This window comes from Triplophysa dalaica, chromosome 5, assembly GCF_015846415.1.
Source record: "Triplophysa dalaica isolate WHDGS20190420 chromosome 5, ASM1584641v1, whole genome shotgun sequence".
NCBI lineage: Eukaryota > Metazoa > Chordata > Actinopteri > Cypriniformes > Nemacheilidae > Triplophysa > Triplophysa dalaica.
In genome coordinates this window covers 13,997,583-14,069,671 of record NC_079546.1, presented here as the reverse complement: position 1 = coordinate 14,069,671, position 72,089 = coordinate 13,997,583, and the positions used below count along the sequence as shown (strand labels likewise).

General features: G+C 39.1%; 5 protein-coding genes across 6 annotated transcripts in view; 2 read left to right on the top strand and 3 right to left on the bottom strand.

The window, feature by feature from the left end:
• tmem19 (transmembrane protein 19) overlaps positions 1 to 5,090 on the top strand; it is an 18,082-nt gene extending 12,992 nt beyond the window's left edge. Inside the window, exons 6-7 of the mRNA XM_056749253.1 lie at positions 3,106 to 3,315; positions 4,602 to 5,090. Of these exons, the coding sequence (XP_056605231.1) occupies positions 3,106 to 3,315; positions 4,602 to 4,765 (374 nt within the window). The 3' untranslated portion in view covers positions 4,766 to 5,090. The remainder of the gene's footprint in view (positions 1 to 3,105; positions 3,316 to 4,601) is intronic.
• Positions 5,091 to 15,972: 10,882 nt separating this feature from the next.
• On the bottom strand, positions 15,973 to 28,915 carry zgc:171422 (uncharacterized protein LOC100001353 homolog). Its single transcript, XM_056748647.1, has 9 exons — positions 28,796 to 28,915; positions 28,322 to 28,524; positions 26,434 to 26,526; positions 25,888 to 25,983; positions 23,389 to 23,499; positions 22,431 to 22,551; positions 21,728 to 22,070; positions 17,808 to 17,860; positions 15,973 to 17,712 (listed from the first exon to the last, which is right to left on the bottom strand). The coding sequence occupies exons 1-9, from the start codon at positions 28,797 to 28,799 to the stop codon at positions 16,499 to 16,501; spliced, it is 2,238 nt and encodes a 745-aa protein (XP_056604625.1). The 5' UTR covers positions 28,800 to 28,915; the 3' UTR covers positions 15,973 to 16,498.
• Positions 28,916 to 31,805: 2,890 nt separating this feature from the next.
• On the bottom strand, positions 31,806 to 53,227 carry creld2 (cysteine-rich with EGF-like domains 2). 2 transcript variants are annotated; one of them, XM_056747441.1, is made up of 10 exons: positions 52,953 to 53,227; positions 52,411 to 52,493; positions 52,202 to 52,312; positions 51,978 to 52,069; positions 50,890 to 51,066; positions 49,654 to 49,752; positions 47,319 to 47,402; positions 47,139 to 47,234; positions 37,961 to 38,101; positions 31,806 to 32,096 (listed from the first exon to the last, which is right to left on the bottom strand). In XM_056747441.1, the coding sequence occupies exons 1-10, from the start codon at positions 53,079 to 53,081 to the stop codon at positions 32,014 to 32,016; spliced, it is 1,095 nt and encodes a 364-aa protein (XP_056603419.1). In that variant the 5' UTR covers positions 53,082 to 53,227; the 3' UTR covers positions 31,806 to 32,013. The 2 variants fall into 2 exon arrangements, with proteins under 2 accessions (XP_056603419.1, XP_056603421.1); XM_056747443.1 differs by having other exon boundaries at positions 31,806 to 32,093.
• Positions 53,228 to 53,452: 225 nt separating this feature from the next.
• alg12 (ALG12 alpha-1,6-mannosyltransferase) lies at positions 53,453 to 57,834 on the top strand. The gene is made up of 9 exons (XM_056747440.1): positions 53,453 to 54,165; positions 54,391 to 54,523; positions 54,599 to 54,772; positions 54,863 to 55,057; positions 55,684 to 55,788; positions 56,011 to 56,233; positions 56,696 to 56,865; positions 56,945 to 57,020; positions 57,102 to 57,834. The coding sequence occupies exons 1-9, from the start codon at positions 53,974 to 53,976 to the stop codon at positions 57,340 to 57,342; spliced, it is 1,509 nt and encodes a 502-aa protein (XP_056603418.1). The 5' UTR covers positions 53,453 to 53,973; the 3' UTR covers positions 57,343 to 57,834.
• Positions 57,743 to 64,337, bottom strand: zbed4 (zinc finger, BED-type containing 4). Its single transcript, XM_056747439.1, has 2 exons — positions 64,200 to 64,337; positions 57,743 to 62,481 (listed from the first exon to the last, which is right to left on the bottom strand). The coding sequence occupies exon 2, from the start codon at positions 62,294 to 62,296 to the stop codon at positions 58,532 to 58,534; it is 3,765 nt and encodes a 1,254-aa protein (XP_056603417.1). The 5' UTR covers positions 62,297 to 62,481; positions 64,200 to 64,337; the 3' UTR covers positions 57,743 to 58,531.
• Positions 64,338 to 72,089: the final 7,752 nt, after the last annotated feature.

The window sequence follows — 72,089 nt, the reverse complement described above, 5'->3', positions numbered from 1 at the left end:
CTTGGTTTATTGAACTGCCCCCGCTCTACCTCCGTACTCTCTGTTACACGTCAAAGGAGGAGCGGCCGGCCTTAAAGGGGAATACACATCACTCTACACTTATTACAGACATCACTTTCACTTTAGTTATTTATCTTATTGAAAATTAACAGAGATGTAACTCTAGTTCATTAAAGTGGTTTAATTATGTTTTAGGTTACTTTTGCTTGAGTTGGACTCTTGACTTTGTTGCAGCTCATTACCTTTTCTGGCAGTTGCATAAGTACTTTGTTATATACACGTATACTGTAAATCTGAAAGAGACTTTATGTTTGCTTAGTTACTGAAAAAACATCAGAAAGATAATTGTTATATAATAATAGTATAGCGTTTATGATTTTTTAAGATATATTGATAAAGCTATTATAGTAGTTATTGAAGAAAATCTTTGCAATTGAGACAAACTTAGACATTTACATACAAATCTCATCAGTGGTGACGAACAATCATGAATGAGTTTTATACTATGCACCCAGCATGCATTGCAGCATGATGCATTTCAGTTGATTGTCACCATTGTTGATGTCTCTGTGTGTCTGACTCATTCTGTAGATTAATCTCTTGACAATATATGGTGAGAGTACTTTTGGACATTAAAATGCTCAAATTTTATTTGTTCCCATCACTTCATGACAATTTTCCCGCAGTATGGTCACTTTTGTGCATCATACCTGACGATATTGCGTAGTTCTTTGTGAAGGAAATGACCACCATCAGCAATCAATTCTCTGCGCCACCGCTTCCTGACCACGGCCAATCCCCTGACACATGCTTGCTCCCCTCGTTCTCGCTCCTATCTGAAGAGGACGTTTCCAAGGTCATTTCTTCTAACCACCTGACTACCTGCCCCCTAGATCCCATCCCCACTCATCTCCTACAGGCCATCTCTCCATCGGTTGTTCAACCTCCTGGACAGCAACCAGTCTGGTTTCAAGAACGATCATTCTACTAAGACTGCGCTGCTCTCTGTCATTGATGCCCTGAGACTGGAAAGAGCTTCCTCCAACTCATCTGTTTTCATCCTACTGGATCCATCTGCCGCCTTTGACACCGTTAACCAACACATCCTCCCGTCCACCCTCAAGGTTATGGGGGTCTACGGAATGGTGCTACAATGGTTCAGGTCTTACCTCAGGTAGGTCATTTAGAGTATCCTCGAGAGGTGAGGTGTCTGAGTCCCAACATCTCGACACAGGTGTGCCTCAGGGCTCAGTGCTTGGTCCGTTGCTATTCTCTGTATACATGACATCTCTAGGCTCTGTCATTCGGAAACATGGCTTTTCCTATCACTGCTATGCGGATGATACACAACTCTACTGTCTTTTCGGCCTGACGATCCGACTGTTTCTGCACGCATCTCAGCTTGCCTAGCCGACATCTCACTCTGTCGGTGAGATGCATAGCCGACATCTCACTCCTAACAGCTGAACCTAACAAAAACAGAACTGCTTGTAATCCCGGCCTACACAAGGCTCATCACAACCTCTCCATTCAACTGGGCTCATCAACCATCACATCTTCCAGAAAGGCAAGAAACCTGGGAGTGGTGATCGATGATCAGCTTAACTTCACAGATCAAGTTGCCAGCACCGCCCGGTCTTGTCAATTCATCCTCTACAATACTAGGAAAATTAGACCCTTCCTTTCAGAGCATGCTACGCAAATCCTAGTACAGGCTCTTGTCCTGTCCAGACTGGACTACTGCAATGTGCTCTGGGTGGTCTTCCAGCTTGCACAACAAAACCTCTACAAATGATCCAGAATGCCGCGGCAAGAGTTAGCTTTAATGAACCTAAGAGAGCACACGTCACTCCTCTATTCATTAAGCTAAATTGGCTCCCTATAGTCGCTTGCATCAAATTCAAAACCCTGCTCCTGGCCTACAAGACCACCAGTGGTTCGGCACCCCCTATTCTTCACTCGCTAATACAGACATATGTACCCGCCAGATCCCTACGCTCTGCAAACGAACGACGTCTTGCTGTGCCATCCCAAAAAGGTAAAAAATCTCTCTCACAAACCTTCTCCGGATCGGTTTTACTTATGTGGAATGATCTCCCTGCTACTACAAGATCTGCATATTCTGTAGCCATCTTTAAGAAACGTCTTAAAACACATCTCTTCCGTCAACACCTGACTGCTCAGTTCTGACTTCTATTTCTTCTCTTTCTAAAAAATTAAATAAAAACTCTAACTTAGCTCTGTATACTGTATTAGGTTATATGAGACCAGTCTTGTTTTTTTATTTCACTTACGTTTTGTTGTCCTTATGCTGTCCCAATTGCTTCCATTGCTTACCCAGCCTGTAAGTCGCTTTGGAAAAAAAAGTCTGCTAAATGACTTAATGTAAATGTCCATTAATGAAACAAACATGTTTTGAGTAAAACGTTCAGAGGAATTATTTTTAATAATGACAGCCAACAGCACAACTAAAATAAACACTGGTCATACTAATGGTGACTTGCAAATTTAACCTCAATACGAGCTTTTGCAGTATATGACCTGCAGTAACTAGCTGGCAACAGTGTTGCCAATATATTACTGTAGAAATAGCAGGTAAGGTCTAACAGTGCAGATATTGCTCTGCACTTTCAAAGCCATTTTCCCCTCTGTGCTCTTGTCTTGACTCGGAATGCAACCAATCAGATCTTCAGGGTGCCAGCATAACCAATTAGAAAGAACGAAAATAATTGTATTAATCGTCAGCTTTACTCTAGCTCAGTGGTAAAATCATGGCCCAGATTGTGGGTTCGATCCCAGGGGATTGCACATACTTAGAAACAAATTTATAGAATAATGCAATGAAAGTCGCTTTGGATAAAAGCGTCTGCCAAATGCATAAATATAAATATATAAGAAAAAAATTTTTTAGACCCCAGCGATTATCGTTTTCAAGACGGATGGTCGCTGTCTTGTCCGAGTGCTCGGGTAATAGTGCCCATCCCTACTATGGGCAACAATGATGTTATTGTCAGTTAAACACATTTAATAAATCATTATTGTTGTAATATTATATTAATACATGATTAATAATAATATGCCATTTTCATTTAAAATGAATCATAGGTACAAATGGAGGTGTGACGGCTGTTGGTCTACTGGCTAGTTTATTGGGTGGAGCAGCAGCGGGTGGAGCATATTTCTTCACCCAGTTGTTGCTGGTTAAAGAGCTGAATTTGGCAGTTCCGCAGTGGCCGATTATCTTGTATGGAGCCATAGCAGGTCTGCTTGGATCAGTGCTGGACTCGTTCCTGGGTGCCACCATGCAATTTTCAGGTAAGGTGTCTTACAATGTGTCAGTTAACAACATCAATTGTTATTAAAGTGATAGTTTAAGCAAAAATGAAAAAGCTTAACTTAACCTCTTGCCATTTCAAACCTGTATGACTAACTTTTTGTGCAGGAACAAAAAGGACTGAACTACACTGTACCCATTCACTTGCATTGGTTTTGTGTCCATAAAATAAAAGTGAATGGGGACCGCCATTGTTCAGTTACGAACATTTTTCAATATATGCTCTATGATGGGAGCTTGTGGCTATGTGTAAGAAAGTCAAATTAACTTGTGTGTTGATAGGATATTAATGTAAAAACAGTTGGTTATGTCTTAAGTGAATTATAAAGGATGGATAATATATTTTTATCATGTGGTAGGAGTAGAGCTGGGCGATGTGTTTAGATAAAAATATCGATAATCAACCTTAAAATCATCGCGATAATCAATAATAGCGGGTGTGTTTGATTCATGCAACGTTGGGCAGATAATCAATCTGCGGAAACGGACCGGGAGGAAATTAATTTATTAATTGGCCAAGTGCCAAACAAACATGCACGCAGGAATGCATCCACTCACACACAGGAGTGCCACGCGCACAGACCAGTGTTGACAGGGTATTTTGACAGGGTCATCGACAAAATAAACAGGAGGGATGATTTTGCAATGTGGTTTAGATTATATAAAGTTTTGCCCTGCAGTAGGAAAATCTGACAGGGTAGGACAAATCAAACACCGTAAAACCTCTCGAGCCTGAGGTTTTGCTTTTTGCTCAGCTCGTCTTTCTATTGGTCTATCTGTGCAGCGACTAGTAGAAAACAGCAGCACGTTCAACTGACCGAACAAAACAGCATTTCCAAAATTCTGTCACTGTTACTGACTGCCTGGGCATATGAACATTAAGGTTCACGATAAAGCCTACATTGCATGATATTGTTTTAACGCGTATTTTCCATTATTATCAATTATCATCTTGTATCTGTCTGTTTTAATCGACATCGGGATATTTGCGAGACTTTGGCGATATACGTTAACATCGTCACATTGCCCAGCCCTAGTGACTAGTACACAGAATATCAGTTAATTATACGGGATTAGCAATTTCTTGATTTTCACCAAAGGGGGACTTTAGGAAATGAAGCTTTTAATGTTAATTTTGTAGTGATCCTTAAACTCAAAGATGAGTTTTACAGCAAGTTATGAAATTCTGGATTTTTTTAATGAATAAAATATTTCTTCTTGCAATATTAAATATTTTGTATCTTTCTTTTTTAAACTCCCCATCAAGGATACGATGAAACCATCAGGAAAGTTGTGAGTCATGAGTCACCCGATGTCAAGAGAATAAGTGGGAAACCCATTCTGGATAACAATGGAGTGAATCTTTTCTCTTCCATCCTCATAGCTCTGTTCTTACCTGGGTTTGCTTGGGTATTCTGGCCTAGGCAATGAATTGTGAGGTTTTATTGTTTAAGATTTATTTCCAAATTATGCTTAAACAACCCAGTTTCTTTATTTTTAGACAAAGTCTACAAGTTAATCATAATATGTGTTTCTATGAGCTCAAGATGATGTAAAAATGTAGTACTACATTTCTCCAATACAGACATTAGATGGCAAATTGTATTTGAGCATAATCAAGGTTCTACACTAAGGATTGTTATACTGACCCGGACAGCCAGTGATCCAAATGTTTCCTTGGCCTGCCAAAATTTTCACTGACCTCTACCATAATAAATACATAATTGTGAAATTAATAAATAACATTGTCTAGTAATTTGTTTTGTTTGTTGTTTTTACCTATGTTTACATTTCATTTAGTCATTTAGCAGATGTTTTATCCAAATTTACAGAGAGTTCAGGGAGAAATAAGCAATTTTTCATACAGGAGCTATCACAACTGGGGCCGAACCTGGGTCGTTGGTGTGATGCTCAGACGTAGTAACCCCTGAGCCATGATACAATCCAACAAGCAGAGCCATAAGTAGGAAATAAAGATGTACATATAAATCTACAGTAAAACATGGCTTATTAAGTCAGAAAAGAAAATGCTTAAAAAAAATTAAAAGTTTTTATTCTTGAATAGCCTATATAGCTGGCTTGACAGAAAATAACTAAGCAATAATGTGAATAAGTAAATAATTAATAAATTATATTTATTAATCACTCCATCCAGGGTGTATCCTGCCTTGATGCCCAAAGACTCCTGAGATAGGCGCAGGCTCCCCGTGACCCGAGGTAGTTCGGATAAGCGGTAGAAAATGGATGGATGGATGGATATTTATTAATTACTAACAATTAAAAATTATATTATTGGTCAAATTAAAGCCAAAGTAGCCTTAAAACACATAGTAGGCATTACTACTGCACTTACAGTTGTGTTCAAAATTATTCAACCCCCAATGCTGTAAATGGTTTTAGGGAATTTAGTGTACATTTGTAATTGTATTCAGAATGAAATCCTACAAGAACTTCTTAAAGAACCATATGCAACTAAAATGACATCAATTAGTTTTGTAATACAGTAGTAAATGTTTCTTTTGTGAATTCTTCATTGACATAATTATTCAACCCCTTAAAGACTACCACTCTGAAGAACAGAGGTTCAATTAAGTGTTTTCAATCAGGTATTGAAAACACCTGTGGATATCAGGGAGCAGCAATAAAGCCTAATAAGCACCAGTTAGGCAGCTTTAAAACGCCTGTGATACTCAGCTCCTTCTAGACATTTACTGGTGTGGTTACAAACATGGTGAGGTCAAGAGAATGGTCCAGGAAGACAAGAGAACAGGTGATTACTCTTCACAGGAAGGGCAATGGCTATAAGAAGATTGTTGAAAGATGTTAAACATACCAAGAGACACCATAGGAAGCATCATTTGCAAATTCAAGGCAAAGGGCTCTGTTGAAACGCTACCTGGTCGTGGCAGAAAGAAGATGCTGACTTCGACTGCTGTGCGCTACCTGAAGTGTAGAGTGGAGAAAAGTCCCCGTGTGACTGCTGAGGAACTGAGAAAAGATTTGTCAGATGTGGGTACTGAAGTTTCTGCTCAGACAATACGGCACACCCTGCGTAATGATGGCCTCCATGCCAGAACTCCCTTGCTGTCCCCAAAGAATAAGAAGAGTCGACTGCAGTATGCCAAAAGTCATGTGGACAAACCACAGAAGTTTTGGGATAGTGTTCTGTGGACTGATGAAACAAAATTAGAACTGTTTGGGCCCATGGATCAACGCTATGTTTGGAGGAGGAAGAACAAGGCCTATGAAGAAAAGAACACCTTGCCTACTGTGAAAAATGGCGGGGGGTCAATCATGCTTTGGGGCTGTTTTGCTTCTGGAGGTACTGGGAAGCTTCAGCGTGTGCAAGGTACCTGAATTCTCTTCAGTACCAGGAGATATTGGATGACAATGTGATGCAGTCCATCACAAACCTGAGGCTTGGAAGACGTTGGACCTTTCAACAGGACAATGATCCCAAGCATACCTCCAAGTCCACTAGAGCATGGTTGCAGATTGCAGGCTGGAACATTTTGAAGTGGCCATCGCAGTCACCAGACTTAAATCCGATTGAGAACCTCTGGTGGGACTTAAAGAAAGCAGTTGCAGTGCGCAAGCCTAAGAATGTGACTGAACTGGAGGCTTTTGCCCATGATGAATGGGCGAAGATACCCGTAGATCGCTGCAAGACACTTGTGTCAAGCTATGCTTCACATTTAAAAGCTGTTATAACTGTAAAAGGATGTTATACTAAGTACTAAGATTGAATGTCACTTGGGGGTTGAATAAAACTGATAATGATGTGAGCTCAGAAAAGACATTTGTGGTTATTTCATTATAAATGTTATGTTATATTTGTCTGACCTACACGTGCCTCTTTGATTTAATTGTAAGCAGGATGACTGAATGATCATAATCAATGTCAAACCGACCAAAACATCAATTTCAGTGGGGGTTGAATAATTTTGAACACAACTGTATTCAATTTCATATTAACAACACGGTATCCGGTGGGGGATCCGACTGTCATGAGGTGCTCGCGTTAGCAGCAAAGGTGCTAGCCCAGATAGCAAATTTTTGAGGCCCAAATCTGTCCCACACCTTACTCCCCATACTTTACTCATCTGGCCCACATATGCCGTGGAATGATGGCACTTGTGCGGACCGCTCCTGTTTGCCAGATTTGGGCCACAGGCATGCCAAAGCTATGCCACATGTCAAACATCAAAATAAATAAAGCAGAACTGAACCAAATATAAACAACAGTTCATTTCAATTCTGGCCCAGATTTATCCCAAAACCATCACCTTTCTGTGCTCCAGTTTGACAGAATTTGTAATGAGTTTCAATATTCTTTATTAGTGATGAACATCTGCTTTTTAAAATAAAAAAATATTTTCCCAGAGGAATACAACAACTACAACCTGAAATACAACCCAGCTAACAAAAGTTTGTTATAATAACATTCCTTTTTAAAATATTCCAAATGTCAGTTTTTTACGTTTTAAGATCATTTCCAGCTGACAAAAGTCACCATCATGGTGATCAGTGTTTCCTTGAGTTGGGCTCGTGACCCTTGACATTTACTCTTAAACATAGATGTACTTATAAAGTACATTTGTCATAGAAATTGAAATGATGCTCTGAGCAATGGTGTTGGTTGGTGGTCAGGGAGATATCTACCATGTTTACATTTGAATAAATTACTGTCCTGCTGATCTTGCAGTTACATTAAAACATCTGGGAGTTTGATTACATTTTTCAGTCTCCAAAGCTTTTTTGAAAAAGAAAATTCCTCCGAATTTAGACACACAGACATGAAGAATCAGTTTTATGAATCTCAACAATGGTCAGAATAAACAAAAAACTTCATGCTGTGATGCATGCTGGGTAACATCATAGCACAAAACTAATTAATAATTTCCAGCATGCATTGCGGTTGATCTGCTTATCTGCGTTAGTGGTTGTTTCTCACCATTGCTGAGATTCATACATTGATTCTTGATATCTGTGTGATTCTAAAATGTTGTTTAATAAAAATACATCCGTTTTAACAAATCTTTCTAGATATGTAAAAACAGTCAAATTTCCTGATTTTTCAATGTCCTTTCAGGATCTTTAGCATAGCACTCAACCTAAATGAGTACTGAATCAATCTATAACAACACAGAGGTTTCACCAATGCCATTTGGTTAGGTTCATATTTGCTCTGCCATGACAAGTGAACATTATAAGCACCCAGTTTCAGCAGTTCAAACATACCTTTGCTCAGGGGTCAAGATCCCAACCCAAGGAAACACTGATCACCATGATGGTAACATTCTTAAAACACTTAAAACATTTTTTTACGTATTCAAACATGTGAAAAACCTCTAAGGAACGTTCTTATAACCAATTTTTGTTAGCTGGGTTGTATTTCAGGCTGTATTTCAGATTGTAGTTGTTATGTTTCTCTGGGTAAATACTTTTTTTGTAGTTTTTGTTGAACTTTTCTGCAGTGATGCTGTTTGTTAACAGCAGATGTTCATCAATAATAACTCAATCATCACTATAATAATAATGAAACTCAATACAAATTCTGTCAAACTGGAGCACAGAAAGGTGTTGGTTTTGGGATAAATCTGGGCCAGAATTGAAATGAACTATTGTTTATATTTGGTTCAGTTCTGCTTTATTTGTTTTGATGTTTGACATGTGGCATAGCTTTGGCATGCCTGTGGCCCAAATCTGGCAAACAGGAGGGGACCGCACAAGTGCCATCATTCCACGCCATATGTGGGCCAGATGAGTAAAGTATGGGGAGTAAGGTGTGGGCCAGATTTGGGCCGCAAAAAATTGCTATCTGGGTTAGCTCAACTTGATTTTGTTGCGTTTGTATTAAGTAATATTAAAGTGTTTATTATACTTAAAAAAGGCTGCAAGTTGATTCAACTTAAAAAGTCCAATGCAGCCACTTGCCTCACTTTTTATAAGTTAGATCTAGGTATTACTTTTTACAGTCTGGGCAAGCGGATTCACAGCAGCTTTTGCGCCTTCGCTCTATTGCTATGACGATAGGATTATAAGCGCGTTCATATGAATTTTCTGGCATGCGGGTGATTTCAAGCATAAAGTCAGCTGTCAGTAAAGCGCTCGCACAAGCTGAAAAATGTGCTGTTGCTACCAGATTTCGATCACGTGTTCGCCTTGCAGCTAATCAACTGGGAAGAATAGTATACTCCACTCAACTCAACTCAACTTCATTTATATAGCGCTTTTTACAATTTTCATTGTTACAAAGCAGCTTTACATGACACTCACTGAATACAAGACAAACAACAAAAGGCATATACCTGTAAAAACAAGAAAAAGGTGAAAACAACAAAAGACAGACATACAAATGCTCCACACACACAATATGAATACATACTTACACACATTGACATAGACGAACACACGCCAACACACTCGCACACACGCACAGTGAAAGCATACATTTGAGATAAAGGAAAGAGAACCACAGGTCAAATATTAAACGGACTATAAATTCTTATATGCAATATTAATTATGTCTAACTTCTAAATTCTAAAGCCGCGCCCCCGGCCAGGCAAATAGTGCAAAACAATATGCAAACAGTGGCGAGGAACCCAAAACTCCAATCGAGAAAAAAAAACTCAGGAGAACCCAGGCCCAACCAGGGGATTCCAGTTGCCCTGAGGCAAAAGCTGCTGCCTCTGCACAAGCTCAACAGTGCTTTCACAACAAGGCTAAATAAAAAATAAATAAACTTACTAATAAGGTAAATTATAGATTTAAGATTACCATTAACAATCTAATAGCATTTGAAGTACTGTAGAAAAATTGTGTCAAGTTGCCGGGACTTTTATCCAGCTCAATCATCTCAGCTCTTGTCAGGTCACCGCTTCCCATTCTCAGCTCTGCCATCAGGTCTGGGCATGAACTGCATCCTGCGGTAACCTTGGAACAAAGAAACAAGACTGGCTGAGAGAAGGATACTGTTCTGCACTCTTTGATGCAACAAGTACATCATTTGTTGTTGGATGTGTTCCTGGTTCCGGTTGATCTAAATGATGCAGCCTAGATCCTCTGAGGATTAATATTATGGAAGTGTAGTGTATGCAAAATTGAAAAGATGCGTCTTTAGTCTAGATTTAAACTGACAGAGTGTGTCTGCCTCCCGGAGAGTGCAGGGAAGAATATTCCAAAGTTTAGGCTCTAGATAAGAAAAGGATCTACCACCTGCACTTGATTTTGAAATTCTAGGTATTATCAACTGACAAGGATGCCTGAAAGCGTAATACACGTCGAGGATTGTAAATACAATAGAAGTTCATTCAAATACTGCGGCGCTAGACCATGTAGGGCTTTATAGGTAATAAGCAAGATCTTAAAGTTAATGCGATGCTTTATAGGTAACCAGTGCAAGGTTGACAGAACCGGGGTTATATGCTCATACTTTTTTGTACGTGTAAGAACGCAATCTGCCGCGTTTTGAACCAGTTGCAGTTTTTGTAATAGGCCTGCAGGGCAACCACCTAAAAGTGCATTACAGTAATCTAGTCTTGATGTCATGAATGCATGAATTAATTTCTCTGCATCTGACAGTGACAGCATATGACAGAATATTCTTTAAATGGAAAAATGCAATTTTACAGGTGATGGCGACATGGCTCTCAAATGACAGATTACTATCGAATACAACGCCAAGATTCTTAGCTGACGACGAGGATTTTATGGAGCATCCGTCAATAGTTAAGCAGTATTCTTGGTTGTTACTTATGGTGGTTTTCGGACCAGTAAGTAACACTTCTGTTTTGTCTGAGTTCAGTAGTAAAAATTTGTTACTCATCCAGTTTTTTAAATCAACTTTGCATTCCTTAATTCAATGGAACTGCTGAGTTTCATGAGGCTTCAAGGAAATATAAAGTTGAGTATCATCAGCATAACAGTGAAAGCTAATTCCGTGTTGCTTTATTATATCTCCTAGAGGTAGCATATATAATGCGAAGAGCAGAGGCCCTAAGACTGAGCCCTGTGGTACACCGTACTGGACTTGCGATTTGCGGGACACCTCATTGTTTATTGCTACAAATTAAAAACGGTCAGATAAATAAGACTTAAACCATTCAATGCCATTCCGTTAATGCCGACGTAATTTTCGAGTCTATGCAGGAGTATGCTGTGGTCAATGGTGTCAAATGCAGCACTAAGGTCTAGCAGCACCAATAACGAAATACAGCCATGGTCAGACACTAAAAGCAGATCATTTGTAACTCTGATCAAAGCAGTCTCTGTACTGTGACATGCTCGAAATCCAGACTGGAATTCTTCATTAATGTCATTCCTTTTGAGGAAGGAGCATAACTGAGTTGAAACTACTTTTTCCAGAACTTTAGATATAAAAGGTAAATTCGATAAAGGCCTGTAATTCCCTAGTTCAGGTTTGGGTTTTTTGACAAGGGGCCTTATAACAGCCACCTTAAATGCTTTAGGCACATGTCCTAATGTCAGAGATGAGTTAATAATACTAAGAAGAGGATCTATCATTTCTGGGAGCATTTCTTTCAGTAGTTGTGTAGGTATAGGGTCTAGCACTCATGTTGTTGATTTAGATGATCTAATGATTTTAGAGAGTTCATCGTGATCTATTGTAGAAAATAATTGCAATTTCTCCTTAAGGGTGCTGTAGTTAGTTTGTTCAGCGGGTTTCACTTCTTGTTGCATTGTTATAATTTTTTCTCTAATATCTTGGATTTTACTAGTGAAGTAGTTCATAAATTCATCACTGTTATGCTTATAATCAGAATCTGAAGTCGCTGACGACTTATTTTTTGTTAATTTAGCCACGGTGTTAAATAAAAACTCAACTCAACTCAACTCAACTTTATTTATATAGCGCTTTTTACAATTTTCATTGTTACAAAGCAGCTGTACATGAGACACATTTAATACAAGTATGAATTCTAAAGCAGCCCCCCCGGCCAGGCAGATAGTGCAAAACAATATGCAAACGGTGGTGAGGAACCCAAAACTCCCATCGAGAAAAAAAACCTCAGGGGAACCCAGGCCCAACCAGGGGATTCCAGTTCCCCTCTGGCAAAAGCTGCTGCCTCTGCACAAGCTCATCAGTGCTTGCACAACAAGGCTTAATAAAAATATAAAAATTAAAGATTATCATTAACAATCTAATAGCATTTGAAATGTTGTAGAAAAAAACAAAGTTGTCGCGTCCTTTATCCAGCTCTATCCTCTTAGCACTTGTCAGGTCACCGCTTCCCATTCTCAGCTCTGCCATCAGGTCTGGGCATGAACTGCATCCTGCGGTAACCTTGGAACAAAGAGACAAGACTGGCTGAGAGTAGAGTACTGTTCTGCACTCTTTGATGCAACAAGTACATCATTTGTTGTTGGATGTGTTCCTGGTTCCGGTTGATCTAAATAATGCAGCCTAAATCCTCTGAGGATTAATATTATGGAGGTGTAGTGTATGCAAGATTAAAAAGATGAGTCTTTAGTCTAGATTTAAACTGACAGAGTGTGTCTGCCTCCCGGACCGTGCAGGGAAGAATATTCCAAAGTTTAGGCGCTAGATAAGAAAAGGATCTACCACCTGCACTTGATTTTGAAATTCTAGGTATTACCAACTGACAGGACCCCTTAGAGCGTAATGTACGTGGTGGTCTGTAATACAATAGAAGTTCATTCAAATACTGCGGCGCTAGACCATGTAGGGCTTTATAGGTAATAAGCAAGATCTTAAAGTTAATGCGATGCTTTATAGGTAACCAGTGCAAGGTTGACAGAACCGGGGTTATATGCTCATACTTTTTTGTACGTGTAAGAACTCGAGCTGCCGCGTTTTGAACCAGTTGCAGTTTTTGTAATAGGCCCGCAGGGCAACCACCTAGAAGTGCATTACAGTAATCTAGTCTTGATGTCATGAATGCATGAATTAATTTCTCTGCATCTGACAGTGACAGCATATGACGTAATTTAGATATATTCTTAAGATGGAAAAATGCAATTTTACAGGTGTTTGCGACATGGCTTTCAAATGAGAGAGTACTGTCAAATACAACGCCAAGGGTACAAAACCTAGGGTTGTGACGGTTTTCTTCTATTAGTAATGAAAAGTAGGCGGATCTAGACGGTTTCATGGCATTCCTGTATTTTGGAGTACTTTCCTTCCATGCTATACGAAATACCTTCAAATTAGTTTTCTTAAAGTTCCGCTCCATTTTCCGGGACGCTTTCTTTATAGCCGGAGTGTGTTCATTATACCACGGTGTTGGGCTGTCATTTTTAATCTTTTTTAAACGCAGAGGAGCAACTGTGTCTAATGTTTCCGAGAAGGTAGAGTTAAAATTTTCAATAGTAATGTCAAGATCGTCAACGTTTTTACTCATGCTAGATATTTCAGGCAGATTGTCGAGAAACGCATCTTTGGTAGTAATCGTTCTACCATATTTGTAACAAGGAGTGTGATTTGCAGCCGTAGGCCAGTGAAGCAAAATGATAACAGATATTGATCCGAAATGTCTTCACTCTTCTGAACGATTTTAACATCGTCCACATTTATACCATAAGATAGTATTAAATCTAAAGTATGATTACGAAGGTGAGTGGGTCCTGACACATGTTGACTAACACCGATGGAGTTAAGAGTGTCTTTGAAAGCCATTCCCAAGGCATATGTATCATTATCTACATGGATGTTAAAGTCACCAACGACAAGGACTCTATCTGCGGCCAGTACTAGTTCTGATAAGAACCCACCAAATTCTTTGATAAAATTTCAGTGGTGCCCTGGAGGCCTATATACAATAGCTAGAATAAATGTAAAAAAAAATTGTCCTTAGGTGTTGATATGTGAAGTACCATGACCTCAAAAGAATTGTATTTAAAATTACACTTCTGTGAGTCTAATATACGTGTTTGGCGTGCTGTCCCGGGGTTAGGGATCCAAGCTCAGTAATGCTCCTCGAACTCGGAGCACATGCCCCTTGACCGGGGGGAGGGCCCCGGGCTTGGTGTGTGCCCAGACTCAAATTATATCCCCCTGTGCATAGGTAAGAACGGTTGCAGCGCCAATACTGGCTTCTATAGGAATGGTGTCTTCTGCGGCAGTGCACGAGTTGGAAGCAAGAGTTTGGTTACTCCTTAAATTAACGGTAATAATGGACATTCATACAGTATACACTTCTCTCATGCCAACTGCAATCCATAATATTATTGCAAATTCTCATTTGACCTCTTGATAATATATTTAAAGTATCTTTACCTGCAAACATGCAATATTTCCACGGGAGTTGTAAGTAAAGTAGGCTATAAAATGGCTGTGTAATGTATACTGTACATACCTTTACTTTTCTATGTGTTTGCATTTGCTTTTCACTTACCTTCTCCATTTCATATTTCTATTGTCTCTATCTTAGGATGGTATTTTCTTGTGCAGCTTCCCAGATAGCAAATTTTTGTAGCCCCAAAAAAAGTATTTAATCAGAGAAACAAAAGCACTACAACCTGAAATACAACCCAGGTAACAAAAGTTTGTTATAAGAACGTTCCTTGGAGGTTTTTCACGTTTTAAAATATTCAAAATGTTTTTATATTTTAAGATCATAACCACTTGACAAAAGTCACCATGATGGTGATTAGTATTTCCTTGAGTTGGCCTCTCGACCCTTGACATTTACTCTTGTGCGTATATGTACTTTTAAAGAACATTTGAAATGGATATGGAAATGATAATCTAATCAATGGTGTTACCATGTTTACATTTGAAAAACCATTATAACATCTGTGAGTTTGATTGCATTTTGCTGTCTACAATGATTTGTGAAAAAAGAAACAAATAAATATTTAAACACAGAGCCGAATTGATACACACAGACATGAAGTATCAATTGCTTCGCTTTGGATAAAAGCGTCTGCTAAATGACTAAATGTAAATGTTTTATGTACAGCTGCTTTGACTTGACTTGTTAAAATAAACATGAATTTGAGGGTCTTTTTTTTCATTTATAATAAAACTTTTCCCTATATTCTCTTTAAACTCGTGTGTCCGCAACGTGATGTGTTTTACAAATTCCATTTGAAAAGATCCCAACAAAGGCCGATACTGGTTTCACCACACAGAACACCCATTTAAAAAAAAGTCACCGCTCCGCTCGCAACTGACTCACAGGGTTACATTACATTCAGAGAGCTAGATTCCTGCTATTGCTTAAGTGTTACTCTAGATACCTAATAATTGTATCTCTCTTTGCGCTGCCTTTCTGTGACGCACAGATTGTTTACAATGCTCATCACTCTGAAAAGCGAGGTGTGCTATTATTGTCCAGTTAACCAGTGGGAGTGATTGGTTGAATACTGCAAGCGTGTGACGGAAATGTAACACCTCATACCATATCTTACTTGCATATACATTTGGGAGGTCTTAGTCAAATCATACCTCGACCTGACGTAGATTTGTGGGGCAGTGCTTACACGAGGCATTTCAGGCAGGTCTGGGTGAGAATTCGCTTTTAGACAGAATGCACCTTTTGTTCTGACAGTTTAATAGTTTAAAAACATGTATTCGCGCCAAATGACCCCTTTAAATACATTATTAACAAAGAAATAGTCACACAATCTTTAAAATAATTCACTTAACCTGTGAGTAAATTTTTCTAGAAATAAAGAGCAAAAAAACAGGGAAACAGAAGTAGGAAAACAGTCCACATGCATGTTATTTCCTTCAGAAACCGCTCTGTGTGAGGATCGAACTATTAAAATATTCGTATTTTCTAATAATCTTTGTCATGGGAAATTGAGAAAAACATTTTTTTGGCTGTTTAACTACACAATACCACATTACAAAAGTTTTGCTGATCTTAAAATTTTTACCCCATAACTAAAACAGTTTACAACTCACTGGAGGGGAAATGCTTGTTAAAGTTAAAGTAGGACTAGGAATGTTACACACATAAATAGGTTTGTTAAAAAATGCAGTCTGCAAAAGTAGTCTTAGATAAGGAAAACTAAATTCTTAATTTCTCCTTTACATTCCACAAAAAAAAAATGCATACAGGTTTGGAATTTGTATGTAAATGATTATGTTTTATTATTATGTGAACTATTCATTTTTAAATCACAGACATTTTTTACCCCCCAAGGCACTCAGGATAACAAAAGGATTTGCGTCAAACACTGTGGCTCTTCATGTGCCTGTTCAAGTGTGTGCGACATGTGTATGCCTTCGAGCAAAGTGGGCACGGAAAAGGCCGTTTCCCAATGTGAGTGTACATGTGCTTGCTCAAGTCATACCGCCGGATGAATCTTTTGCCGCACTGTAAACAGCAGTGTGGACGTTCTCCAGTATGAAAACACATGTGAGCTGTCAGGTGACTTGAAACCACAAATTTCTTGCCACAGATTTTGCACTGATATGGTTTCTCTCCAGTGTGAGAGCGCAGATGCACTTGCAAGCATCCCGCGGACACAAAACCTTTTCCACACTGATGGCAAACATAAGGCTTTTCTCCTGTGTGAATTCTGATGTGAATCTTCAAATTACCAGACAGAGAAAATTGCTTATTGCAGTATGGACAGATGTGTGGCCGTTCACCAGAATGACACCTCATGTGAGATTTCAATTGGATCTTGCTGTAAAAGCGTTTTCCGCATTGCGAGCAAAGGAGAGGTTTCTCCCCTGTGTGGTTTGAAAGATGGGCAAGAAGGCTGCTGTTTGCTGAAAAGCACTTTCCACACTGGTCACATATATATGGTCGGAACTCTGCATGTGTCTTGAGATGGCTTCTTAATTCACTGTCAACACTGAATGTTAAGTCACAGAAACGACATTTTCCTGGTTGCTGTTCTGGTTTGGACGGGCGGACGTCTTTGACTTTATGGATCTTCTGGTGAATTAAACTGGCTCGGTATGACCCAAAAGTCTCGCTGCATTGTTTGCAATTGTAACTTCTTTTAATTGAAGGAGATTTGTGAACTCGTCTGTGACCTACTAACCTTGACAGACTTGTGAAAAGCCTTCCACATTCAGGGCATTTGTGTGTGGTTTTCTCTTTGTGTACTCTGTTGTGTCTGTACAGGGTTCTTAGAGATCTAAAATGGGCTGTACACTTGACACATTCGAAAACTCTGGCATTGCAGCCAGTTATTCTGTGTGAAGCCAGCTGTGTCAAATCACTGAAAACTTGCCCACATTGAGGGCACTTGTGTCCCCCCTCCATGGTGTGAATTTCCTGGTGCTTGAGAAGATCAGTGCGATATATGAAATAATTTGTACACTGCTGACATTTGTGGACAGTCCTGCCAGCATAATGGAAGCCTTTAGAAGGTTTATTCGGAAAGGTGTCAAGAGTCGGAGGCTGAAGAGGCACAGCAGCTTGAAAAACTAAATTTGTTAAGGGAAACGGAACAAAAAGAGAAGAGATGTTTAGTCTAAAAATGAGATAAAGGCAAAAGAGAATTTAAAATATTCTACTATACCTCGATGGGCATTAGTAGTGGATGATGGTACATTTGGTTCTTCTGCATTACTCCTAAAAGAAAAATGAATGAGCTTATTTTACAACATTAAGGTAGGAATAGTTCACCCAAAAATGAAAATCTTGTCATCACTTGCTTACAGTTGTTACAATCCTGTATACATTTCGTTGTTGTGCTGAACACAAATTAAGATATTTTAATGAAAGTTTGTAATTAAGCCACTTTGGATTTGGAATGAAGTGGCACTGGTGAACAAAAGAATACGGGACTCATTTGTGACCCAGAGTAAATAGACCTCTTAGTGACCATGTTATTTATTTTAATGACATACATAACTTTTAACATGCAGCATGGCAGTTGTGGTTGGGTACCACTGTTAGCCTTTTGATCAAAGGTGACTAATACAGCTTTGGTTCAGTGAAAATAAACATATTAAAGCTGCTCTAAACTATGTAACTGTCATGACTGGTATTTTAAAATATTATTTCATTAACATTGTTAAAACATGCTTTTGTAAATGTGGCTTTGTTTAGCATTATTTCGGCACATTTTAATTTCTGTTTAAACGCATTTATGCCACTAATGCCGCATTAGGGGGCCAATCAAACAGAACTCAGGGGTTAAAGCAAACAGAAATTCCGAGCCTGAACGTTATTTTTGCGGGTTGCGAGAGACAAAGTACTCTCGCAGGGTTATTTGTCAAACAAAAAATAACATTATTTGCCTTTAAACTAACTAGTAACATGCCGTTTTTGAGCGTCTCTGACAGACGTTTCTTAAACTTTGATGGTAGTGTATGGACCACAGAATGACTCGAAAGGAGTGGGGGCATAATTATAACCCACAAAACCATAGTTTTATGCAATTATGGAATGTAAAAACATAGCTTAGAATTTTTACTAAGAAGAAAACTAAATAAATTGACCAGAATTTCGTACTCTACCATACTATTTTGTGCTCTAGTAGAAATGTAATCATTAAGTTACATAGGTATTAATGGTTATGATGGCACAGGTCACATCTACAACACAAAGTAATGAGATCACAGTTGGTCAAAGCAGGTTAACAAAAATGAGCCCTCAAAAAAGCAAAAGTGATCACCTTTTTGAGTTCTTTATTTTTTTTAATAATTAGTGGGGGCAGATTTATTTTCCATTTTTAAACTCCTAACAAACTGTTGAACCTAAAACAATATAAATTCCTATTAAAGCTACAAAGGTTACAGAGTCAGCAGTGAGTGCTTCTCTTTTTATTTGTTTGAGTCATATCAACCACATAGAATAGCAGAAGGCTGCTGTCACTGATGTATTGATATCATTCTTTTTCAACTTTTTATGCTCACTTCAGACAAAAACGAGCATGTTTATGACTTAACTATGTGAGATAGGTGCAATAAGCTGTGAAAAAGTTTGAAAATGATTTAGACGCTTTAGAAATCGATCCTTGACATCACAATTGCAGTTAGCACGCACGCGCATTTGGACTGATTAGATGATTTGCCGAAACTACACAAAAGTTATCGATCTTTAATGTCACAGTCTCCAATTTGTGTATGTCATATTTGTCATAATGGACTAAAAAGCTTTCCCCCGCTTCAGGCTTTATAAACCTTATCTCCATCCTGCCGACTGTTCGCTTGCTAACATACAATGTGACGTCTCCACTCTGGCAGCAAGACCTGCCCCATTTTAATTCTGATTGGCTAGTAACGTTTGTTTGGTAGAGAGTGATAGCCGTGTCCCACTCATGCCATTGGTAAGCGAACTTATGAATTGAACGGATATCAATAAGCATATTACATGTAATCTTTTATTAAAGTAAATATTCTTTTCTGCAGTCAAACACGGCAAGCCGGAGATCTGCCACGGTGCCGGAAAACAAAGACTTTTTGGTGTTAAACGCTCCACTTTTGATTTCTTTTCAGTTAGCAGGGAGCGGTTTCAGCTCTGCTTATTGCAGGCCTTTTGCGGTTTTGCCTCCTGCCGCACGGTTTTGGCAGAGCGCTCTGAGCGCAGTAAAACGAAGCAGAAAAGCGCTGACGTCATGCGCCTATTTGCCCATGTCCAATCGAATGAATAGAGAGGCAGGGCATCGTTGCGGTGACAGAACTTTGCAGTCTGCAGAGGTTTTAAGCAACTGTCATGATGAAGAAGAAACTTGTGGTAGCAGGTTAACCAAGCAAGGTCAGAGTGAGCACCCTCTGCTTCTACCCGTTTTAAAGTTTACTAATATGACCTTAAACATTAATTTGAGAGCTTGTGCTATATTCCTTTAACCAACAGTACAGCAGCTTCAGTAGTTCCCTTGCGGCCCACCTCGTGTTTTCAAACATGAAAAACACATTCTGTGTGATCGGCCACTTAAAAGAAAAATGTGCATTTACACAGATTGTTTAAGGCCAATTCAGATTGGGATTTTGTGCTAATTTTGCTGTGTTAAGATGTCCCTAAACTAGAAACATCAATGATTAGTCAGTTGTTAAACTAGTTAACAACTAGGCTTGGGCCGATAGATGATGACATCTTCCATTGACAATGGCCGACAGCCATCATGATGTTGGGCTGGCATGGTGGTTCCCCTGCATGACGTAATTTTTGTCATCAGGAGGTTCCGCGATCGTCTGCTGATACCGTACGCTTACAGCATGACAAATGTTGACAGCTGGGTCCACAGTATGACATTCTGCGCATTTGTCAAGCTCGTCCCTTCACGCTTTTCTACGGTCGAGTATGATTTGGAAACGAAACGAAGAAAGCAAACCGTGAATTGTGGTAACGTGCTCACGCAGCAGCTCGAGTTCTACACCTACTAGAAAGTATGAGCATTTTAGCCTGGTTCTGTCAACCTGGCACTGTTACCTATAAAGCATCGAATTAATGTAGATCATTAAGATCTTGCTTATTACCTATAAAGCCCTACATGGTTTAGCTCCGCAATATTTGAGTGAACTTCTATTGTGTTAAAGTCCTTCGTCATTACGCTCTCAGGCGTCTAGTCAGCTGGTAATACATAGAATTTCAAAATCAAGTGCAGGTGGTAGATCCTTTTCCTATCTAGCGCCTAAACTTTGGAATAGTCTTCCCTGCACTGTCCGGGAGGCAGACACACACTGTCAGTTTAAATCTAGACTAAAGATGCATCTTTCTAATCTTGCATACACTGCACTTTCATAATATAAATCGTCTGAGGGTTTAGGCTGCGTTAGTTGGATCAACAGGAACCAGGAACACTTCCTGATGTACTTGTTGCATCAAAGAGTGCAGAACAGTACTCTACTCTCAGTCAGTCTTGTCCCATTGTTCCAAGGTTATCACAGCGAGCAGGATGCAGTTAATGTCCAGACCTGATGGCAGAGCGGAGAATGGGAAGCAGTGACCTGACAAGAGCTGAGATGATAGAGCTGGATAAAGAAGGATGCAGCGACTTAACAGGTCTTCACTGCAAAATTTCAAATGCTATAAGATTATTAATGATAATCTTAAATCTATAATTTAATATATTACTAATATAAATAAAGTTGAGTTGCGTGTAAACTTGTCAATAATGACCTGAACTGTGTGTGTCCGCGATGCCAGCGGGAAACATCAGTGACGCTAATCACAAACACCGCCTACACTGGTTGGCTCAAGATCTACTCGTCTTTCCACTTGAAATAACATCTGGAAGATATTCTTAATGTGCAGGTCGTACATGCACAAATACTTGAAAACTGGTCTCAAAACTTGGCAGCAGTCTGGAACCCTGATATAATTGTTTTTAATGTTTTGGCAGACGGCCATCTAGCAAACTGATATAGCTCCGCCCCCCTATGTCATCGTCCATGACGACATTTCACTGTAGGCATCATCCGATGCCAATTTGGTAGACATCGCACAACCCTATTAACAACACCAGCAATCCTCAGTAAGTTGGAAACTCACTTTTGCAATTCATATGCATTAGAGTTAGTTTCCTTTTCTCCACCTCTGTCTCTTGAGCATTCAGATGATTCACTGCTGACGCTTGATCCTACATCTTGGACATAGGGATCACTTGTCTTGGTCTCCTGGACCACACTGCCGGAGCTTGATCCTTCATCTTGGACATTGGGATCACTTGTCTTGGTCTCCTGGACCACACTGTGTTCTTTAATTAGCAGGTTATCAGGACAAACAGGCACTTGTAACTTGCCATCATCGTTGTGCTGGTTTATAATGGCAGAATGACTGATGGGAGGCAGAGACAATGAGGAGACTATTCTATCCTCCACTATGGAGGGAAGAACTACAAAATGAAAAATAAAACCGGATTAGCCATTCACAATTCATTTACAACAAAAAAAGGGTTAAATTCTATAGGAAAGGTGTGGTCAAGTCACTACTAAAAATTTACTCTAGAAAAGGAGATATGAGAAGTAAAACAAAAAAAACACTATATATATCTGAACGAACCAAAAAGAATGGATCTGTATCATAGTTTCCAACATTTTTTTCTATATTTAAATGGCCCTTAGATGTATAATCAGGCAATTTCAATAATCAAGAAATCTATCATTACATAACTCAAGTTCTACTGATTAAACAATTTTCTGTAATAAACGTGATTTTAAAGCATATGTAATTATATAAACATTGAAAAATATACCATTTTTTTCTAAAGTCCCACACACATCAGTCTGCAGCAAGGATAGTAAATCCTGTGATTTACAGACAGAGTTTACACATGCATCTAACTCTGCAGGGTGACAGCTGAGCAGCAATGAAACCTGAAAAAAAAGATCCAACTTAATGCTCTACTTCAAACAATGTGCGAACTGAGGTCTATATAACATACTATACATTGTGAATGCAAAATAAATTAAAAACAAATATTAAATGATTATAATATCTAGTGAATTATAATATAACGTTAATAGTTAGTCAAAGGGAAAGTAATAGTTCACCCACAATTAAATCCATTATTGACTAACCCTTAAGCGATTCTAGGTTTATATGACTTTCTTTTTTTAGCCAGACACAATTTGAGTAATTTTAAAGATGTCCTGGGTCTTCTCCACTTGGGAATGGCATTAGATAGTGTCCCACTTTTTAAATCTCTAAAAGTGCATATATCAGCTAAAATACTATTTCATATGACTCCGGGGGTTTCAACCAAAAATATAAATTCTGTCATCATTTCCTGACCCTCTTGTCATCTTAAACCTGCATGACTTTTTTCTGCAGAACACAAATGAAGATATTTTGAAGACTGTTGGTAAAGCAAATAATGCAGGTACCTATTGACTTATATTGTAAAGGATTGCATGAGGGCATGTAAATTATGGATAAAAAAAATTCTGGGGGTGTACCATTCCTTAATTATTATAAATTATTTACATCATGTTTGTTAACCAGATGTAAGATAGTATTTCGAACATAAAACATAACAGATCATGTACATTAACTTATGAAATTAGAATTTATTTAATAGCCATGCTGCATACTTTTGGATGATATTCATGCACACTACAACACACTTAAACCCACCCCCAAAACTGGTAAATTTATAATTCAGCTGACCTGAATCTTCGATTTAATAAATCAATTAGCATGTATAATCAGACCTGTTTGAAGTTTAGTACAGGCAGAAGCTGTTCCAATCTGGAAAGAAAAAAGCCTACAAGGACTTGTAATGCTTTATCAAAGTCAGGACCATACTCTACTGGAAACACCTCCTGAAACACAGAAACAATAATGTGCAGTATGTTCTGAATGTTGTAACAATGAACATCATCAACTTCATTCATTTCATTGATTTGTTGACTTTCCAAAGATTATAAACTTGAAAGGCTTTTTTAACGTTAGTTTGAGTTATTTTTTTGGTGACAACCCAGGAAGTCCACAAACACCCATTCATGAAAAGGTGACGTTTAAATCTTTTGAAATTTACGTCACGAAACATCACAGATACGCACACGAAGGGTCCTTTTTATATAATATGTGTCATTCAACAACCAAAAAGTATTGAACGATCTTCCATCACCACACTTGTACACACTGGGTAGATACTCCAGCCTATGTGACCATTCAAACATGATCTTGTAATACGAAAGTCGTGGATGCGCATCACAGAGCTAGTGCAAGCTGTCTTTAAAATTGCATGGAAAGAGAGTGCAAACTGTTACAAAAAGGCACTAAAAGCAGCAAAAGCCGAGCACCTCCGTAACCTTATAGAAACTAACAAAAACAATCCAAGGTTTTTATTTAGTACAATTGCTAAATTAACAAACAAACAGACTTCGCCTGACCTGGCTATTCCGCCGCACCCTGGATGTCCCAGGACCCTTTAAGCTGGCTCGAATTAAGCCTCTTATCAAAAAAACAAATTTAGACCCCAACGAACTTTGAAGCTATAGACTGATTTCAAATCTCCCGTAACTGGTCTAAAATATTAGAAAAAGTAGTGTCCACTCAGTTGAGTACTTTCCTACCAAATAATGACATACACGAAAAGTTTCAGTCTGACTTTAGACCGCATCATAGCACTGAAACTGCGCTCGTTAGAATTACAAATGACCTTCCTATTGCATCAGATAAAGGTAACATCTCACTCTGAGTCCTGCTTGACCTTAGTGCTGCTTTCGATACTGTAGACCATAAAATACCATTAGATTGTTTACACAATTATACTGGTATTCAGGGACAGGAACTAAAATGGTTCAGCTCTTACTTAACAGACAGATATCAATATGTCCATTTAAATGGGAAATCGTCAAATCTCACGCAAGTACAGTATGGATTACCTCAGGGATCGGTTATAGGGCCCTTGCTTTTCTCCATATACATGCTGCCCCTTGGCAACATTATTAGAAAACATGGAATTAGCTTCCATTGTTATGAAGATGATACTCGGCTATATACAGTATCTCATGAAGACCAGATGATTCCTTCAAATTATCCAAACTGGCAAAGTGCATCGAGGACATAAAACATTGGATGATTAGCAATTTCCTTTTTTTAAACTCTAGCTTAACAGAAATATTACTTATAGCACCAAAAACACGTAAACAGAATATCTCAGATTACAACCTGCAAATTGAAGGCTGCACTGTTACTCCAACAAATACAGTTAAAGACCTAGGCGTTATATTAGACGGCAACCTGTCATTTAAAAATCACATCTCAAATATCACAAAAACAGCCTTTATCCACCTTGGAAATGTTGCCAAATTACGAAATATTTTATGTGTTGCTGACGCAGAATAGCTTATTCATGCATTTGTGACCTCAAGACTTGCCTATTGTAATGCTCTACTTAGTGGTTGTCCTGTATCATCAAAAAACAAACTACAGTTCGTTCAGAATGCAGCTGCCAGAGTTCTTACCAGGTCAAGAAAATACGATCACATAACCCCGGTTTTATCATCGCTTCACTGGCTCCCCATTTAGTATCATATTGATTTAAAAATTATTTTAATTACTTACAAAGCTTTAAACGGTTTAGCCCCTACTTACTTAACTGAGCTTTTATCACATTACAATATTTATTAGAATGATCTTGCTCGTTCTATAAACACCATGCACTGTGATGTGTTTTACCTTTTCTGTTTCTTCTGTTTGCCCCTGTAAAGCTGCTTTGGAACAATGCACATTGTGAAAAGCGCTATATAAATAAACTTGAATTTAATTTAATTTTACATTTTCCGAGGACTTAAATAAGTAGAGAAATGTGGATGTTATGCAAAATGCATGTTATGATTACTGATTTATATATTTGAATGTAAGTGTATTGTCAGACTTTACACATCACGTCATTGTGAAACCTGTCATTACGTTAGGACTTAAAAGAATAGGTGAACTGGTCTTTTGAACCGTTTTTTTAAAAAGAGCTGTCTGAAAGATACTGATTGCACAAAAGAAAACATTTCCAGTCACTAATGCTCTGCTATTTCATAAGGCAGACAAGAGATGTTTTAGCATGAAACAAACACTGGCCTATTTTTGTATCTATCCACATTCTATTCAAAAAAAATTCTCTCTCTAAAAATTACAATCTGTTAACACTTTAAAATACAACAATACTTTTATTTCAACAGCCCATTTAATTTAAATAGAAAACTGACCTGAAAGAAGTATTCTCTTTTAAAGGAGTCTTCCAGCAAGCTCAGAACAAGCTGAAGAACACTGTCCTGTAAGTTCTCCATTTCCGAATCATTCACCTTAGAACATAACAATTGAATCATCATCAACAAATTTCCTGTTAACTTTAACAGGCAAAATTGAAAACAGTCAATTTGTGAATTTGTCAAAACATTAAGCGGTGCATTAGACTAAAATGTATGATATATGCTTCGCATTTATGTAAAAAGCTAGAAGATATTCTAAATAAAGTTATTCTGTCAATGTTTCTGCATCTCTATGGAGTTTTTAACATTGATGTTAGAGTCGTCAGAATAATTTTAACTTCTACAGTGCCCAGAGTTTTTGACATTTACCTAAAAATTTGGTCAAATACATCCCTTTTAATCTGAATTTTCTTATGCACGTAAACATACAGCACTTTTAAACAGCACCCTAAAAAAACATAAGCTCTCCTAAAATCAAATGGAAGACAAATATGAAAAATTGACAAAGGATCAACAATTAAATGAACCGTGCACTCTCTATACCTTTAATAAATCTGTGGTCTTAATGCACTGAATGTGTGACTTAACAGTCTGAAGGTCTGCTGGAAGTTCACCTCTACACATCTCAAGAATCATCTAAAACAACAATCATCACATAAAGGAATACATGACAAATAATACACCCTGTAAAATTGACAATTACATCACCATTTAGACACACTTATAATGACCTACTTATAACAATACCATATCGGCTGTATTTAAATGCTAGTTGTGAATCCTAGTTGAGATGTGGGTTGCATCAGATCCGTTGAAAAACAGAGTTGGCACACTTCCATAGACTACCATTTGAAGAATAGAATGCGGAATCAACTTGTGTCATGGAGTAGGACTGTGTTCAAAATATTGATACGCCGTTACATCGTAATGAGCTCCTGACGATGAGCGCACCGATACATCTGCCTCCGATTCTACAGCACTTTTAAAATTAGCCAATTATTATGCAAAAAATATTGTATAACAGTTATTGATGTAAAGGATCTGTTCAGAGTTTATCCGTGTTCCGTACTGAATGGCTCTCACGATTCTATATGCATGTAACCCACAAATTAACTGCAAAATTTCACCATCAAAAAGTTAAAGTTTATGAGCGACCTCTCTTACCTTCTCTCTGCATCCGTGAGCCCAGTATACAGAAAAGCGCATTCTTGAATAATTCATTCACTTTAACTATCACTTTATCATTTACTTTAACTTTACACAGTGCCTTAAACACAACCGTTTGTGTCTTGTAAGCACTAATTCAACACACAGAAAGCAGCACGACTTCTGCCTTATTCACAATAAATCTATTGTACGTAATTAAAATCAATGAAACGCCCGCTGACTCACTAGCTGGCACTTCCTAAATTAATTTTTTTTTACTTATAGTCTGACAGAGTATCATCTGCCAGCAGTAACAACACTTTCTTGAGGGGCTTCTTTACTGACAGGAATAAAAGTTCCTCTTGCGGGACGCTTAGTTCTATCAGGTAAGACTTGTTACTTCTCAACAGATAAATGACTTAATCGGTTTTATTTATATACAGTTATGATCAAAAGTTTACATACCCCTTGCAGAATCTGGAAAAAGCTGATACATTTGTAAAAATAAGACGATTTTTGAAATTTAAGTTGATGTGTATTAAAATGGGTGCGACCAAATAATAAGTTGGTGCAACCAACTGAAAGCGAGTCATACCAGTGCGAACAGTTGGAAAAAATGTCTACAGCCCTGTGTATGAATACACCCTAGATTATTTCTGATAACAAGCAAAATAACCCGAGAAGAACTGTTACTTGGCTAAACTTGTCTTTCCAATATTTTGAAATTAGACTGCGATAACAAGCTCAACCGCTTGATGTACCAAGTGGTTTCTTTAAATGCTACCAACCTAAAGGACCCATTCGACAAATTGTATATTAAATAAAATGAACATACAATAAAATTCAACAAATAATTTATTTAATACAATTATTATATAATTAAATAATACTATTATTTAATATTAACATAATTTATTTATATTATTATTTTAAATATTGGGAGAGACAAGTTAAGACGGTTCTTCTTTGTTTCTTTTGCTTGTTGTCAGAAATAATCTACAGGCACTCTTTTGTTTGTGAATGTGTACCGGAAATTAAGGGCAGTCCAGGAACGGGCTCATGCGCAGTACCGTTTGTTTATGTTGTCACTTTGAAACAGTCTAGGGAGAGCTCCTTGATCAAAGTGTGTCGCAACTCTGTTTTTCATGGACTCTGGGCCGCATGCCTGAGAGCTGTGTGTGTGCCGTGTGCCATGAACAAATAGCAGACTGATATTTTAAACATGTGTAATTTGGTAAGGACAGTCTCTCTCTGTGAAAGGACAACAAATACATGCTTTACATACCTTTGCCCGCAAACCGACTATCAATGTTGCCCTCTGTCTTTTACTTAAGATTTCTGGGACAAGGTTTGTCATTACAGAAACAAATTCTTCCAGTTTTCCAAACTGCTCCACATTCTTATCCTGGACAATTTGCCACATCAAGGCGGATGTGAGACGCAGAGGAGGAACAAGCAGGCGCAGAGAAGAGAGGGGAGGAACAGACGCTATAGAGAGATAATCAGTTGACATTTGTTTGTATGTATGTATGCATACATAAGCATAATGCACATGCGTGTACTATATAATACGTAACTGTTATGTGTATATTGTATAAAAATACAAATATGTAGTAGTCGCTTGAACATCTACTTGAACATGTGTACATTACCAATGCTACTATACATCAACATCCTATCTAAGCGACGGACATTACATGTTGACAGTAAAGATTTGACGAATATAGCTTGAATAAGTGGTAGAAATCCAAACACATACCCATGATTATACTTCTTTGCTTAAAATATTGTGGTTGATAAACAGCGTTGCTTCCAACTTTAACCGACTCGCTTTTATTAGACACTGCGCATGCGTTCTTCTTCTTCTTTTTCTGTTTAATGGCGGTTGACAAACCAGCTTTTTATGAGTTTCCGCCATCTACTGGCATGGAGTGTGAAGACATAGGGGAAAAAAAACTAAATTCTACTTATCAAGCTAGTATCTTTCAGGTATTTAAATAAAATAGGGTACACTCTTAACTGCTTATGAGCAGTCTGGAATAAACTTTTAACTGTAGATTCCATTCTATTCCCTAGTTTAGCTCTTTCATTCCTGTATGTTTCACACTGTAACAGTAGGCAACATGCTCAGCAACGTTCTGACTAACTCCTTCCTATAATGTACAAATGTTGATTTATGCTGCCTTGACGGGCTCTCAAAATAATTCACGGAACGACTTAAATTAATTTTGAGCTGTCTGAACTGAAAATAATTTGCTCCGACATATTTTTAAATATGTCAGTTCCATTTTTTTATTTCCACATGCACATCAGTAATATTTTTTTCTGAAGCATTTTAATAAAATGATTTAAATAGCCTAAATTAACTAAGGCATAGTCCTGGCTAGGCTAAGCCTCGTCTATGAAACAGCAGGAAAATTTTTTGTAAAAATATTTTTTTGTTTTGTTGAACACAAATGAAAACATTCTGAAGAATGTAGGACAGCAAACAGTTTCTAGGGCACTTTAGACTAACATTGTTTCTTTTTTCTACTATGGTGGTCAATAGGGGTAAGATCTGTTTGGTAATAAGAATTCTTCAAAATATCTTTCTGTTTTCATCAGAACAAATATATTTATACAGATTTGGAACAACTTAAAGGCAAGTAAATGATGACAGAATTTTCATTTTTGGGTGAAGTATAATATATTTTAAATCAACTTCACTTTTATATAAAGATCCCATGTTTCAACATTTAGTTAGTGTGTAATGTTGTCGGTTGAGCATAAACAATATCTGCAAAATGATAAATCTCAAAATTCAGTGCCAAGCGAGATATTGTCTTCAACAGAATTAGCTTTTCAAGGACTACAGCCCTCTACTTCCCAGGCATATGATGTCACTATTCTGAGTGCTTTAAATAACCTCCGTATTTTTTCATGAACATCCATTCTTTAACACCCCAAATACATAATCACAGCCACAGAATTGCTCCTTTAAACCCTCTTTTGAAATATAACGCCTCTTACCGTATTTAGGACATCAGGTTCCAAAGCAATTGTACTGACAGGTACGCCCACCTTACTTGCATACACATTTAGGCAGTCTTAATCAAATCATACCACAAACTGACGTAGATTTGTGGGGGTGTGGTTACACGAGCCGTTTCAGGCAGGTCTAAGTGAGCATTCGCTTTGAGATGGAATGCATATTTTATTCCGATGCTTTACCTTTTGCAATGTCTAATACATGCATGGGCAACTTATAACACACCAAAGACCCAGAAAAACACGTATTCACATAATCTGACCCCTTTAACATAAATGTTACGTCTTTTCAACATCAAGGTGCCCACTAGGCACTTTCAGTTTAAAGCTATAAATTGAGTTCACTATTCGTTTGCGTAAATTGTAATTAAATATTAACCTAATACTCAAAAACATTAATGTTTGCTTAGGAGCTCGTCTTATCAGGGCACCCTTATGACGTTGCAATGCTTTTCTCCTTTGTTTCCCTTCTGATTGGCCGACACAGCTTTATGGTTAGGGTTATCGCAACCTATTGGTTTGGAATGCTCTTGACATAGCTTAATAGTGTGCGTATGCTATTTTTTTAAACGAAGAAGGAAAAACTCTGTTTATAAATTAAACATAGATAATAGAATGCCTGCAGAGACTTTATAGCTCAGTCTCTAATGTTAAGGCATCGCATGGCACGTTTGTATTTAAATTCTAAAGATTTATGGTTATCTAAATGTTTCCAAAATTATTTCAGTGGTAGAACAACTCTTATTTATACTGCTTGTGCTACCTGAGCAGCCTCATAGTGGCTACAAGCCCACTCTGTAAATTCTGCTCATTTACTGCGTGCGTTAGAGTTCGACATGGTTTCCAAACAAGCAAGAGCTTTCACCACAGTCCTGAGATATCACCACATTTGATGAACACACTGGCACATACAGTAACGATACAAAAGGCTGATCTTCATAGTATCATTGGCCCGTGAGCAATATCAACATTTTTTAGTTGCTGCAGCACTCGCTGGTATAGAGTGAATGGAGAATATCTCTGATGACATTATCATACATGAGGCAACCCAAGATATACATGATCAGAGACTGCATGCAGTCTTGCAGAGGTTTTGAGTATACTATTAGTAAAATATTAATTAGCTGGCGTTTATGGGAATGCTGTTGTCAGAAAAAGTTATTAGCCAAGATGCTGAAATGCCTTAAATCAGAAGCTAAAGTAAGCCGGAACCATTGCTTTTGTAATGCAGCACTGACCAAGGTCTTTGCAGATGCCAGTTCGGTAAACATCAGGGCTGTGTTGATCCAGGAAAAAAACTGAGAAAATGTTCCCATATTTTATGCGTCTCAGCTTACCTGAATGTGAAAAAGATACTCCGAGACAAACGTGAAGTAGTCTAGTATGGGCATGCGACAGACATTTCATGATCATCATAGATTGTAAAGTTAGTTTTAATGACAGTGAATAAACACTAGTGCATATCCTAAATAAAAATGTTTGTTTAATACCTAATAATATTTAATAATAGCAGGTGTACAACTATCAACTTGACTTGCCGAGACAACTGCTTACCGGAGGAACCTTACATTTTCTGCACTCAGCAACCAAATAATTTAGAACGTTTGTTTAATTTCATTTGTTTATTTAAATATTTAACCTTTGAGAGTCTAAGGCGCTTGATTGTGACAGTTTTTAATATGCATCACAAAACTATGTGGGCAGTCAAAACTAGTGTATGTGCTTGGACAATGTTGAAAGAACTCTTTTAGTTTGACTTTATTAAAAAGAAAACACACACACACATCCAACCCAAACATATGAGTTACTAAATCACAGAGTACAGGTTGTGGAGCATGAACTGTAAGTCCCAATTATTCTAAATTTTATTAGAGGTCTGATCTACAGCTGCAGATACTAGTGCTCTTAAACGTTGCCCCCTGGTGATAGTTTTTTGCATCCAAACCAGTGTCAGAGATCCTCGCGTTTTTCTGGTGAATCAGGAGTTTGGGAATCTTCAGAATTAATTGCAGGCACGTCCGGATTTTCTTCTGCTGACAAAATTATGATATAAATGTTATAACATATTTAAATTTAGCATAACATCATTCTAAACATTGCCTGTGAGTCTACACTGCAAGGTAAATTACTCCGGTTATTTGGCAAATTCACTGTGAGTGCCCCTTGCCCCCAGTATAAATCTGGTTATAGAAGTGATCTAGTTTTGTTGTACACAGTTTAGATAGTGTACAATGCAAAAAAAAAGATGATCATTCAAACTAGCTCGGTAAACAAGACTTAACGCAAGAAATGTTTTTAAGTGACCCAAAGGCTTATGTCTTGACGGGTGAAATTTTATTGACAGATCCAGGAAAAAAGGTTAATATACCCAAGCATTCCAAATTGTTGTATTGTTAGACATTCACAATCCAAACAGATGTGTTCACAAGTGACAGATGGTAATTTCATTTTTTATACCTGAGATATATTGTTATCGGTACAGCACTTTTTGTCATCATTCAAGCATGTCATGTTGCTAAACACTGTTACGCTATAACTTTAATCAATGTGATTATGATGTAAATACAGAACCTAACCGATGTCCCAACGCGAAGCTTAACAAGAAGGTATGTGTTTTTGTACTGTTTAATTAAGTCTTATTTAGTTTGACCGAACTATGCAATGAAGTATTAACAAAACAAAAAATTGAATTGTAATACCTTTACATTGTTTCATGCGGGAATCTATTAAAAAATATTTTTGAAAACTGATGAGCAACACCTACTGTTCGTGGCGTTGACAACCAGGTGAAGATTATTTTAGCCAAAAGAGTGCTTCACATTCAAACACAGATCTAGAGTTAAGACAGACCGCTTCTGTGAGGGTGTAATCATATCATGTGATGAGGACTACATTTCTCAAGTGATATGCTTGATATACAGTGGGTACCGAAAGTATTCAGACCCCCTTAAATTTTTCACTCTTTGTTATATTGGAGCCATTCGCTAAAATCATTTAAGTTTGTTTTTTTCCTCATTAATGTACACACATCACCCCATATTGACAGAAAAACACAGAATTGTTGACATTTTTAAAAAATGATAAACTGAAATACCACATGGTCCTAAGTATTCAGACCCTTTGCTCAGTATTTAGTAGAAATACCCTTTTGATTTAATACAGCCATGAGTCTTTTTGGGAAAGATGCAACAAGTTTTTCACACCTGAGGCTGTATTGGACAGTTGATCAGCAGTGCCTGGTTTTCTCCACACATACCGCTTGGAATTAAAGCCAAAAAGTTCTATTTTGGTCTCATCAGACCAGAGAATATTAATTGTCACCATCTTGGAGTCCTTCAGGTGCATTTTAGCAAACTCCATGCGGGATTTCATGTGTCTTGCACTGAGGTGAGGCTTCCGTCGGGCCACTCTGCCACAAAGCCCGACTGGTGAAGGGCTGTAGTGATGGTTGACTTTCAACAACTCTCTGCCATCTCCCGAATGCATCTCTGTAGCTTAGCCACAGTTATCTTTGGGTTCTTCTTTACCTCTCACCAAGGCTCTTCTCCCCCGATAGCTCAGTTTGGCCAGACGGCCAGCTCTAGGAAGGGTTCTGGTCATCCCAAACGTCTTCCATTTAAGGATTATGGAGGCCACTGTGCTCTTAGGAACCTTAAGTGCAGCAGAATTTTTTTGTAACCTTGGCCAGATCTGTGCCTTGCCACAATTATGTCTCTGAGCTCTTCAGGCAGTTCCTTTGACCTCATGATTCTCATTTGCTCTGACATGCACTGTGAGCTGTAAGGTCTTGTATAGACAGATGTGTGGCTTTCCTAATCAAGTCCAATCAGTATAATTTTCTTTTTTAATAAATCTGCAAAAATGTCAACAATTCTGTGTTTTTCTGTCAATATGGGGTGCTTTGTGTATATAAATGAGGAAAAAAAATGAACAAATGATTTTAGCAAATGGCTGCAATATTACAAAGAGTGAAAAATTTAAGAGGATCTTAATACTTTCCGTACCCACTGTATAGTAGGTCTTTCTTCCACTTGTCTTATAAACATAACATAGAGATAATGTTTAAAAATGTAAAAAGGCAGCTTTTGTATGTGATCTTTAGTATAATGTTTATCAGATTAATTCCCAGCCGACTATATAGCAGCTTTATGATATGTGCATGCGGCCCGTGTAACTCTTTGCATTTCGCTTTTAAATAAAAAAGTTAATGATTTACGACATCTTTAAATAGCACACAATCTTGCTCTAATATATCTAAGTCTTAGAGTGAATTAATGCCTATAGAGCGTTTCATCAGAAGTGTGCACGCCTGACAACCAGTTAACTTCCGCTTTGTGTTTGGCGAGTGTCTATTAATATAACTATTTGTATGTTATTAAATTTATGGGTTCAGGTTTCGGTCCCCACAATTTATGTATTCAGGTTTAGGTCCCCACTAACATATAAAAACAATGCACGCACGCATGCACGCACGCGCATACGCACGCACAAACCAGTTTAGGCGTTTATTGCTGTTAGATGTCTTTTTAACATCTTTTTAATTGTTTTCCCGTTAGCAGAGAGCGTTTTGCACGCTTCTTATGCGCGCGGGGCATCTTTAGTAGTGTTTACCAACTTTTTCAGGTTAAGCGCGTAGATAAAATGTTGCCGGTACAGTTGCAAGGTTTTGCTAGGGTGCAGCGACCGGCAAAAAACATAAGCACATTAAACCAACCAAACAAAACGCAGTTTCCAAAACTCTGTCAGACCCTGGGCATATGAATATGGATGTAGTTTGTCTGTAAATATTTGCATAGTTTGTTGACCAGACGGATATTTATGCTGTCCAATTCACTAAAAGTTACATTGAAGTACTATTTCATAAGCAGAAAATATATAAATAAGAAGGGCTTTTTGCATTTTGTTGAATAAAAATTCAGCAGAGTATGTAACAGTTAAGACAGTTGACTAGAAGTATGACTAGATGACGCCATGAATTTGATGATTAGCATATGAAGAGTTGATTGCACAATAAAAACAAGTAATTTTTTGCAATTCAAATAAATATAAATGATTGGTGAATTTGGCTCTTTTGATTAGGTGATAATATAAAATACAATCAACTACTAATACTAACCAACACATTAAAAACATGTTTAAAAACAAATAAACTCTTCATATACTTGTTTTTTTTTCTCAATGTTTATTAAAAGCAATTTTTTAAATAATAATTGTACCGGACCTTTGACGTTGACAAGAATTCAGATTCGGACCTTTGATAAAAAAACTTTGAGCACCCCTGTTCTAGGAGATCCATGCCTATTTCTTTAGTAGGAAGGGTCAATATATTTAAAATGATCTTTATCCAACAAATGACATCTTTCAAAACATTCTAATATTTTTACAAAATACTATTTTCAAACAACTAGGTTCCATTATTATACCCTTTTTGTTGGATTACAAAGCTCATAGAATAAGTAAAGCACACCTTTGTAAATCTTAAATTGATGGTAGAATGGCCCTTCCAAATTTTGCCCTTTATTATTATGCTTGTGCTCTTCATGCTATCATAATGTGGTTAGATCATACTGAATTTGGATTCAAATGGAAAAGATAGGGCATTAGCCCGTATGATATTGGTGCAGTCATACAGTCTCCTATACAGATAGACAGTTCAGTATAACCATAACTGTATAATTCACAGTACAATTCATATTTGGAAACTGATCAAATCAAAACTGGACTTTTACCAATCAACAGGAACACTACATTTATCCCTTTCACTATGGATTCTGCCTTAAGTCATCGTACTATTGGAGACCTTTTCATAAATTACATTTTTGCCTCCTTAAGACAGTTGAAGGATAAATATGGTTTGCAGGCAAGTAATTTTTTTAGATATTTACAGATTGGGGATTATGTAAGAAAGCATATACCCTGGATGATCTCTTGCGGCTTGTAGGAGTCAATTATCTGACATCTGTCCTGTACAACTCATTGTTATCAAAGATCTTACCTTCTAACGGGAGTTTAAAATTGCAGTGGAAGCAAGAAAGAGGGGAGGAGATATGTTAAAATTTCTGGACTGACATACTAGAGAACATTCATACATGTTTTGTCAATTCTAGGAATTGCCTTTTTCAATTTAAGACTAGCCATCAACTCCATTATATGAAAAACAAAATTAAATAGACTTTGATATTTGTCAAAAAATGGTGAAAAATCTATAGACTGATGTAGCCACTCTCTTGCATAGTTATGTTCTTTGTTCTAAATTAACCCTTTTCTGGACTGAAGTATTTGAAACTCTGTCAGATATTTCACACAATGTATTATAACCTGACCCCCTTCTGGTTATATTTGGAATCTCTGGTAAAATCATTTCTCTTCAAAAACTTCAACAACAGTTGCTGTCCTATGGACTTATTGTGGCCAAGTAACTCATCCTAATATTCTGGATAACAATAGAAACCCCACCAGCTTAGAAGTGGAAGAAACTGGAAGAAATTATTAAGGTTAGTACACTTGGATTTTTTTTTATTCCTGATGGTGAATAAATTGGACAACATTGATAGGATTTAGTCCCCTCTTCTGTTTATTTTGATAAGAAAGGAAAGTAAATCACGTTGGGTTGACCGCACTAGAAGTGTGACATGATTTAAGTCCCTAGGGTGGGGATGGAGGTAAGGGGTTGTTTTTTGATTTGTTCCATGTTTATGGAACTTGTATGTTCAGTTTTTCATGTGTTCTTTACTTTTGTTTAATCTTCTCTCCATTTTCTTTTTTCTCCTTTTATCACCAAAATTCTGGAACGTACAATTACAATGAATATTGGATTGTTTCATTGTATACCTTAATAAAAAGACTGCAATCAGATTTTTGTATAATTATTGATGTGTTTTGCACGTTATTGTTTTTTGCCAGCTAGATGGTTCCAGAGGCAAGCGTAACTTTACGAAACAATTATTTCCAGTCTATCAAAATTTGAATTCAATTTTACTGAATTATATTCTATCTGCAATAATTATTCGAAATTAAAAAAAGGCTATTCAATATTCTGTGTTTTTCATGAGAATAAAAAACTGCCTCACCACAGGGTTAAGTTACTGCTACAGAAGAAACTAACAATCTTTCTTATTTAATACCTCTTTGGTTCATCTGTAATTACTTTATAACAACACATAAAAGTCCTCCTAAAATCACAAGTTAATTTAAATATTTTAAGTTTACACACCGGCAGCCAGGAACACATTATGCACTGCTAACATTACTAATGTATAATGCTAAGGAATTATGTGGCTCAACAGTTTCTAATTCGAGTCTAAGGTAGACTCATGTAAAGAAATATAATTGATGTCTTTATGAACTTAATTTAAATAAATAAAAATTAATATTCAAATATTCATTAGATCGAATATTTAAATCTGTTTTATTTGAAAAAGACCCATCCCTAATTTAAAGCTGTGGTTTAATGCATATGTTGAACAGAAGCTTACTCAATGCATTCTTGTTTTATGGCACGCAGCCTTGTGTTAAGAGAACATACCGCCACCTATTGTGCCTGTGTTTTTATATATCCGATCTTATGTTTGACGTTTCATATTTTACAGATATATATTTTCAACAGTGAAAAACGTGTTTGCTTCGCCATAGCATTAAAAGTTGCAACCATTTGACGTCAAGTATTTTGCAGCAAAAAAAATAACGGCCTCAGAGTAAAAATATTATTTCAAAGTTTAAGAATACGGTGACAGCTACACAGTTTTTTTTTTATTTCACATTTATAAAGTCAATGCTATTGTAAATATACTAAGCCATACATCTCTTTATACCCAGGGTTCCCTTTAAGACTAAAGTTGACCCTATCAAACCAGTAAAGTGAAAAAATCTATGAAAGGTGTACATTGCAAAAACTAACCTTGTTCTTGCTGTTTCACACACACACCATCTTGCTCTTGAAAACCAGTTGTGCATTGGCACGTAAAGCTTCCATCTGTGTTAAAACACTCCTGGTGTTCTTTAATACATACTGCCTCTGATTGCTCGCATTCATTCACATCTGCAAGCACAGAACAAACCATTATTGGGGACATTATTTGGGGACAGGGTTTCTTAAAATAATTTATAAGTAAAACCTAAGACACGTCAGCATGTGACATTTCTGTCAGGCCTTAATTTATATTCTGCCTTAGCTCGCAGCAATGTGGAGCAAAGACAGTTTTTTTAAATAGGCGGACAATAAGGTAACTTAGAGATGTTGCTGCGGGTTACACAAGACTATAAGGCTGCGAAAGTGAAAGTGAAACTCAACTCGTGCTTCTGCCAAACAATAAGTGCGAGTATTTAAATATCCCGTGTCCTAAAATGCAATCTAAAGTATGCATGAACTGAAATTAAAGTACGAGTAAAGCGACATTAAAATATTTGTTCTGAGTTGTTGTCACACAAAATAACTTTTTAAGAAAAAAACATCCAAGTAAATAAAACATGTCTTGGAAAAACAAGCAGGACTCTCTGCTCTCAAACACTGGGGGCGAGCATGCTGTTGGCGCTGAAGCCACGCCCACTCGAATCGCTCCACCTGAGTCCTCTCACTTTAAGTCCCCAGCGCAGTAGGTGTGAATTATGTGAATACGTTTTATGGACGGACTATTATTTTAATTCAAACGCGCGATATTCATCAATAGATAATTCACGGGCAGGTTAAAAGTTATGTGTATTTGGCATGCTGTCCGGGGAGAGGGTTCTTTCAAACTCGCAGTACTCTCCCCATGTCCGGGGACGGGGCGCATTGTGGTAACAAAAAGCAGCCGGCAATGTTCAAGGATAGTGTCACGGGCCGGGACGAGCCCCTCACGGACAGACCACCTCGAGGAGTTACCCAGAGACACCACAGACGGACAACAAGGTAAGTAATTAAAAGTTCGGTTTTATTATAATAAAAACTCCCTATAGCTAAAACACGTAGTGAGCGAGCCCCAACTCTGATCTCCCCTGTCCAGCAGCGGTTGGAGCTCCTGGCACCTCAGTCCCAATCCGGCGGGTCACGAAGCAGAGGATTGGCTCAATCGTTCCTCCTCAGAGCAGGTAGCGGCTTCCAGCAACCTTACTTCGAAACAGGCAGCGGCAGTCCATAGAACAGAATGTGGTAAGAAACTTCCTCACAGCGGCTTTCCTTCAGAGCAGACAGCGGCTTCCAGCAACTTTCCTCCGGAACAGGCAGCGGCAGTCCATAGAACAGAATGTGGTAAGAAACTTCCTCACAGCGGCTTTCCTTCAGAGCAGACAGCGGCTTCCAGCAACTTTCCTCCGGAACAGGCAGCGGCAGTCCATAGAACAGAATGTGGTAAGAAACTTCCTCACAGCGGCTTACCTTCAGAGCAGACAGCGGCTTCCAGCAACTTTCCTTTGGAACAGGCAGTGGCAATCCATAGAACAGAATGTGGTAAGAAACTTCCTCACAGCGGCTTTCCTTCAGAGCAGACAGCGGCTTCCAGCAACTTTCCTCCGGAACAGGCAGCGGCAGTCCATAGAACAGAATGTGGTAAGAAACTTCCTCACAGCGGCTTTCCTTCAGAGCAGACAGCGGCTTCCAGCAACTTTCCTCCGGAACAGGCAGCGGCAGTCCATAGAACAGAATGTGGTAAGAAACTTCCTCACAGCGGCTTTCCTTCAGAGCAGACAGCGGCTTCCAGCAACTTTCCTCCGGAACAGGCAGCGGCAGTCCATAGAACAGAATGTGGTAAGAAACTTCCTCACAGCGGCTTACCCTCAGAGCAGACAGCGGCTTCCAGCAACTTTCCTTTGGAACAGGCAGTGGCAATCCATAAAACAGAATGTGGTAAGAAACTTCCTCACAGCGGCTTTCCTTCAAAGCAGACAGCGGCTTCCAGCAACTTTCCTTCGGAACAGGCAGTGGCAATCCATAGAACAGAATGTGGTAAGAAACTTCCTCACAGCGGCTTTCCTTCAGAGCAGGCAGCGGCTTCCAGCAACTTTCCTTCGGAACAGGCAGTAGCAATCCATAGAACAGAATGTGGTAAGAGACTTTCTACCCACTGAGCCAACGGGTGGAAGCAGGATTAACCACCCTCACTCGTGCACATGGTAAATCACTTCAAAGAGTCACATGTGTTCACTTCACACAAAGCACTGCAGTACACAGCAAACTCACAGTGAATAAGGCTCCCATTCGAGGTCCCAGCCGATGTCCTCTCCCTTTTATAGGTCTGTATATCCAACAAGGTATGGGGTATCTGCTGCCTGGAGGATATGGATACTAAGCCACTCTTCTATCCCGCTTGCTTTCACCTCGTAAATCTCCCCGTCCAGTTCCCCAGAATGCAGAGAAAGACTTTCCTTCCCGTCGATCCTTCCTGTTCCGTACCCCTCGATGCTCTACCCTCGATGCTCTACCCCCGATGCTCTATCCTTTCCGTCTGTCCGCACGCCGTATTTATAATCCACATTATGGGTACGTGTTCCAATCACAGCTCTCTCCCGTCCTCCCACACAGCTGACGCTTATCTATGCATTCAGTCGCTGCGCCCGGACACAAAACATGGGGAAACACCCGGAACCAGCTCGATGTTACACTCTAACTGGCCCCACCCGGAAACATTTCCCGGGACAATAGTTCCCCCTTGTCCCTCACCCTGTGACATCCTCCCCCACCATTTCGGTCTAGTCCCTAGACCGGGGGACCCGAAACCCAATCTCCAAATCTCTCCGGGGGTTGTCCTCGTGTCTCCCGTTGTGAACGTCTAGGAGGCGAAACGGGGTTCACTCTTCTCGCCTCCACCTCTGGGCCTCTCGGGGCCACCGCCCACCCCACCAAGGGTGGCCTCGGGGACGCCGGGACTGCAGGAATCCCAGTCGTGGGCTTCGGATAATTTGGGCAAGGGCGGAGTAGGTTCCGATGTAACACCCGCTCCGGACCATCCCTCCCTTCGGGCCGGACGGTGTATACCGGCTGATGGGGTCTTTGTTGTCGCTCCACCACGTACGGCTGAGCCTCCCACCGGTCACTGAGCTTCCCCTTCCCTCTACGCCGATTGTCCCGTATGAGTACCCGCTCTCCAGGTAACAGGGGAGCCTCCCGAGCCGTACGATCGTACAACCTCTTATTTTTATCGGCCGCCCTACCAATTTGATCCTTGACTCGTTGGTAGGCCGTATGGAGTTGTTGGTGATGACGACTCGCCCAGTCTGTAAGACTCAGAGACTCTCCGACCATAGCCGTCCCCCAAAGCAAATCCGTGGGTAGGCGCACATGTCTCCCGAACATCAGGTAGGTAGGGGCGTAGCCGGTAGTACTATGCACACTGTTATTATACGCTTGGGTCAGGGCAGGAAGACTGTCGATCCAATGGCTCTGATGGTCTGTGTCCAGAGTTCCTAATAGGCTCAACAGGGTCTGATTAAACCGTTCACACCCTCCGTTGCCCTGAGGGTGGTACGGAGTCGTATGGGTCTTCTTACACCCATAGAGCCGGCACAGTTCCTGCACCACCTTAGACTCGAAATTTGGCCCCTGATCTGAGTGTAAGGTTTCCGGACACCCGAACGGTTGAAACACCGCCCTCCAGAGGGCATTCACAGTAGTGGTCGCTGTTTGGTCTAGAGTCTGAATCGCCCAGGCATACTTGGTGAATAGATCTGTCACCACCAGGATATTCTGGAAACGATCCGTGGGTCGGCTCAATGTCAGATAATCCATTGCCACAATGTGTAAGGGGGCCTTAGGGCGCAATGGAACCAGAGGGGCCCTCACCTCTCTTCGGGCCTTGAAGAGCGTACAGCGGGGGCAGCCCTGGATGAACAGATTCACTGACGCCTCCATCCCGGACCAGTAGAAGCATCTCCGCAACAAGGACATAGTCCTCTCCCCCAACTAGCAGGAGTTTCCTCCGGGTGACATCCGACCGCCTCCACCACCCTTACCATCAACTCCTCTTCCTGCCCAGCTGAACACATCGGAGGGGAACTCCCAGTATCAGACACCGGGAGTCTAGACAATACATCTGCGTTAGTATGTTCTCGGCCCGGTCGATACTGCAGCTGGTAGTCGTAGTTGGCCAGCTGAGCTACCCATCGTTGTTCAACGGCCCCCAATTTGGCCGTACGCAAGTGCACCAACGGGTTGTTATCCGTGACCACGAGTACCTGTGCCCCCCACAGGTAATCTTTAAACTTCTCACATACGGCCCACTTCATGGCCAGCAGCTCGATCTTAAAGGAACTGTAATTGGAATCGTTCCGCTCGGCCGGATGGAGGCTCCTGCTCGCATAAGCGATAACCCGTTCCATCCCCTGTTGTTGTTGTGCCAACACCGCTCCCAGCCCGGTATTACTGGCATCAGTATAGAGGATGAAGGGTTGGGTGAAATCCGCATAGGCCAAAATGGGAGCCTGCAGTAATTCCTGTTTAAGCCTTTGAAAGGCTATTTCGCATTCAGAATCCCAAGTGACAGGGGGAGAGCTTCGGCCACGAGGGCGACCCGAACCTGCAAGAAGTTGGTTTAATGGCTTGGCAGTCTTGGAGAAATCCTTTATAAAACGCCGGTAGTATCCAACAAAACCCAGAAAGGACCTTACTTGCCGCACCGTCTTAGGTGGTTCCCAACCTTGGACAACCGCCACTTTATCCGGGTCCACAGAGACTCCAGCGGCACTCACACGGTGACCCAGGAATTCCACCTCCTTTTGGAGCAATTGGCACTTGTCTGGTTGTAGCTTCAGTCCATATTTCTCCATCGCTTGAAACACCTGTTCTAGATGCCGTAGGTGTGAGGTAAAATCCGGGGAATAAACGATCACATCGTCCAGATACACCAGTGCAGAATCCATCAACTGACTGCTCAGGCACCGCTGCATCAACCGCTAGAATGTAGCTGGGGCGTTACACAGTCCAAACGACATCCGATCCCATTCGAAGAGTCCAAAGGGGGTAGTGAAAGCAGTCTTCTCCCGATCCCTCTCCTCCACCCGTACCTGCCAATACCCGCTGGCGAGATCTAGGGTGGAATACCACGCGGCCTGTGTCAAACTGGTTAGGGAATCCTCTATCCTCGGCAAGGGGAAAGCATCTTTCTTGGTAACTTGATTCAGCTTTCGATAATCCACACAGAATCTCCAAGCTCCAGTCTTCTTCCTTACTAGGACGATCGGGGCGGCCCACGGACTGCTACTCTCGCGGATAACCCCCTTATCCAGCATCCCTCGTAATAGGGTACGGACCTCCGAATACAAAGTTGGTGGCACCGGGCGGTAGCGCTCTCGACTGGGAGCGGCATCGCCGGTACAAATCGGATGCTTCACAATGTCCGTACACCCATAGTCCTCGTCATGGGCTGAGAATATGTGCTGCCACTTTGCCAGGAAGTCCTGGAGCTGTTTTGCCTGGTCCTCTTCCAGACCCTCTCCTTGCAGCGACTTCCCCAGGAGATGTACCGGCTTCCCCTCCCCGATAGGGTCCTTCGGCGGATCTACTCGCCCGAGGGCTACCTCGACCACCGTGGAGCTTACTTGACAGAAGTGAACTTCTCTGCCCTCCCTCACCTGGCAAGGGCTCACCGAGGTAACTCTGACCAATCGCTGGTGACGGTAGAGGTTAACGGGGTATGGGTTCACATTCCGCACCCTCACAGCAACACGGCCTCGGCGGACCACCGCAAGTCCTCGAGCCACTTCCACTCTTTGGCAGTCCCAATGGGGCTCCACCATGACCCAATCTTCCGGTCCATACGATCGAGCAGGTAACCGGGCCCAGACAACCGCTTCGCTCCCTGCTGGGACAGAAAGGGCATAACGACAGGGCACTCTACCAGTATCTTCTCTGTCCCCCTGGGAATTGGACATCTGGATTCTACGACAGTCAGCCACAATCTGCTCCCTTTCCCTCCTCTCCGCCATCGGAGTCGTTCGAGCTGGTCTAACACGGAATACTTCTTCCCAGCAGTCGGTAAGGACATTCATGCCTAGAAGAGCTCGATGTACCCCTAAACAGTGGTCTCGAACAATCACTACCCCTTTCTGGGGTAGGGTGACCCCATGAATCTTGATATCCGTTACCAAGTACCCAACATAGGGGATATCCAGGCCATTCGCCCCTCTCAGAGTGAGCCACGGGGCTTCCATTCCCTGCAGTTGACAGGCATCAAAAAGTTCTCGAGACAGACTTTCAGAGAACAAGGTGACTTGGGAACCAGTATCCATCAGGCACCGGAACTCAACGCCATGCACTTGGACCTCTACCGTCGGGCAGTGTCCCACCAAACTGGCTCTACGAACAAACAATGAAGGAGGGTCCATTAAAGGGGCCCCGACCACTTGACCCACAGTGGCCGGTGACTCTAAAAACCCCCTTGCGAGCCACGGCGGGAGCCGCACTGACGGCTAATGTGCCCAGGCTCTCCGCAGCTGTTACAGAAGGGCCGTCCCTGTTCGTCCCACTGGAACCTCGAACCAGTAGGCCGGATAGGACGTCGTCCCAGCTCTCGAATCCCGTCCGAATGAGAACGTTCTCGGGGCAAGGTTGAGGGTTGGGACCGTCCCCGACGCAACTCCTCCACAAGGGTTCTAGACAACTCAGTCATTTGTTCTCGAACATCCTGCATAAGCTCCGTCCGTAAGGTCTGCTTCCAATCAGAGACTTCCGAAGGTGTAGGGGCACAACTCCCACTAGTGGTCATACACAAGGAAGGATCCGCTATCTCTACATGGTCCAGTTCCAGGGCCAAGGCCTCTCGCCTCAGACATTCGAACATCAGCCCCGGGTCCCGGCGAAGCTGTAGGCATAAACTCTGCCGGATTGGCCCCTCGCGGAGTCCCAAGAGGAACTGGTCCCGCAGCAAGGTCTCTCCTTCCCCCAAGCCATGTTCACGTCGCCCCTTCAACTTAGCGAACTGCTCCCGTAGTCTTAGGGCGAAAGCCCGCAGAGTCTGCCTGGGTCCTTGTTTACAATTGAAGAACTGGGCTCTCAGGACGGCCACCGGGGTGGCGTCACCGTACTGCCCGACCAGGAAGTCAAAGATTGTTTGGGCAGTGCCTCGGGTCGCTTGGGGCGCAGCTTGTACTTCCCTTTTAGCCTCGCCTTCAAGTGAATTCAACACGAACTGAGTCTTCTGCGAGGCACTCAGCCCTTGCAGCCCCGCTAGGTACTCTACCTGAGCCTTCCAGTCCATCAAGTTCAATTCTGATCCTGGCCCTCCATACTTCTGGGCCCAAGGGGCACCCACAAAGACAGGCATAACAGGGGGCCGGACTGCTGCCAAGTCCTCGTCCGCCATCCTGGATCTCCGGTCGCTCAACTCGAGGTGGAACCCCGCCGACTACGCCAAGTTTGTCACGGGCCGGGACGAGCCCCTCACGGACAGACCACCTCGAGGAGTTACCCAGAGACACCACAGACGGACAACAAGGTATGTAATTAAAAGTTCGGTTTTATTATAATAAAAACTCCCTATAGCTAAAACACGTAGTGAGCGAGCCCCAACTCTGATCTCCCCTGTCCAGCAGCGGTTGGAGCTCCTGGCACCTCAGTCCCAATCCGGCGGGTCACGAAGCAGAGGATTGGCTCAATCGTTCCTCCTCAGAGCAGGTAGCGGCTTCCAGCAACCTTACTTCGAAACAGGCAGCGGCAGTCCATAGAACAGAATGTGGTAAGAAACTTCCTCACAGCGGCTTTCCTTCAGAGCAGACAGCGGCTTCCAGCAACTTTCCTCCGGAACAGGCAGCGGCAGTCCATAGAACAGAATGTGGTAAGAAACTTCCTCACAGCGGCTTACCTTCAGAGCAGACAGCGGCTTCCAGCAACTTTCCTTTGGAACAGGCAGTGGCAATCCATAAAACAGAATGTGGTGAGAAACTTCCTCACAGCGGCTTTCCTTCAGAGCAGGCAGCGGCTTCCCGCAACTTTCCTTCGGAACAGGCAGTGGCAATCCATAGAACAGAATGTGGTAAGAAACTTCCTCACAGCGGCTTTCCTTCAGAGCAGACAGCGGCTTCCAGCAACTTTCCTCCGGAACAGGCAGCGGCAGTCCATAGAACAGAATGTGGTAAGAAACTTCCTCACAGCGGCTTACCTTCAGAGCAGACAGCGGCTTCCAGCAACTTTCCTCCGGAACAGGCAGCGGCAGTCCATAGAACAGAATGTGGTAAGAAACTTCCTCACAGCGGCTTTCCTTCAGAGCAGGCAGCGGCTTCCAGCAACTTTCCTTCGGAACAGGCAGTAGCAATCCATAGAACAGAATGTGGTAAGAGACTTTCTACCCACTGAGCCAACGGGTGGAAGCAGGATTAACCACCCTCACTCGTGCACATGGTAAATCACTTCAAAGAGTCACACGTGTTCACTTCACACAAAGCACTGCAGTACACAGCAAACTCACAGTGAATAAGGCTCCCATTCGAGGTCCCAGCCGATGTCCTCTCCCTTTTATAGGTCTGTATATCCAACAAGGTATGGGGTATCTGCTGCCTGGAGGATATGGATACTCAGCCACTCTTCTATCCCGCTTGCTTTCACCTCGTAAATCTCCCCGTCCAGTTCCCCAGAATGCAGAGAAAGACTTTCCTTCCCGTCGATCCTTCCTGTTCCGTACCCCTCGATGCTCTACCCTCGATGCTCTACCCCCGATGCTCTATCCTTTCCGTCTGTCCGCACGCCGTATTTATAATCCACATTATGGGTACGTGTTCCAATCACAGCTCTCTCCCGTCCTCCCACACAGCTGACGCTTATCTATGCATTCAGTCGCTGCGCCCGGACACAAAACATGGGGAAACACCCGGAACCAGCTCGATGTTACACTCTAACTGGCCCCACCCGGAAACATTTCCCGGGACAATAGTTCCCCCTTGTCCCTCACCCTGTGACAATAGCATTTTTTGCATGGAGAAGATAGTCCCTGATGCTTGTTTTAAACTACAGCGAGTTGTCTTCACCACGTCTAGATGCCTGGATGCATTGAGTTGAATAAAAAGCGATTTAACAGGTTTAGTTAATAATGTAACCAGTGAGTGTACAGCTGATTGTGTAATGTTGTGATATTTCTGTGACACTCAATGTGTGTGGGCATGCAGGTAATTCAGACCTGTGCAGGTGCCTCCCTCATCCTTATAGCCGACAGCACATGTGAGGCAGCTATCAGCACCAGGTCCTATACAGCCAGAGCACTTGGTATTACAGGCTGGAAAATTAAAACAATAAACAGATGTCTTTTATACAGAGTACACAATTATGTGGACATTCTTAATAATGTGTTTAAACTAACCTTTACATGAAAAAGAACCGTCTGTGTTCAGGCAGTATTGATCATCCTTACATGGCAGTGGATCTTTCGAACATTCATTGATGTCTGAAATATTTTAATTTGGAAAAATAAGGAGAAGCACAAATAGATGTGACTTAGAATTACAGATATGAATAAAATACTAAATCTAAAATAAGTAACTAAGAATTAAGTGGCCTTTTTACACAGTTCCCACATATACCACCCAGTCAGCATGTGAGCTCATGCAATGATCACAGTGATGTCACATCATTCTCCTACTGTGACAGTATGAGTAATACAGTGAGGGAAATAATTATTTGATCCCCTGCTGATTTTGTAAGTTTGCCTGCTTACGAAGAAATGAAGGGTCTATCATTTGTATGGAAGGTTTATTTTAACTGATAGAGACAGAATATAAAAAAAATTAAGTGAAAAATTGGTATATAAAGGTTATAACTTGATTTGCATTTCAGTCAGTTGTTTAAATATTTGTTCATCTACCAACTAGCAAGAATTCTGGCTCCACAGATTGGCTATGTGTCCATAGACCACAGATTTGTCCTGTCACTTTAAGGAAGTACTCATAAGTCAGCTTGTTATGTATATAAAAGATGCCTGTCAACAGAATCTGTATCTTCCATTTCAACCTCTCCACCACCATGGTCTAGACCAAATAGGTTTTAAAGGATGTCAGGGAGAAGATTGAATAGGTTGAATAGGCTCGAGAGTCAGACAGAGGCTTGGTGAGAAGGATCCAACTGTTGGTGCGATTATTTGGAAATAGAAGAAATACAAAATAACTTTCAATTGCCCTTGGTCTAGAGCTCCTTGCAAGATATCTCCAATGGGGTATAGATGATCATGATAAAGGTTAAAGATCAGCCCAGAACTACATGGAAGAACTACATGATTTCAAGACAGTTGGGACCACAGTTAACATGCAAACCATTGGTAACAGCCACAATAGATTGAAATCCTCCTGCCCAAGAAGGCCTGCCCGGGTCGTCTGAAGTTTGACAATGAACATCAAAATGATTCAGAAAAGGCATGGCAAAGGTGTTAGGCCAAAATTGACTCCTGTTTTTGGAGGGAGAGAAATGCTGACTATGACCCCAAGAACACCATCACTACAAGAAGCACAGTGTTGGAAACATTATGCTTTCGGGCTTTTTCTCTGCTACGGGTACAGGATGACTTCACCGCATTGACGGGCTGAGGGATGATTCATTTGTAATCATAAAAATAGTGATGTTGTTTCACATTCACACTCACATATTAACTGAAAGACAGTGTGTAGGCTTTCTTTTGTCGCATTGTAACATTAATTTCTGATTTAGCTGCTTGTCACAGGACTTTCACCCGCTCGGAGCGAGCCTCGAGTGACAAATCGGTCCACTCAGGCTTAGAGGACGGACACGCTATCGAGGAGGCTATGCGCCGCTATAGACCTTCATGGCACATTAAAGTAATTGGTGTAAACTGCCCACTGAAGAGTGATGAATGTGAGGATTTTCACTGACGCTAAATGATCGCTCATGGTAATCTACAAAAACAATATTACACTTTGAAATCGAACATTACATTAAAGGTTCTGCCTGCACTGGCTTTAAGCTATTGCGCGTTCAAAATGTTTACTGTTTTTATTTACTTCCTGATATGTTAAATGAAGACTGTTTTAGGTTATTATAAAATTTTATATTGAACTTAATTGCGTTTGCGAAGTGTTGGAAATGAGACTATCCTTATATAAAGATGCATTTATTATAAAAGCTTCCCCGCCAAAAGGGATGTATTAAACTGTGGTAATGGAACTAAAACAATCAAACGGTCAACAGTTTATAAGGACAGAAAAGACAATTCATGGTTATTTTTTTATTATAATAGTGTGTTCTTATAACTATGAGGCATATGCAGTCGCTTTAGACTGGCAGAGAAAAAATATCCTTATATGAACCTATAACCTAATATAAAAAATAAAGGCTTGAAATATTTCACACTATGTGTAATGAATCTATATAATATATGGGTTTCACTTACTAAAACGAGTGACAAAAAATATTGACCTTTTTTCACGATATTTTGTAAGATGTACATGTAGACCAAATTATTTTTTGTACCAGGCTGTAATCATGTTTTTTTCTGCTGTTAAATTGGGCATTTTAACATGGGGTTCAATGAGATTGTGGTCTCTTTTTGGAGCTCTAGTGGCCAATCGCTGTATTGCAGTTTAAGTCACTACCATGTTTGTTTCAGGAAAGAGATCGGAGGGATGCCGCTTGATACACAAATATTTCCATTGTTACGTATTTCAATACTTTGGAAATCTTGTTCTTACCAATACATGCACCTTCTTGATCCTTCTCCCATCCCTTGCTACAATCCTTACAATCATTTCTGGTACCTCCAAAGCAGCCAACACAAGACTCATGACACTCTAAAAAAAACAATCAAACAAAATATAGTCAATGTTTCTTTAGACAGTTTCAAAGAAACAACACATACAATGTTACTGCACACATGCACGCCTAGTGTGGCCCAAACTTTGCCTCATGATCTAGTTTTACCCATCCCCATGCGTTCTTTGAACTTTCTGCATTTTAATACCCAATAAAGCTAAAGTCGTTTATATATTTAATTTTTGTGTTGTCAGATATTAAATACTAAATTAAAGACAATGTTCTTATGTCCAGTCAGTAACAAAGACAGGTGCTTGTACACGCTGTTTTGTAATCATTCATTTATTCACTTACAGGTGACATTAAACTGCGGTTAGGTCAAAAAGAGAAGACGCAGAGAGACGTATTTCCACTAACTGAAAGTAAAGGTTTATCTAAAATGACTCTAGTCGCTGTCGCTCTCTGAAGTAAAAAAGTGAAGAGATTGCGGTGTTTATATAAAAAGTGCAAAAAGATTTTCAGCCCGTTTTGAAACTATGGCGAAGCAAATTAGACGGTGGTGGGCCGCCATAGTCGTCTTGTTTATTCACACCCCTGGTTCCACAACCCGAGTCTCTGCTGATCCCGCATGGGTTCCCTGAATTGACAAGGCATTTATGAGTACTGAATGGGAAACTTACTTGTCCCTTCGATTATGTTCTGATGAAAGGAAATGGTAGGATGCTACTAACTTGACCAAATGGGGAATTACAAACTGTCCTCATTGTAATCCGTCAAAATGACGGTTGGTCTTCAGATTTTTCGGTCACTGGTATAAAAAAATCCATCAATGACGGAGAATTTTCTGTTAACGCAACCTCTGAATTAACATACAATAAAAATTTTCAGATTTTTATTTAATACAATTATTATAAAATAAAATATTAATTCATCTTAACGTAAAATAAATGAAATATAAAAATGTATTTAATTAGCCACTAGCCAGACTGATAAACAAACACAAGACTGCAAGTTAACTTCGGGCCAGGCGTGTGCGTCCGGTGAGAAATCCACTTCCTCGAAGTCTAAATGAATCCCACCGTCTAAGAATGTCAGCAGCATATTGTCTGCACTTGAACAGGAACTAATTTTACTACGAATAATTAGCAAATATAAAATATGATACTTGCGTTTACCTTTGCACAGGGAGAAGGTATCATTTCTCAGTTCACTAAAAAATCCATCACTGCAGTCCAAACAAAACTCTCCTTCATAACCCTTATCACAACTGCACCTCCCATTTCCATCCCTAGTTCCATCTCCATCACATTTTCCATTACCATGACATGGTCGTTCCAATCCTCCAATGCAAGCTTAAAATAAAACAAAACAATTCAATGTTACAGACATTTTCATATTAAAATGATACTTACGACCAATAATGATTGAAAAAGTGTGTAAAACAGCAGACATCTTACGATCATTTTAAATAATTATCACATTACTTTGAATACAATGAATACTTTGAATGCGGTGTCAACTTTATCTTAAAAACAAGAATTAATTAAATAGTATTACAGCGCAATTTTTATTATATGTAACAACATTTTAGTTAAAAAAACACATAAAAAGGTTCTGATGGTAGGGGACTATGCACGATCATTTCCGCGTTTTGTCAGAGCCAGCTCAGTTACTTACATCCAGCGCACGTAGCATCCATTGGGAACAATGATGTTTTTCATTTAGTCGCTTTAAGATAACTGTCAACAACGTGAGTCAAAATATTCAAACACTGCGACAACCAGCATCGACAACCAAAAAGGGGAAAGGCTTTAAGCTAATTTCAGGCCAAATCCAGATACGTTTCAAGCTAAATCCACAAATAAGAAAAATAAACTAAGTGCACTCTTGCTTCTTGAGGCTTGATGGACTGTCTGTTCACAGAAATTTAAAAGTTTTTTTAGTAAACATAGCGTTATTGCTTGGCGACAAAATACCAAAGCGCTATTAAAACGTAAGTGGTTTAGCTGGCTGAGATTTTAGCGGACGTAATCACCGTGCGTGAATAGCTGCAGTTCATTCATAGCACTTAAAAATAAACTGCCATAAGTGTGCATTGCACTGTGGTATCTATTATCTGTGCAGTATGGTCTTTATCCAGCACATTATGTCAACAGAAAATGGGAAAGTACTTGATACATACAGTTAGTATTACTTATGTGCTATTTCAATGGTAGACTGTTTCTAGACTAAAACAATAAAGATCTGATCTGAATTGACTTACTGTTGCAGTCAGGGCCGAAGGAGCCTTTAGGGCAACACATTTTATTTGTGTCAATACAAAACCATTTAAACAGATCTGGGTGTTTTGCTTTCCTGCAGCCAAAACACAAATAAATAAATGCTCATTTTACTAAATGTCTCTGGCATAAGAGTACTGGAGTATTATAAAAGAAAATATAAGGATAAAGAAATTCACAACATAAATTCTCCATTTGTGGTCCTGACCTCTTAAACCACCAGGTCTCGAAGTGTTCTTCGTGTTCTTCGACCATGCTGTTGCACTCAAAACTGCTACTGTCACACAAGCCCTCCAGTATCTCCATTAGCCGAATCTCACTTAAGAAAACCACAGATTTTAATAAATGAAAGTTTATGAAGACACATCTTATTTGAAACAAATTACAGCAGAAGTCATTCATGTTTATTCATCTTACCTTGATTCGTATTTAGAGAGTTTTCTTTCTTCCCATGCTGTGTTTCCACCACCAAAATTTTGCTTTACGGTTTTTTCCAACCCCTGGAAGAGATGGAGGGAGGGTTGACCTTCAATATGTCAGTATGTAGACACATATCTAACACTTCAAATGTGTAAAGCTTTTCTTAGATCTACCATCACTTTTCTTAGCCATTTTTGCAATGAATTATAAGCAACTTGTTCAGACGATGTGTGCAGTACTTTCTAGTGAACTACAAAAATACTTTTACTTAATGTTTATAACATGACACTTGCCACTTACAACGACTAGCCACTAAACACTCTTTGTGCTGATAGTAAAACTTCAAATCTATTTTGAGCTTCAATGGATGACAAGGGAAACTGTTCTAATTTTGGAGCGTTTGAATTAGGTATTAGGTTATACGTAATCAATATACATAACCACTGCTAGAGAAAAAGGTGCAGAATAACTATTTTAATTTAAAATTTGTATTTACTGGAAGACAACCATTTCAACCAGACATTGATAGAAAAACGTACCTTGTCAAAATTTTGGGTTATTTGTCTGCATGTTGTGCATAACGCTTTAAAGTCCTTTGTTAAGACCGACCCAAGTGGCAATGCCAAAAGAATACAGAACATCTGAGAAACACTACAAATTAATGCCATGTTTCTTACACAAATGTACAATCTTTACTTAAAGATTCATGTCTTGCACAAGCTGGTTAAAATATCATGAATCAAAATGTAGTCTCTCGCGTGAAAGTCGCTTGTTGTGCAAATTGATATAGTTGTATATATCCATGCCGGCTTCCCAACAGCTTCACATTCGGATTTCCGCGTCAGCCCCTGATCTTTTTGTGTCTTTTGGTGATTGGACAAGGGCCACTGTCAGTCAACGTATAACCCAATGAACGGGGTCCACGTGCCGCACGTCGCAATACACTTACGAAAAACACGTGTTGATAAAACGGTTACAAATTATGATTCACTATTACAAACATGACAAGATGCTTTATTGATATCAGCATACATGCCAACACTCGCGTTTTTTCAAGAAAGTCTCCTGTGTTTACTCTCTCGCCACTCTTTCGTCTTGTTCATTCTCTTGGGAAACGTTCGTTTATCGTTAACTCTCCCGATTAACTATATTCCTGTTGTTTTTACGGTAATTTTACACGAGTACCGTTCTACAAAAAGAAATTCGTCTCGAAAATTTCCATGAAATGGAAATTTGTTTTTAACCCAATAATCACAATCGACTCTGATTGGCCTTTTTATATAATCAATATGAAAAGTTACATATACCACGTGACTAGCATTGATTGTTCCGCTACCAGACGCTGTTTAGATTATAATTTACACATTAATTGTGATACTCATCACCGTTTACAATCAGTAAAATTTAAAACACACTGAATATATTTTCACTGAATATAATTTTTCTATATTATTCCTGCCCATTTAAAGATAGCTTCGTGGTCCTTAAGTCCCCCGTTGTATTTCTTGTTTTGGTTTTTGCCACTCCCCCAGCCTTTTTCGTTTCCTTAGCACAGTGCTCATGCGCCACTGCGCCAGCTTGGTCTATCATACAATGGCTCGAAAAGGATCATCAAATGGGCTTCCGCTTTTCGGTGTAATTGTCTGTATTGTTTATGTACATTTATTTACGTGCCCTTACACCAAAGTTGAGGAAAGTTTCAACTTACAAGCTATTCATGATATCCTATACCACCGATTCAATTTCGAAAAGGTAAGCTAATAAAACAACTGACTTGTTCTCTTTGATACATCTAAGTTCAAATGCATTAAACTTTCAGTGCACATAAAATATTATACGAACTACCACAGTATTATAAAAACACAGTTAGACTGTTACGTACATTAACTGTTTTGTAGTAAATGCCCAAAACGAAGATGGTAGCCCTACCATTAAAAATAAGGTATAATAAATTCTTTACTATTCCTGTCTTTACAGTATGATCATAATGAATTCCCTGGTGTGGTCCCACGTACGTTTCTTGGACCTCTATTCATATCAGTCCTAAGTGCACCAATTACATGTGTGCTTACCTTCCTTCAAGCTCCAAAACTTTACTCTCAGATTCTCGGTATGTATGCTATAATGCGCTAGCAGTTATAAAATAATACAATGGAATCATATCATCACAGCCCTTTGTGTTTAGTGCGAGGGGTTCTTGGACTATGTGTGATCATGGCTCTGTGGCAGATGCAGAAAGAGGTCAGGAGGCAGTTTGGGTCAATGGTGGCCAGTTTGTTCTGCTTTATCTCCACCACACAGTTCCATCTGATGTTCTACAGCACAAGAACACTCCCTAATGTGTTCGCTTTACCTATAGGTAGGTCATTTTAAAGTGTATGCTAAAATGCCGCCAAACTTTTGTTAATTTTAGAATGACCTTTCTCCTAACTGTGTTTTTATTGTCTAGTTCTGCTGGCATTTACATCCTGGATGGCTAAGAGGCATTGCCCCTTCATTTGGCTCTCTGCTTTGGTCATTATTGTTTTCCGCTTTGAACTGTGTCTCTTCCTTGGGCTGATGTTGTTGATATCGCTCCTAAGCAGGAAACTCAATTTTCTACTGTTGCTTTACCATGGCATACCTGCTGGCATGTTATTTTTGGGTCAGTGATGTTTTATTGTTATACACTATGTTTAGCTGTATACATGCACACACTCACACACATAAAACTTTACTTACTCCTATGCAATCACAGATTCATTGTTAGTTCTTATTTTAAACACAAAGTTTTATGTTTACAATATCTGTCAGTTTATGTATAAGTAAAAAAATCTATATGCCAAAATCCTCACACATCCATAATTAAAGTTATCCAAAGGGTTACTAAATGTCTTTCAAAGCAAAACAATTGTTTTGTCGAAAAACATATATATATTTTGAACATTTTAGTGAAATTAAAACCAAAACAAGCACATCCAAGCATGTTAAAAATATGACCGGAAGTTCATAACTTGATATTTTGGTGCATTTGGAAAAGCTATTATATGACACAACACACAGTCTTAAGTGAGATTTGAAATTATCGATGTGTTGCCATGTAAAGATGTATTGCTTGGGCTTTGCTTGTTGTTAGGAATATTTTCATTTAAAAAAATAAGTTAGGCTTAAGAAATCATGTACGTTTAATATAAATTAATAAATAGTTTTATTTTTTGTAAAATATTCCTATAGATAACTATGATGTTCTTTATAACTTTACATACACTAAAGTTTGTTTGTCTTTTGTAGGTCTAACTGTCACTATTGACACAATATTCTGGAACAAGCTACTCTGGCCTGAGGGTAAGGTACTCTGGTACAACACCATCCTGAATAAAAGCTCCAACTGGGGAATATCCTTTAACAAAAAAAGAATTTTAAGTTGAACCTCCATGGTATACAAAGAAAAATTATAGTGAAAGTGACCAGCATATATATGTATATATATATATTTAATGTTGTGCATGTTTAAGTTAACATGTTGAACATCATGATGCTGCATGAGAAAGTTTCTTGACAACATTTTAAATAAATGTATATGTTTTTATATTTCCTTGACTTCCTTTGTGGTTCAAACCTCTCCTTTTCTGTGGTACTTCTACTCTGCACTGCCGAGAGCTCTTGGCAGCACAATACTATTTATACCTGTTGGCCTATTGGACAGACGGACAAGAACACTGTTCATCCCAGCTGTAGGCTTCATTCTGCTGTACTCCATTTTACCCCATAAGGAGCTCCGTTTTATCATCTACACCTTCCCTGTGTTTAACATAATTGCTGCTCGTGGCTGCTCTTACATGTATGATTTTCACAAATTTTTATATTCTTGTCTGTTCTTCTCTTCCTTAAAATAATCCTTAACTAATGAAAATTGTCTGTTTTCCTGAAGGGTTTTTAAACAACATCCGCGATAATATAAGCCAGCTGAAAAACCTGTAGTAAACTACATTATAATCAGAACTTAGTCAGATATATTTACAGTTTGCTTAGTTATTCAAACACAAAACGGGATGAAAAGATGTTTAGATTTCAGTGACATGAGAAGCACTGCGTCTCTCTTCATTTTTCACACTTGAAGGCAGGGAGTGTAGAATAAAATCCTGTAGCTGTCAGTTCAGCGGAAATGTCTGGCTAATCAAAAAGCAGGAAGTAACTGTGCATATGGTCAATTGACACAGTTTATTTTTGCAAGCATTGTTTTAAAGTGGCAGTTGGAAAATTTTCACAAGCATTGTTTTACTTTCACTTCTGTTTGTTACAGTTTGAACAGTTGCCACAAGTCACGGATACATAAAATTTGCTCCGTAGTTGTGATAGGCCATTTGATGTTGAACGGAGTATACACAAGTATTTCTCTGTATGTTTCCTATTACAACTACCCAGGAGGGAAAGCAATGCAGGAGTTACATAGATTAAAGCCAGCAACAGCAGGTGTGTGGATTTGATTGTTTATTTATTATAATTTTGATATTTTGTCTGCAATTTCATTGTGTTGCTGCCTTTCACACAGATGTTTCATTACACATTGATGTACTTGCTGCACAAACTGGAGTCTCACGTTTTCTGGAACTTAATAGTAACTGGAGGTAAGTGTGAAAATCAAAATAATAAGTAGTCGCTTAATATATAAGAAGAATAAAATTATTTCTATCTGTTTCATTTCCTAGGTACAACAAGAGGGAATATTTGACCCTTGAGGATCCAATCATGAAAACATATTCACATCTTTTAATGGAAGCAAATGAAACAAAGATATTGTTGCTCAAAGATTCTTACAAGCCTTTGGTCTTTATTCCAGGATATGAAAGCCTTGAATTCGAGTTGTCCCATTTTCCACCTCTTCATATAAATCTTATCAAGAAGCTTATGGTTCTAGAAAGACTTGATACATTAAATAATCCCAATTAATGAAATGTGTACTTTTTAATTAATAGTAATACTACCTATAACATGAAAAAACATGTTAAAATGTATAAAAGAAAGGTTTGTCTTATTAGAAGGGGTTTATCTTGTGAAACCAAATCAAACAATCGCTTGTTACCTTTTCTTCTGCATTCCCAGCAACCTCTATAAGGTTTGTACAATGGTGTGGTCATTGATACCAACCGTTATAAATAATGTAATTAATTTCCATTTCATACTGCATTAAATACGTTTGGGTGTCTTTACTGTCATTAAACAAATTGTTTTCCCTCCACTTTTTGTTGGTTTGGGGTAAGATCTTTATATATTAATTTAATTTATTCAGATTATTTAAATATACTGAATCTGGTGACAACAATAACAAAAAAATGACAACTGAAGACACTTATTCAAAAGGGGTAAACCTTTTATTAATTAAAAAAGTTATGGTTCCAGTCTGAATGCTTCCTCATCAAATGATAAATCGCAAATTATAATTTATAAAATTTACAGTACATTTGTTTGTTTACGATCATAATTGTAAATAAAAATTCATTTGTGCTTAAAAGAAAAAATGCATTTTCCAACAGAGTTATCATGAAAGTACAGCATTATTTACATGATCTGTAAAAAAAACTTTTTCTAACAGTACCATTAGCCGAAATCACAATAAAATAATGAAATTAAATAAAATACATTTAAACATCTCAGTCACAGCATTTATATTGGACCATGTGTTCATAAACAGAATTCAGCATGTAGGTTTCATCTTACAAAATTATTTAAATCAGAAGACTGACTTACTTTGCACATCAGTTAATATTTACAGCATGTTGACCTGAAGTAGCTCATATAAGGCACAAAAAGAGACTGTACAAGAACTTGCCATATAAAAAAAATAATCAAATCAAATTACAGCAACATACAACAACTACCCCTATAGCTAGCTAATGCTTTTTCCCTGAAAACACTTCAACAGGAATGAGACAAACTCCAGTTATCACGTGTTACACAGTAGTACTCAAAGAATGCAGTATTTTATTCTGTTAATTTTCCGGGCGTAGTTTTGTATATGAACCCCTGATTTACAACCTTATATGTAAAATGTTATCTAAATGGGCTTTTTCAGAAAAATGTATTTGGTCCTTGGGCTTTACAAAGTTTAAGAAAATGCCTTGCAAATACAAATGTGTAATCAGTAATGAAAATATACCAACGGAAGGTTGACCTTTAAAAATAGGAGTCCTTCTAGATTTTCAAGCAATGGTCGTGATTGATTCAGGGCACAATTAAGACTAGATGTACTAAACAGTGTGTCTGCTGGTACAGTGCTGGGTGGACAACCCAGATAACGCACAGCTACTTTGGCAAGGTCAGGCCACGAAAACTTCTTCAGGTTCCAATAATCTAGGGGATCACAGCTCTGGTCAAGGATGTCTTCCTCCAAATATTCCGTCACAGCAACCTCTGATGACTTGGGTCTCTCCTCTGCCTTGATTTTCTGTCTTATATCATCCATAAGTGCCCAGAGGTTCTCTTTTTTGTTTGTGGCTGAGCCGTTTGTCGAAGCTGTTACCTCACTGTATCCATTAGACAGTGGAAGTTTAGTTTTTATGGAGGTAGATGTAGACAACTCCAGCTCTTGTATGAGGTCCTGCTTACACTGCTCTGCCTCTTCTTCAGTAAAGAGGGAGGTCTTATACCTAGGGTCCAACATGGTTGCCCATATGTACCTTGGGTCATGAAGTGTCTGAGACATTCTGGTCACCATAGATTCCTTTAAGGACTTTAGCATATTGTCAATGCCCATGGTTTCATCAAAAAGCATGTCTATCTTTCGATTGAGTATGTGAATCAGTGGAATGACCTGCCCTAGTGTTGCAGTGCGATTGCTCATCTCCCTGCAGGCAACCTCAAAAGGCTTAAGGGCACTGCAGACCGACTGCATGACTTCCCACTGGTCAGAGCTTATCAATTCCCTGAAATTACAATCTATTGACATCTCGTCAATGGCTTTTTTTTGCTCTACTAATCGCTCAAGCATGAAGAATGATGTCTTCCACTTAGAGGGAACATCCTGGACCAGCGGATTTTCAGGTAACTGGTAAGATATTTGCAATTCTGCCAACTTCTCCTTTGCTTTAGTAGAACGATGCACTCTCTCACAGATTTTTCTAGCAATACTTAGCAAGTTCTGTACCATCCTCTGACTTTTTATGGCTTCATTAACAATGAGGTCTATGTTGTGAACAAAACATTGCATGGTGTTTTGGTGACTGCTTGCTAAAATGCTTTCAATTGTTTGATTATCTGTTACAGTAAATCCAATTTTAAGGCCAGAGGATCCAATCCAGGTGTCCCAAAGATATTCAAGCTGCTTCTGTATGTTCTGAATATTGTAGTCACAGTCAATAGAAGAAACACCAAGGAGGGCTGAGCAGTGGAAATCCTGCCCCTGAGGCACAACTTCAGACTCAAATGTTACCCAGTGGGCTGTAAGAGTCAAGTACTCTTGAGTTTGACTGGTCACCCATACACTTGTAGTGAAATGGATGATTCCACCTTCAGCCTCTTTGAGATGGGTCAGAAGCACTTGTTTCACACTTTCATACATTTCTGGGATTGCAGTGCTGGTAAAGTAAGATGACGAAGGTAGAGAATACTGTGGTTGGAGATATTCTAGCAATCGGTTCAGGCCAACATTCTCAACTACAGTTGATGGCTGAAGATCCAGTGCAAGCATTTCTGCAATGAGTTTGGTGATTTTTTTGGCAATTGGGTGGCATTCACTAAATTTTTCTGCATTCTCCTCATACGTAGAAATGTCCATGAGCTCCTGCTTAACTTGAATTTCAGCAGATGACACATCACCTGAGATACTACTATTATTTTCAAGCACATTTCCATGAAACCTCTGCATATGCCTAAATAAACAACTTGTGCCTAAATTGGTTGTCTTTTTGCCCCTGCTAATTGTACGGCTACAGTGCATACAGACTACTTTTGTTGGGTCTGTAGAAGAAATAGAAAAGTGATTCCACAGCTTTGAAGTCTTTTTGCTGAAAACAGGCAGGGTGTGGGGTTTGTTCTCAATGACAGGGTGGTCTGTTGCATTTGTCAACATGTCGCCCTCTGCTACGGGAGTATTATGAGGTGACTGAGGTGAGGATACGCTGTCACTTGTGCTGTTTGGGGTCTTAAGGACATCAGGATGCCGTCTCATTAAATGCCTCATTAAACAGCTTGTACCGAAGTCCCCTCGTTTACCACGACTAATGACACAGGGACAGTATCGACACAACGCTTTGAGCTGGTCAACAGGAGAGACAATGAAATGATGCCATACCTCTGATTTGACCCGTTTCATTATTCTCTTGTTTTGTTGGAAAACTGAGCTTGGATCTTCTGATACACGATGCACTTCAGGATGCTTCTCGGGGGATGATAAAAGAGATATGTTTTCCCCCTTCAATCTAAAACAAGCATCAAGCGAGGACTCTTGTCCTGATTTATATGTAGCATCATTTGCCTCCTCCTCAACTGTAATATCTTCATTGGGCACTTCATCTGATATGGTTTCAGGGGGATATGTAGTACAAATTAACTCCTTTTTGACCTCTGTTGATTCCTGAACCTGTGTACGGGACAACATTGTTGGTGGAGTGGTGTAAGGCGGAGGAATGCTTGATCCCTGTCCATTTTCTTCAATAACTATATCTCGATGGGCCCGCCACATGTGGCGTATAAGGCAGCTTGTTCCCAAGTCTTTTCCATTTTTACCACGACTGAACTCATTCATGCAGTGAATACACACTGCTTTCGAACTGTCAGAAGGTGACAAATAAAAGTGTTTCCATACGGCGGAGCGTCGCCGAGAACTGGACGTTTTAGGGGCAGATCCATGACATTCGGTCCCTGTGTCCATGGCATTATCATTATGGTTGTTCAAGGAACGTGGGGATACAATTGTAGTTAAGTCACCCTTGGCCCCTTTTTCTGCTTTTGGTTTAACTTTTTGTAAAGAATCTTTGGGCACTAAATCTGTGGCCTCGTTTAAAGTTGCGGACAGTGGGGTAACACTGTCTATGGGGGGCTTGATGCTTACAGACAAGTCTCCATTGTTTGGTGGTGGTATTAAAGATGAGGAAGTATTGGAAGAATTATTTAACGAGTCACTGTCTTGCAGAAGAACAGTAGGGTGAGCCCTTCGCACATGCCTCATTAAACAACTAGTACTGAGGTCTTTCTCATTTTTACCCCGACTGAACTCCTTCATACAGTACATACAGATTGCTTTGGTACTATCACGTGGTGATATGAAAAAATGGTTCCAAGCAGGAGATTTTTTCCTAGGGTTAAGGGGACTTCTAATTGATGTTAGAAGGCTTTGTGTGACAGCATCCATTGCAACATCATAAAGGGTACTTGAGTACCCACTAAACAAGCTACCATAATCCTCATCATAACCTCTTGTTGCAAAAGGACCAAAGGCTCCATCAAAAGATGACTTTTCATCATCTTGAGTAATCTCACCCGTATCATTTGGCTCGGTTTTGATACTAACACTAGTTTCAATTTCAGATGAGTTATTTATTTCAGTGTTCTGGCTCTTATTTAAAATGGCTGTAGAGGTTTGAGAGTTATGGTTTTCTTCACAAGTTTCTACTGTTGAATCCACCATTGATGACCCATCAACCTGAGCAGATACACCTTCCTCTGTACCCTCCAAGAACACAAAAGAAGTGTCTTCATCCTGTGAGTCTTTGTGACTGGGAGGCAGTACTGCATCAAAAATCTCATGAGGAGTAATGCTGTATGATTTGAACACATAGCCATCTTTCCCCTCGATTTTTAAACAGGTTCCTTTGGCCTCTTTTTTTTTGACATTCTCTTTGGGACCATTGTGTTTCTGGCTTGCATTCTCATTCTTTTGTGACGGGCCGTCCTCCTCTACATCCATTATTGCAGAAATATTTTCTGCTGAGAAAGATAACTTTCTTTATTGAAAGGATCTTTTAAAGTGTTCACATATCATGGGTGTGGGTCTTTTAACTGTCCTCCATACAGATGTTTACATTACGCTTTTCCAGAGCCCACATGCTGCAAACATATTTATATCCATTTGGGACGAAATGCTTGTAGAATCTGCAAAATATGATGGGAACACAGAAACAGTATTGTGACAGTGTTTAAATGTTCATAATGCTTAAACTGAATATATATCATAAACAGGTTATATCAAGTGAATATATCATCTCGTACACTGTAAATGCAAAATCATAACAAATATAAGGAATAATAGTAATATTGTTTTCAGCCTAACATGGGTATTTTAACATTAAGAAAATAATTTGTTAACACTTTACTTAAAGCCTCTATGAATAAAGTATTATATAGGCTTATTAAAGGGTATGATGCATTATAATTGTTCATAATGTGTTGTTAAGTTTCTAATGCCATTTCAGCATCAAAGGCTATATTCATGGAAAACTAATATCTATACACAAGTCTGTCAATACAAATGTTGGGGGATGGACATTTTGGAACCCTCAATCAACCTATCCTGCACATCTTTGGGCTGTGGATAATGTAATACATTAAATGTTGTTGTAAAGAATTATAACCAATTTAAAAATTGTAAAGTGTAATAATGAATAGATACGTGTTATGAATAATTGTAACTACAGTTAAAACATTACAAGACCTTGCAATACATTATAAAATGCATAACAAGGCATAATTAATCAATTAAAACTTTTATCATGCATTATACATATGCTTTAAGTAAAGTTTTAACTCTGCATGAGGATTATAATGACATAAGCATTATGTATGACTAGTACACTACAAAATGAGTTTATACGTCAAAACGGACACATATCTATGTAAATTTAAGTAAAAGCTTGTGCATTTTGTAGTCTGCCAAACAATGTACAGTTCTTCTTAATGTTCTGGCTCTGAGATCAATAAACTACCCGCATATATGAGTTTGTTTATATTCTGTGATACTCAAAACAATGTTGAAATGTGAGAAATTAAATTAAATTTAGTCTGAACCTCAATATTTGATATAAACTGTATACTTTCTAGCTTTGTATTATGTATTAAAAACATATTATTTATGTTGTTCATTTTCCCTAGCTTCAGCTGTATTCCTACTTGTAAACATGGCTTGTTAAACCAAAATGACAAAATGTCGCTTTGGATAAAAGCGTTTGCTTAATGAATACGTGTTTATGTTACAAAGGACGGAATTTGTTTATAAAATAATTAAATGACATAATTTTTTCTTGGTTTTCAAGCTTTTATTACGGCTAACCATAACCGTCTATTTAAGCCGGAAAGTAGTAATTAAGAATAGATAGTGTTGTGTGCAAGGATAAACAAGGTTTATATTTTCAGTTTAAACAAATACACACTATCAAAACGAAGCTCCTTATCAGCACACGCTTTCTAGACCTCACGAGACAGGCACATGCTAGCGGCTACTTCATTAGCTCGTGGACAAAAACAACAGGAAGACACTTAACGTTTTCCTCCTTACATGTAACGTTAGATGAAAGTGAATCGCGTTAATTCGTAGTGATTTCCATCGGAATTAATCTGTTATCATTTCTTATGAAATCGAAATGCGTATGTGGATAGATTTAGTGTTAGCATAAAATGATTGAGGTTAGTGACACTTGGTGTGGTTGGGTTAGGCCACACAGGACATAAGCTGATGAAGCAGAACCGGATCTTGTTCTCACAAAACAGAGCAGCTCGTAGAACCAGCTCGGTCCCTGAATCGTAACCAAAATCATGCACATATCTTATTGAGACAACGTTAAGTACTCGATAAAGAATAGAAAAACATCACTCACCTTTGTGTCATGAGATTTACTTAAGTAAGTTTCGGTTGTGAAATGGTTAAATAAAGCGTATGATCCAGTGGGGTTATTGTGTTTGCTTTGTCTCCTGTGCCGTAAACAGTGCGCAGTGGTAGCGCCACACGGTGTCAGACGGAAGGAACGGGTTTCAGTGACGTAATAGAGGGTTTCCTTGTGGTGGGCGGGGTTAAGTAAACAAAACCATTCTATCTTGTTGTTTTATAATATATTAATCATGTCAATAACATATAGGCCAGGTTTCACTGACAAGGCTTATCTTAAGCCAGGACTATGTCTCGGTAAAATTAGGATATTTAATTCGCACTTTAAAAACATTACTTGTCTGCATCTTGATACAAAACAATGGCATTCATACATTTTTAGATATTTCAGGGCAAGTCATTTTAATTTCAGACAGCTAATGCCTTCATTTAAGTCCGGGACTAGGTTAAAGTGAAAATTCACCCAAAAAATAAGAATTGTGTCGTCATTTACTCACCTTCAAATTGTTTCAAATCTGTAAACATTTCTTTGTTCTGATGAACACAGAGAAAGATATTTGGAAGAATGCTTATAACAAGACTCCCATTGACTCCCATAGTAGGAAAAATTACTTAATATATTATTTTGTTCTGTTGATCACAAAAGACGACAATTTGAAGAAAGTTAGGAGATCAAAATGTTCTGGGGCACTTTTGACTACCATTGTATTTTGTGATACTATGGTTGTCAATGGTGAGCAAAATCTATCTAGTTATAAGCATTCTTCCAAATATCTTTCAATTTTAAGCCTTGTCTGAAACTGGGAAAAAAATTTTCATCTGATGCGCACACCTGACCCCCACTTAATGATATACAGTCTAATAATATAACTATTTTTATTTTATTTTATTTATATTTTTATTAATTTATTTATATTATCGTTCTGCTCTATAATAATAGTATTAAATAAACAATTTGTTGAATGGGTCCTGTAGTTTGGACACATAAAGAAACTATATGGGACATTGACCTCTAGTGGTTGAGATTGGTATAAAATTCGAAATATTGAAATTTAAAAAAGGTATTACACACTTTCTATTAAATAACCTTTGATATTTTTTTTATACAAGTCACATAAAAAATTGCTCCTGGAAATGCATCCTGAAACTGCAGCCTCCGGTTTTTGCAGGAATACCCTTCTCAGTTTACAAGATATTGATTTTGATTCTATAAATGGGACCCTTAAAATTAATTGGTTGCAATCCTTTTTAAACAACAACAATTTTGGGTTTCACAGTCCCAGGGAATTGTTTATTTTGAATTAGGAGGGATTGAATTTGTATTATGATGTGATTTCACTATTCAACGTCTCCCGATTAAATTATCCCAGTTTCATCAACAGGTCCTTTTATACTAGAAAAGGCTATCAAAGCAATAAGCCCCAAGAAGCCGTGGGTTACAGTGCATTTTAAAACAGCTAAGGGGCGTTGTTAGGCACGACGCGAAGCGGAAACGGCTTCGCGGGGTTTATTGCTTTTATAAAACGGTTAATCCATATGCTTAGTAAGGTTTCATGAAGTAAAACACCGCAAATATTATGTAATTATGATCAGGACAAATATGTAATTATGAAGCTATGATGACTTTCACCTTGATATTTTAGCGCGGATGTATACCTAGCTGAATTTGCACTGTACCGGGCGAGAACGAGATTTTTCAACTCGCGTCATTCGCGCCGCCTCATCATCTCATGACCATGGCTTCATCCGCGCGATTCGCGCCGCAAGTAGGTCTATCGCGTCTTTGCATTGACTTAACATGTAAATCACTCGCGTTTTACGCGCCATTCGCGTTTGGTCTGAACACAACATCATTTACTGTGATTTTACCGCATAAAACGTGACGTGCTAACATGGATGCATCTTTGAAGACGCCGGGTTGCTTCAGGGAAAATTTATTTTTAAGAAGCTTCCCAATGGAAACATCGACAAGACTAAGGTTGTTTGCACCTTGTGCAATGCGGAATTGGTTTTAAAAAAACTTTCTCTCAACAGGTAGGTGGTCTAGCTTTAGTTGAAACCAGTAAATTTGTATTGGCACCTAATGTATTATGTATTAAATTGCTTTGGATAAAAGAGTCTGCTAAATGACTAAATGTAAATGTACTGTAGGAGCTCTTCCAGTCTCAAGTACCACCTAAACGCAAAGCATTCCTTAGCTAATGCGGAAGTAAACACAAGTACATCTTATTAAACATAATTCATATTCATCACCAATTATCATAGTAGAACAGCTTTCTCAAGCAGTTTGTGATGCATTTTGGAAACAGGAGATGAGCCCCTGGTCTAATGCGCCACCTGGCTTGAGACACCCGTTCTCAAATACTTACTTTTAGTCATTATTTGGGTAGCACACATATTCTGAATGCCTTCGGCAGAATTCAAATGAGCCATTTTAATCTAGATTAATCTAGATTAATTCCGAGATTAATCTAGATTAAAAAATAATAATCTATGCCCACCTCTACTATTTTTATACATGAACATTTCTGTTTAAGTCTGGATCAAATATGCTTGGAAGCATGCTTAAAGGTGTTTATTAAGATTAATCTGGATATCGCCATTAATTGTGCAATTGTTGAAAAATGGATCCAACATATTTGCACTCCTCTTTGCTGTCTCCGGTTCTGAGATGAGTCTTTTTTTGCGCTGTGCCAGAGGTAAGGATATTGCTCCAGGATCTTCGCTCAGTGAAGTTTGGCCCCCAATATGAATGCAGGGAAGATTCACATTTATGCCCCGTTACTGAAATAATTTCTCTCGCCTCCAGGCCGGCATCAGACAGTTTTTGTTCCGTCGTGCTTCGCAGGCAGTGGTTGGTGTAAATGGTCTCCGTGCCAGCTGCTTTACAGATTCATGGCAACATAAAGGCAAGGAAGTTCACCCCCATGGGCTCTTTAGTATACCTAACGTTAATTCTGGGTTATTCTTGCTGGGTTATTCTTAATTTATTCTGTATTTCATTGTCAATCAAGACAATTGATATTTATTTTTAAAAATGCATTTTGATTTGATTGTAAAAATTTCTTAATACTTTTTTTACTTTTACAGCCAGTAACAGCAATATTTTTAGATTTGCAAAATTAAAAGAAAACAGTTTAATTATAATAAATAAAAATGTTTCATATCAAACATTAACAAGCATTATAAATAACATTATAAATGACTAATAAACATACTACACAATATGTAGCAACAAATGTCAATTAATAAAAATAACTAAAGACATATAAATTATGTATAATACTTTATGAATTACACCACTTAATACACTAAGAAACCACACGTGCAGCAAATCAACTCATTAAATACAGGCTACCACACTCGTCTTTCTTTATCATATTCACAAACCTTACTTGAAATGTTTGGTTTAAAACAGAGGGAGCAACATAATTGACTGGCTACTTAATGTCCAGAGTGGACACCGGGAGAGGCGTTCCTGAACCGTGAATGCTTGACCGCGCTCGAGGGGCACTCGTCGGTTTGACTCAAATTTTGTTAAATTCTCACTAAAGTTCATAAATTTATCTTACATGTGATGGGGTTCACTAAAATTGTATTAATTCGCATTTTCGCGAATCTTCACAGGACTATGCGAGGTCAATTTATGTAATGGTGATCAGGTGCTGGTCATCTAAATTACATCACTAATGTTAAGTATAGTTAAGACGCTTTAGCCTTGCAAAATGTTACAAATTCTGCTCATTTCAATAAATATTCACTTAAAACGTGAAAAACATACCTTTAAATTGCTCCAACCAGTGACTTTGCCCCTTTGTTCTTTATAAAAATGAAAGTTGCGTAGTATGCTCAACGTCTTAAGGGCGGTAAGCGCGCAAGACTCTTCAAATAACCCAGAGATGGGCAGCAACCACCCAGCACATTAGCCCAGCGGGTTTAACCCAACACTTTGAAAACTAAAACAACCCAAAAAGTGTTTAACATGTGGAAAAATAACCCAACAAAACAACCCAACCTAGCGGTATGGGTTAAAAAATAACCCAGATATTTTTAGAGTGTTATTTAGTGTCACTTCTCATCTTGATCAAAGCTTGATAGACATCTCAAAAACTTAACTTTAAAGCATCTCTTCTTTTCTTATTAATGCACGAGTGTTCTTATTGAAACACTAATGTTAACACTTAAAGAGCAAAGAGATTTAAGATAACCAAAGTCAGGGATTAAAAGCTCAACTAAAGCAAACACTGATTACAATAATTGTGGTTTGTTGAAATGTATACATTTAGATTTTAACCATGCCATATAGTTTACTTTGCTAACTAATATATTTAAGTAAAATTTAATTGATTTGCATAATACCCTCAAGAATATTATTTTTCAGTATACGTTTAGCGTACAGAAACAGATGCTAATGTTGCATCTAGAAAGAAACAAATGTATAGGATAATTCAATGTAAATCGCTTTGGATGAAAGTGTTTTCAAATGCGTAAATCTGCGTATGTCTATGTATATCATGCCTAGACGTGTCGCTGTCTTCACTGAAAAAAATGATTCTTGAGGGTTAGTAAATACTACCAATGCAAATCAGTTCAATTTTACTTACATATATAAGGTAGTAAAGTAAACTATTTGCAAACTTCCTGAATCTACTCAATAAAATTGAGGCAGTAATTTCCACTCAATAAGATTGAGTACATTTTATTCTTTTTTTTTTTAAAGTAAAGAGTACCTAAATTTACAGCTATGAGTCATGACACACTAAAAGAAATTAGATAAAGTCTACCTTATATTTTTCAATATGAATTACTTATAAAGTGAAATGTTAGTTTATAAAACCGACAACAGTTCATCTGCTTATTATTCATTATAAATATTGAATAATTAAACACTAAATATGACTCATTCAGAGAAGCTTGAACTGACCTATAAACAGAGGTGGGACCAAGTCATTGTTTTCAAGCCACAAGTAAGTCTCAAGTCAAGGGAGGCGAGTCCAAGGCAAGTTGCAAGTCTTGAATGTTAATGGAATTGAATCAATATCACTTTTATACCCACAAACTCCCTTGACTCTTTTACTTTAATGTTAAATTTGGTGTCGTCTGAATGCAGTAATGTATAATAAGCACACTCAGGCTATAAAGAAAGCGACCCAGAAAATGGAGCAGAACTTTAAGAAAACTAAATAAGAGGTATTTCGTACATGCACCACAAAATACCTCTTAAAGGAAGATAGTACTCAAAAATACAGGAATGCCATAAAAAAGTCTAGATCTGCCTACTTTTCATCACTAATAGAAGAAAACCATCACAACCCTAGGTTTTTATTCAACACAGTGGCTAAATTAACAAAAATAAGTCCTCAGTGACTTCAGATTCTGATTATCTGCATAACAGTGATGAAATTATGAACTACTTCACTAGTAAAATCCAAGATATTAGAGAAAAAATTATAACAATGCAACCAGAAGTGAAACCCGCTGAACAAACCAACTACAGCACCCCTAAGATTATATTGCAATTATTTTCTACTGTAGATCACGATGAACTGTCTAAAATCTAGTGGTGGGCCGTTAACGGCGTTAACAGCGTTAACGCAGTGAGACTATTATCGCGCGTTAAAAAAAAAGGCGCCGTTAATCTATTCACAAAGTTGGGTTGGCAGCTGGGACTATACTACGCAAGCTATGATGACTTTCACCTTGATATTTTAGCGCGGATGTATACAAGCTTAACTGCACTGTACGCGGCGAGAACGATATTTTTCAACTCGCGTCATTCGCGGAAGAAGAAGCCGGCTCATCATCTCATAACCAGGGCTTCATTCGCGAGATTCGCGCAGCAAGTAGGTCTATCGCCTCTTTGCATTAACATATAAATCACTCGCGCTTGACACGCCATTCGCGTTTGGTCTGAACACAACATAACGTTACTGTGAAATTACCGCATCAAACGTGACGTGCTAACATGGATGCAGCTATGAAGCCGCCGGGTTTGCTTCAGGGAATATTAATTTTTAAGAAGCTTCCCAATAGAAACATCGACAAGACTAAGGTTGTTTGCACCTTGTGCAATGCGGAATTGGTTTAAAAAAACACTTTCTCTCAACAGGTACTGGTCTATCTTTAGTTGAAACCAGTAACTTTGTATTGAGATCTAATGTATTATGGCTCCTGTATGACATATCGCTTGTTGCTCCCTCACTCTTTGTAAGTCGCTTTGGATAAAAGCGTCTGCTAAATGACTAAATGTAAATGTACTGTAGGAGCTCTTCCAGTCTCAAGTACCACCTAAACGGAAATCATCCCTTAGCTAATGCGGAAGTAAACACAAATTCATTTTATTGAACATAATTTAATTTTCATCACCAATTATCATAGTAGAACAGCTTTCTCAAGCAGTTTGTGATGCATTTTGGAAACAGGACATGAGCCCCTGGTCTAATGCGCCCCCTGGCTTGAGAAACCCGTTCTCAAAGACTTACTTTTAGTCATTATTTGGGTAGCACACATTTGGGTAGCACACATTCCAAAATTAATCTAGATTAATCTAGATTAAAAAAATTAATCTATGCCCACCACTACTAAAATCATTAGAATGTCTAAATCAACAACATACATGCTAGACCCCATACCTACAAAACTACTGAAAGAAATGCTCCCAGAAATGATAGATCCTCTTCTTACTATTATTAACTCATCTATGACATTAGGACATGTGCCTAAAGCATTTAAGGTGGCTGTTATGAGGCCCCTTGTCAAAAAACCAAAAACTCGACCCTAGAGAACTAGGGAATTACAGGCCTATATCGAATTTATCTTTTATATCTAAAGTTCTGGAAAAAGCAGTTTCAACTCAGTTATGCTCCTTCCTCCAAAGGAATGACATAAATGAAGAATTCCAGTCTGGATTTCGAGCATGTCACAGTACAGAGACTGCTTTGATCAGATTTACAAATGATCTGCTTTTAGTGTCTGACCATGGCTGTATTTCGTTATTGGTGCTGCTAGACCTTAGTGCTGCATTTGACACCATTGACCACAGCATACTCCTGCATAGACTCGAAAATTACGTCAGCATTAACGGAATGGCATTGAATGGTTTAAGTCTTATTTATCTGACCGTTTTTAATTTGTAGCAATAAACAATGAGGTGTCCCGCAAATCGCAAGTCCAGTACGGTGTACCACAGGGCTCAGTCTTAGGGCCTCTGCTCTTCGCATTATATATGCTACCTCTAGGAGATATAATAAAGCAACACGGAATTAGCTTTCACTGTTATGCTGATGATACTCAACTTTATATTTCCTCGAAGCCTCATGAAACTCAGCAGTTCCATCGAATTAAAGAATGCAAAGTTGATTTAAAAAACTGGATGAGTAATAATATTTTTACTACTGAACTCAGACAAAACAGAAGTGTTACTTACTGGTCCGAAAACCGCCATAAGTAACAACCAAGAATACTGCTTAACTATTGACGGATGCTCCATAAAATCCTCGTCGTCAGCTAAGAATCTTGCCGTTGTATTCGATAGTAATCTGTCATTTGAGAGCCATGTCGCCAACACCTGTAAAATTGCATTTTTCCATTTTTAGAATATTTCTAAATTACGTCATATGCTGTCACTGTCAGATGCAGGGAAATTAATTCATGCATTCATGACATCAAGACTAGATTACTGTAATGCACCTTTAGGTGGTTGCCCTGCAGGTCTATTATAAAAACTCCAAATGGTTCAAAACGCGGCAGATCGAGTTCTTACACGTACAAAAAAGTATGAGCATATAACCCCGGTTCTGTCAACCTTGCACTGGTTACCTATAAAGCATTGCATTAACTTTAAGATCTTGCTTATTACCTGTAAAGCCCTACATGGTCTAGC

What these genes read in the sequence shown, in the direction of transcription:
- zgc:171422 (XM_056748647.1), bottom strand. An exon ending in TAGTCGGTTTGCGGGCAAAG is followed by an intron (nt 26,527 to 28,321) that starts GTATGTAAAGCA and finishes TTGTTGTTTTAG; the next exon opens with ATGATTCTTGAGATGTGTAG. An exon ending in AATGCATATGAATTGCAAAA is followed by an intron (nt 17,861 to 21,727) that starts GTGAGTTTCCAA and finishes TTTTTCTTTTAG; the next exon opens with GAGTAATGCAGAAGAACCAA.
- creld2 (XM_056747441.1), bottom strand. Translation starts at nt 53,081, where the DNA reads ATGGCATTAATTTGTAGTGTTTCTCAGATGTTCTGTATTCTTTTGGCA. An exon ending in CTCTCTAAATACGAATCAAG is followed by an intron (nt 52,313 to 52,410) that starts GTAAGATGAATA and finishes GGTTTTCTTAAG; the next exon opens with TGAGATTCGGCTAATGGAGA. An exon ending in TGAGGGAGGCACCTGCACAG is followed by an intron (nt 38,102 to 47,138) that starts GTCTGAATTACC and finishes CTGTGCTTGCAG; the next exon opens with ATGTGAATGAATGCGAGCAA.
- alg12 (XM_056747440.1), top strand. Translation starts at nt 53,974, where the DNA reads ATGCGCCACTGCGCCAGCTTGGTCTATCATACAATGGCTCGAAAAGGA. An exon ending in ACCGATTCAATTTCGAAAAG is followed by an intron (nt 54,166 to 54,390) that starts GTAAGCTAATAA and finishes CTGTCTTTACAG; the next exon opens with TATGATCATAATGAATTCCC. An exon ending in GAACTTAATAGTAACTGGAG is followed by an intron (nt 57,021 to 57,101) that starts GTAAGTGTGAAA and finishes TTCATTTCCTAG; the next exon opens with GTACAACAAGAGGGAATATT.
- zbed4 (XM_056747439.1), bottom strand. Translation starts at nt 62,296, where the DNA reads ATGGATGTAGAGGAGGACGGCCCGTCACAAAAGAATGAGAATGCAAGC.